Here is a 72,089-nt window from a genome sequence, read left to right as displayed (position 1 = left end):
CTTTGTTATAATAATATGAATATATGTTTACATGTAAAATTTATTGAATTTTTTTCAAAACTCAAAATCAATGAGAAAATGGATGGTTGGAACCAAAGTCTACCATGTAGACCTATGGAAACAACTAAGAGCATAGAAATCACTTTACAATGAAAAGAAAGAAAAGGGATTTTTGATCGATGAGCTTGATGATGTTTCAAAATTCAAAATCAATGAGAAAATGGATCGTTGGAACCAAAGTCTACCACTTAGACCTATGGACACAACTAATCCCATAGAAATCACTTTGTAAAAAAAAAGGATTTTTAATGATGTAGGGGAAGAATATGTAGATGGGAATATCCATATCTTAAACTATAGAGACAACATATTTAGCAATGAATACTCACATGAGTCTAATTTTTGCTTGTATTTATTTTAGACATTTTCACATTAAATGACATGTTTATTTTTAGTATCAATTGTATCCTAATTTTTCATTTTTATTGGATATTCTTAACCTAATGAACATAATTCCATAGGGAGATATCCACATTATTTGGTCATTGATTTTAGATTTAGGAACTCAAAAACCCAACATACATAAAGTTGTGAACCATTGCTAAGTCCAGCTGGATTTCAACACGCTTTGGAAGAAGTAAGTTTTGTTTCCATACAAAATATTTCACATCAACATTAGCATACATATTACTATATTTTACTAGGATGACAAGCAAGAAAATATATATTCTATTTTTTAGAGTTTTTTTTTTCTTATTTATTATTATATTTTACTAAGATGATAAAACCAAAGATAGATGCAAATATTGTTTTTGGAACCATTACAATCATTTGAAAACCTAGAACATGGTCATGGTCTTGGAAATAATGAGTGAGATGGATCAAGTATATATTTAAAAAATTATTTATGATTATTAATTAGCTTTTATATTAATTTTGTTTGAGCTTCATAATTATATATCTATTTACGGTCTTGTTTCTAGAATAAATAATATGCATCTTTTGAGATCCATCCAGATATAATAGCTAGTGAGCAAGTTATGCATCCAAAGCCGCATTATTCGCAATCATTATGATTTTCACCTAGTTTTCAAGGGAATTTAGAAGAGGTGAGTTGTATGCGTTATATCGTATCTCATAATACATTGATATATAATTTATTATACATTATAATTACATATCTTTTCAATGCATTGTGTCTTCTTCCATTTTCCATGACCCCCCTTTATTCATTATATCCATACCATTTTGCATTTTTATCGACCCATTTTTTATTATGTTGATATCAATTATCTATTGATTATATTTTAACTTTTTTTTTCAGAAGGAAAAAAGGGCGAATGATCTTGGGATGGTTAAAAGAATTAATATTACACAAAAATCTTTGAAAGCACGTGGGTTCAAGTCTCGAAAATAATACATAGAGCATATATGCTCCACTAGTATTTCTCTTACTAAAACAACTAGGCTCACTAATGGATCACATCAATAGGTATATTTTGAGGTCCATTGTGTTATCCTCCAACCCTCAAAACTCTCATTTTATCATATTAATTCAAATGTCTAGCCATAATATGCTTAGTAATAATACTAAAGGGTGTGTGTCGTATTGCATGGCCTAATGTGATTAATATGCAAGAAAAAGAAGAATTTTTTGAAATATTTACTATGCAGAGGCTTGGTGGAGACATCCAAAGATAATATAGGGGGCTTGTCCACTTCATTAACTCTCCAACTTGACTGAGATCAAAGATTCCTCACCAACAACTCAAATTCACTAGCAGTCGTGGAACTCAAGTGCATGAGAAAATCCAAGGGAACCAAATCCACCATTCTCGAGATTTTAGAGGGAATCACTCTGTTTTCAAGGGAGATTCCCTCAGCTACTTTTTGTATAAATAAACAAGCCTAAAGGCTCATTAGGATTGGAATTTTTATTGAAGATAGGAGTATCTACTGAGATCCTCGTGCTTAATACTGTTATTTTCATCTTTCATATGATGTATGTGACTCTTATTTTCTGTTAATGAGAATTTCACCGTTGTCATGCATTTGACTTGGTTTTGGAGGGCTAAAACCCTTGGGTTTGGGCCCAAACCAGAGACTTTAGCCCTCTCTTGTATTCTTTCCTTGTTCTTATTCAATTCATTGCAATTATTTTCTTGTTTAAGTAGGAATTCCATCAAAAAACTTGTGGTTGTAGGTTTTCCTTTCACCTCTCTTATGGGAAGAGTGGTTAGAAGATCTACAACAACAACCCAACAACATGTTTTATAATTTCTTGGAAATTGTTAAGTGTTGGATTGTAATCCTTTTGCATGCCTGGTTTCTGCAATTTAGAAGTTAGTACCGTTGATTTGGCAATAAGAGTTGTGTTGTAGGGTAGAGTAGATTTTAATAAAATTTAGCTCATCCTTTCTATGTTAATTTATTTTGTTGTAATATTAATCATTTAATGCATGTGCTTGATTATTCTGTAGGGATTGTTGACTTGTAGAGGTGGGCACACTCTTCCACATCCACCTAGACCATTCCATATCTCTCCTTGAAACTTCACATTGCTTCCAAACTCTCCAACAAAGATCACTCTTCCAAGGAAAATGAAGCACACTGTGGGCATAAAAGTTGGGGCAAGATAAGTCTCTGAGTGGTACTAAGCTCGGCTTTGGGGCTCCCACACCATTCATTCAAATTCATTCACCTTCATCTACCTTCCTTCACCTTCAATATATCATTCACGTCCTAAAAAATCTCTCGTACCCCCTCCTGTAGCAAAATAAGGCCTCTTGTAGCACTTCCTGTAGCAGCCTTCTAGAATTGCTTACTTCAACTATATTCACTCTATACTTTGACCCTTGCATTTTGAAGTTGGATAATGGCCCCCGAGATTTGATTTCATGACTAAGGAAGACTCTAAGACCACTCCAACTCCATCCTTTCCTCACTGCAAACATAAGACAACAAGTAGAATTACACTTCGCATTTTTCTATAGTTGTGTTGAAAATTGAATTCCTTGTTTTTGAGAAAGTTGCAAATAGATAAATGATTCATGCAAGTAGGCTATTGATTTGATTAAGTGTGCAAATAGAGTAGCATGGTTTACTTCCACAACTAGATTAATCTCTTCCTTTCATTCAATTTCAATTAGTATTTACATTTAATGAATGACATTTTCATTTTTGTAGTTAGAATCATATTCATCTCCTTGCAATCATGATATTCTTTCATAAGAAATTCTATTTGTAGTTAGTTGGAGGAGTGGTCACTCAATACCTTGATCTGATCTAATGGCTGAGGGTGACATGAGTAAAACCTAACCTTCTATGTATATAGCACTGTCACCGCTATGTTTGTATGAACCCCAAGTTGATAATTTAAATTGAGAAGTCTTGGGAATTGCAACATCCTTGGTGCAATACCAGGGCTCATCATTTTTTGGCATTGTTGTCAGGGAGGTGTTCAAGTAGGTGTTGTTTCTACTTAGGAGTTACTTGTTTTTTGCTTTGCATCAGTCTTATTGATTTGAAAGCTTCAAAAAAAGAGAAAAAGTAATTTAAACTGAAAAAATAGAGTTAGTTATTTCATGCCTTGTAGGAGTACGGATAGTCAAGGGAAATTCTTACCAAAAACCCCCACCCCTTCATAGTCAACCTTCATTCTTCTTTGGTGACTATAAAATTCCCTCTCTGACTATAGGGGAGTTAGAAGACCCTATAGGAAAGTAACTTGAAATTTTTGAGGAACCCATAGGGGAAGAAAAACCTATCTCTCCTACCCAAACCATGGATGAAAACAAACAAAAAGAGATTTTTCCTAACAAAGAAACCAATGGGTAGGCCAAAATGAAGACTATAAGCCATGATTCCCTTCCACATCTCCATGGCCTAACCTTTGAGGATCCTAACACCTTCATGTTTGAATTGACTATTTTCTGTAGGACGTGTGACTATGCCTTGGATGAACAGAAGCTGAACTTGTCTCCATCTACCCTAAAAGATGTAGCCTTACATTGGTTTATGAGTTTACCTAGAGGAAACATCACTACCTGGGCCCAAGTGCAACAAGAATTAAATGACAAGTACAAGGATTACTGCATGTAAAAGATTGGTCCACCCTAAACAACCCACCCCACACGAGCTTGAAATTCTGGGAGAATTGAAGAACTTGTGTGTCAAAATACCCTTCTACAGGCCATCAAAGATGTCCCCATTTACAACAAGATTATCAAGGAAGAGTGTTACAAAATACCTGGAAGAAGAAGAAGAGATGCCCCCACTATCAATGTTGTTGGACAACTATCTAACCTAATGCTTAGGAGGGTAATCTCCCCAAATTACTTGGATCCTAGTAACCTAGTAGTCAATGTGCACATTGATGGCATGATGGTCCCAAATAACTTGATTGAGCTTGGGTTTGCAATCCATGTGACGACCAAGGAAACCATGCTCTAGCTCAATCTCCAAGGGTCCTTGAGGAACACCACTACAGTACTGCAACTTGTAGATAGATCCACAATCGCTGTTGAGGGAGTTATTGATTACATAATGGTCTCCATTGACTCCTTGGAGTACCCCCCTGATTTCCTTGTCCTCCATCCCAAAGCCAAGTTTAATGGCTATCCTCTCATCCTAGGAAGACCTTGGTTGGCAACTGCTAATGCCTACATTAGTTGCAAGGTTGGGAACATGACCATCAAGAATGGGCATCTATCAAAAGAACTTGTGTTGTATCCTCCTAATCAACCTTATGTAGAGCTTGACTTGGACTTGGGGTCAGAGGATGAGGAAGAGGACGCATTTTATTGGACATCCCTATACTGAGTCTACACTAGATATTGTTATAGGGAGGGGCCAACTTGATGAAGATGATATTATCGACCATATCTTACAAAATCAACCCCCCCACTACCATGTCATTTGATGAACTGATGAAAGAATTCGATAGTAATCCTTCGATTGATTTATGCTCCACTGACTCTAGCCTAGAACGTGCCAAGGTTGTGGAAATTGGCCCATCCATAGCTCTAAAGGTCAACCCATCTATCTCAGCGGAGCAGGAAGAACAATTATGCAGTGTGTTGAGGCAACACCTGGATGCTTTTTCTTGGGACTATAAGGAGATGAAGGGTGTGCATCCCTCAGTCTGTAATCATCATATCTACATTAAATAGGGATGCAATCCTGTGCGCCAACACCAAAGAATGATAAACCCAAATCTTAAGGACATTGTGAAAGAGGAATTACAAAAATTACTGGATGCAGGGTTCGTATACCCCATTTTAGATAGTGAGTGGGTGTTCCCTCTTGTTTTAGTTCCAAATAAAAATTGGAAGTGGAGGATTTTTGTTAACTACCGAGAACTTAACAAGGCTACAAAGAAGGACTATTCCCTTTTCCCTTCATTAACCAAGTTCTAGATGGCCTTCCAGGGAAGAAATTATTCTCCTTCTTGGATGCATTTAGTGGGTACAACCAAATATAGATCAGCCCTAAAGAGCAAGATAAGACTACACTCACATGTCCTTGGGGTACCTTTGCCTATACGATCCTTCCATTCGATCTATTCAATGCCCCTACTACCTTCTAGAGTGTAGTTCTGAGTATTTTTGTTGACCTTGTTCATGACATTGTTGAAATATACATGGATGACTTCACTCATTACAGATGTGGCTTCCAGGAAACTATTCTAATATATGAAAAACCTTAAATAAATGCATTGAAATGAATTTTCATTGAGTCTTGAGAAATGTGATTTTTTTATGAATCCAGGGACTGTCCTTGGTCATTCCATACCCAAGGAAGGGATACAGGTTGACCAAAACAAAATTGTCATCATTAAAAGGGTCCTTATCCCTAAAAAATAAAGAGATATCTGAAGGTTCCTTAGATTAGCTGGGTATTATAGAAGGTTCATTAAATACTTTAGTAAACTGGCTTCACCTTTTTTGGACAACCGTCAAGAGGCTTTTGAAGCGCTAAAAGAAAAGTTCACCATTGCACCCATATTAGAGGCCCAAACTAGGCATTCACTTTCCATATACGCACATATGCATCAGATAAAGTTGTAGGGTCCGCCTTAGGAAAAGTGGAAGACAAATTGCCTTATGTTATCTATTTCATCAATAAGAAACTTTCTAAAGCTAAGTTAAATTATAAATTAACTCAAAAGGAATTCTTGGTTGTGGTACATTCTTTGAACAAGTTTAAGCATTACATCACTTGTTATCAAACTTTTGTTCACACTGATGATGCAACCATCAAGTATTTAATGAATAAACTTGATGTCGATGCTAGTATAATTAGATGGTTGTTGTTATTATAGCAATTTTATTTGACCCTTATTGTCAAACTAGGAAAAAAGAATGTGGCTGCAGATTTATTGTCAAGACTGACCTTGTCCGCAAAAAATGAAGAAATGGTAGATGATCAACTCTGAGATGAACACCTCTTTGCCATCTCGATGCTCTCTCCTTGGTTTTCTAATATAGCCAACTACTTGGTTGTTGTTAGGTTCCCTCCTAATATATCCTCCAAGGAGAAAATAAATATTGTTAAGAAAAGTGCCCCATTCACTTGGATTGGGGGAAATCTTTTCAAGTTGGGGTCAGATCAATTCTTAAGGAGATTTGTGAGGGAAGAGAAGTCATTGACATCCTCTCAGCATGACATGATGGACCTTGTGGAGGCCATTTTGCTGCTAAGAGAACAACCTTCTAGGTTCTACAAGCAGGTTAATATTGGCCCACTCTACATCCAGATGCAAGAAGATGCACCACCAAGTGTGATTAGTGCCAAAGGATGGGTAAGCCTACACCTAAGGAAGCAATTCCCTTACAACCTCAAGTGGATCTAGAGCCATTTGAGAAATGGTGCATGGAATTCATTGGGTCCATTGATCCCCCATTGAGACAAAAGATGTATATCATTGTGCGCAACGATAACCTGACCAAATGGGCTGAAACAAAGGTAGTTGAGGCAACAAATGAGTAAAAGGCGGTTGAGTTTCTAAGGGAGAACATCTTCTACAAGTTTTGTTTTCCTAGAGAGTTGGCCAATGATCAAGGAACACAATTCACATCAAATTTGATCGAGGATCTCATGAAGCAGCACCACATCAAGCACAGGACATCCACTGCCTATCACCCTCAGGCAAATGGGCAAGTGGAGATCACAAACAGGACATTAGAGAAAATCCTGACCAAGGTTATTCGAAACAACAAGAAGGATTAGGCAGACAGATTTGTAGAACCCACTTGGGCCTACAACACCACTTGGAAGGCCACCACTATATTTACTCCATTCGAACTAGTCTATGGGAAGAAGGCTTTGTTGTCCATTGGATTTGAATAAAATACCTTAAGGGTGGCAACTTAGATATACTTGGACTTTACCGCAACGCAAAAAGAGAGGTTGATCCAACTCAATGGCTTAGATGAATTCAAGTTGCAAGCTCTCCTACCCACTGAGGTAATTCAACTAAAGGGGAAGATTTGGCATGGCAAACACATTAGGGAAAAGAATTTTCAAAAAGGCGATTGGGCCCTGCTGTATGATTCCAAATTCAAGGATTTCAAGGGAAAATCAATGCCAAAATGGTTGGGTCCTTATATAGTAGAAATATGTCATGAGAATGGGTCTATTCAAATTAGAACAATTGATGAAGAAGGTATTCCCTTACTTGTCAATGGTTATAGGTTGGAATTATATAAAATACCTATGTCCAAATAAGAGTTTATTAGTTCAATTAGCAAGAAGTTTAATGTGATTGGGAGTCTCATAGTCCTCAATGCACTAAGCTTTTGAAAAAGAAAAAGAAAAAAGAAAAAAGAAAAAAATAAAGGGCCTGGATAAAAACCTCCATGAGGCATCTGAGGCCAACTCTTGGGTTGAAAACCTCTATGAGGCAACCCAAGAGCAAAATAAAAACAAAAGAGAAAAAAATATCAAACAAAAAATCCCTAAGAAAAAACCTCCTCTGAGGTGCCTAGGGTAGGCATGTAGGTTGAAAACCTATCCGGAGGTAGTTTCCATGTCTACAAAACAAAACAAAAAAAGAAGAAAAAGAAAAGAAAAAAGAGAATAAGACATAAGGACGAGTCCTTACATCAATTAAGCTAACATTTATTTTTGCAGAACTCTAAACAGTCAAAGGCATAGTGGTTATTGAACATAGTACACCACTCATTTCTCCATTTTTCTCAGCCATCAATTGCATTCTCATCCTCATTCATCCACCTCCCTACCTCTCTCCATAATCTAGCCAGTAATTGAACCATGTTTTGCCTCATTTTTGAAATGCTACAAGAGGGAGATCCACTTGGAAGAAGGGGCCCAAAGGTCATGTTTTCCTTGGTAAAAGTCCACCAAAATTCCTTCATCAGTCATCTACTCCATTTAGCCAAATTTATCCTCAAAATTCCACTTATGTCATACATAAGGATTAAAAAAAAAAAAAAAACATAGAAAAATGACTTTGCCTTCTCCATTTTCATCACCTTCAACACCCTCTGATGATTCTAATCATGTCCTTATAACCCTTATGATTTTTCCTAATCCATTAAGGAAATATGAGGTGTTGAGGGGGAACTAAGTCACTGCTACAGGAAGGAGATCAATCTTATAGCAGATTGCATTGTTCCAACAAGATCTTGAACCAATTTTTTTACAACTCCAAAGTAGAATATCTAACCACCCTAAGGAATCATGAGGTCATTCCTGCAACTTATAAGGTCACACCATCTGTGAATAGTAGATGTAAGGTCATCTATCCACTCCAAAAGCAAATAGATCAAACAGTGGAAGGAGGCCTGCATGGAAGAAAGATTTCATCAGTGGACTACATCATTATGTTGTGAAGACCTCTGCATAAGTAAACAAGGAAAGTTAGCACCTCTAGGGGTCAATTAATCAATCATCAACTCATCAACAGTTTGCATGCATCTACAATTCTTCGAAATCATAGGTAGGCTTAGGTATGACATCACTCACCTCTTCCCTATGCACATAATGGTAAAAAATGTGTTTAATGGCCGGGAATGGAGTTTTTATGGGTTGGAGGTTGCCAGTAAACTTGGCCACCTTCAATTAGTAAACTATAGTTCACTCAGCCACCCATGCAACATGGAAAAGTCAAATTAAGTTGGGTGATGATTATGAGTGGGGGCAGTGGTTAGACAAGGAAATGCGTGCAAGAGACAAGTCACGAAAGCACTCTGAGTCATTACCACAAAAGGTAATAAAAGTACGAGGCACGATTCCACTTGCACAATTACTCATTTCTAGAAAACAATTGGAGAGACCCACCAAGGTACTGAAGGATGAGCTAGATGCTACCAGAGTCTTCCTAGGGTGGCACCAAACTGCTATAGGTTGAGTTTGCAAGTGCCACAGGAGAACCTGAATTGCTACAAGAGCACATAAAAGAAACTACAAGGATGAATTAAGGGGAGAAAGGGAGCCAAAACCACCAGAAGCTTTCCTCAAACCCTCATGCACATGAGATTCATATTGGAAAGGGTAAGTGGCCTCCTCCCTTTCTAATTTCCATACAACTGCATGAAGAACTATGCTTAAATCGGGTACCCTGTAGCAACCATTGTGCAATAATTTCCTTTTAAAAATTATCATATAAGAAGGCAAGATACAGAGATATTTTTTTTTTTCATAGTAAAAAATATCATCCTTCTCCTCCTCTGTCAAAAAGAAAACTAGCCACTATTTTTGCACCCAAGACTGCTCCGAGGAAAATATTAATAATACACCCAAGATAACCTAGAGAAAGAGCGGTAGGAGCAATGGGAGGAGGTTTCAACAAAAGAGAACCCATATAACAAAAAGGAATCCATGAGCATCCCCTTGTTATGGAATTTATTTTGACACATCAATGGATGGGATTCTTTGAGAAATTAAAGGGGTATGATGATGAGGTAACCCATGAATTTGATATGGCCCTCATTTATCAGGGGGAAAATAGTGCTATTACTATTGTTAGACGACTTGCAATCCATTTGAGCACGGAGCGTATAAGAAAAGGAACCACCATATACTTGGAGCAAGGATGATAAGGCAATAGGTGTTACAGCTAAGAAAAACTTCTTCTTCCACAGAGAGAAGCCCGTGGAAGACAAAAATGGAGTAAGACAAGAGAGCATCCCTTACCCTTGGAATGAAATGGCCTATCACATCCTCAAGTACATATTTTGTGGGGGGGTTGAGCATTGTGCATTCCTATCAATTTAGGCCACTATATGAGCTAAGGTTTCAAATAGAGTTACCGGTTCCAAACAAACTCAGTGTCTCACATTTCCTCTTATAGTCCATCATTGAAATGAGACAAAAAGTGAGGGAAGGCAAGCACCAACACATTTCCTGTCATGGCCTCATCAAGATCATTGTCACAGATGCCTTAAACCACCTAACGAACTTTGTGTTATGGATTGACTTTGTGGACATGGACATACACGCCTTAATTGAAACACAAGCCCTTACATCCACACATCAAGAAAAAACACCAACATCTAGTACTCGGGGTAAGGAAGAAAAGGAAGAAAAGAAGGAGAAAGAAGAAACAAAAGAAAAATGGGAAAGAAACAAAGAGGAAAGGAAGAGAACCATGAGGTGCCTTCCAAACCTCAAGGGAACGAAAGACAAGGAACACAGATCAAGAGGTTGCTGCCACATTAGTCACACTTGGCACACCAATGATGCCCAAAAGACGAAAACCAAGGCAATTCTGCTTGTACTTTAAAACAAGGAAGAGCACCATGATAAGGCAAGGGAAGCCTCAACCTCCTTCAAAAGTCTCGAGCACCATTGATGAATAAAAAATCAAAAGGAAAGATGTGGGACCTAGTGAAGGGAAGATTGAAGAAGTTAAATCTCCCAAGACCAAGAGTAGACAAACTGTGCCACCCATAGGGAGGCCCGCCACTAGAGCAGTCACATCTAAGAGGCTGAAAGCACAAGCTACCTTATCATAAGAAAAAACATAGAACTACAAGAGAAAACATATGAGCTACAGGAGAAACAAAGACTGCTACAGGAGCAACAAGAGATGCTACAAGAAGCGGCAACGACATCAAAAGGAAAAGAAGAAGGTCTCTAAGAAATCTAGGAACCTGATCCACAACCTAACCTTGAATCTTATTACAAATTTGTTGAGGGAAGTAGGATTATACCTGAGAAATTTGCTATACCACTCTTCTTTGAGTTGGAAAAGGAAAGAGGCAAAACTCATAGGTGGATGCCAATTTCAAAATCTAAGAAGGTGGAATATGTTAGCCTCATGGAGGAGAAAGTGAATGAAATGAGCTAGAAATTGAATAACTTAATGCTAAGGGAGTTAGTGATGAAGGGGCATCTACAAACAGAGAACAAAAGACTAAGAGAGAATTGCAAGAAAAAGAGGTACAACTTGCCACTATGGCAAGTTTATCCATGGAAGTGATACAATGCAGGAAACCATCCAAATCTTATGCTATCTTCCTCAAGAAGTAGTGGTTGCAATTCCAGGTAAAGATATTAGCACAACATGGCTCGTTACCTTTCAAAGACTATAGAAAGTTCATTGAATTTTTCAAAAGAGCATGATCCAGGTGGATATTGGTGGCCACCTACCAAGTCCACTTGGACCCCCACCATTGTTTCTTTCAGCTTTTCAGTTTCCTTAATTGTAGCACAATTTACTATTTTTAACAGTTTTTTCAGGTTCGAAACTTCCGAAGCCGTTTTCAGGCCCTAAACGACGTTTTTTTTGGGAAAACTGGGAAAAACATGGGTCCTCTTCCCAAAGTTGTAGCTCTGAGATACATATTTCTAACGAGATATTATACGCATCAAACGGAGATCGTATGCCAAATTTACAACCCTCGAAATTTGATGTACCAATTTACCCAAACGGGGCCCACAGTTTGGCGTTTCATCTTCTAGGGTTAGGTTTCTGGATGTTGAGGGTTTTCCATTGTTTCTCAACAATAAATAGGCCTTCAAGCCTCATTGTAACACAGTTCAGAGGCATGTAGCCGCCACATCTCTTCTCAGAGATAAGCTACCATCACCCTAGCTGGTCTATTTCCATCGTTGTTTGTAAGCATATTTGAGTATTTTACATTAATGAAATGAAGTATTATTTCTGTTGCATCTTTGTGTTTATGGTTATCTCTGTAATTTTTCGTGTTCCTGTTTAAATCCAGATCAGTGGTATCAGAGAAGTTTGTTTTTTCTCTGTTTTTCTTTGCATGTCCCCAACACGGTCAGGATATAAGGAGTTAGGGCTTGAACTGGTCGAACCTTTACAAGGCCAGCCTCAAAAATCCCAACAGCCTCCCATGGCAGATGAAAAGAAAGACGAGGGGGTAGGAGATCCTATCAAAATCTTGCTCGAAAAAGCCCTAGAGCGACAAAAGAACGCGATGATGGACAACTTTGCCCAGATCCTTCAGCGGCTACCCACAAGCGACGCATTAGCTTCTAACAACTACTCTGAAAACGCCACATCATTTAAGGTACAAGTTAATTTTGAAATCCCCATATTCGAGGTTCAGATAGACGCAGATGTCGTCGATAAATGGTTAAATCTGCTAGAGGGATATTTTTCTGTTCATGATTTTTCCAGTCGGGAAAATATTATTTTCGCTCTTCTCAAAGCAGCCCCCCACGTCAAGGATTGGTGGGAAACCTACTGCAAGCATAAGGATGAAAGTACAGGGTCACTATTTTCAGTCTCACCCACTTGGGATTCATTCTGGGATGCCATCAAGGAGCAGTACAACCCTGTCGGAAGCTATAAGGATCAATACATAAAGTGGACCACACTGCGGTAGGGGAGGGACCAAGACGTGCCAAAGTTTACCAATATTTTCCATACCCTTCGCACAAGGTTGGGTATCAAGGATTCGGAGCAACATTTGGTGCTCAAATATGGCCCTTTTTTTAGGGTTCATTGGCGTCCGGCCAATCGCCCCCTGCGGCATTGGTGGCCCCTACCGCGACTGCCTGCACAAGTACATCTAGAAAGAAATAGAATTCCTGAACATCCGCTTGCTCGGCACAGCATACCGATACACTGTCAAGGTCAAGCAAAATTTTAAACAGATAAAGCGAGACTTTGGATCTGCGAATCCGAAGCAAGGGAAAGGTGTCCCCAAACCGTAGAACAAATGACAAAGCCAAAGCGGGGTGGCCCAAGACAACCCGCCAAAGCTACAAGCAAAGAACAACGTCGCGAAGCCTAAAAAGGATACGAGAAAGTGGTGTGAGTTCCATAAGAGCTCCACTCACAACACATGTGAGTGTCGGGCCAAGCAGTCACTGGTGTCCGAGCTAAAGGTTTCAGAATTCGATGCATGTTCAGACTCTGAGTCAGAACCCAACAAAGGGAATGACAAAGGGAAGAAGATTATTGATGCGGAGCCCAATGCCACCGTTGCCACTACGAAGATCCAAAGGAGGAGCATCTCTTCCACTCCCAAATGTGAGTAAAGGGCTCCCCGCTGCAGTTCATTGTCGACAGCAGGAGCCAAAAGAACCTCATTTCGGCAGAGGTCATGAAGCGGCTGGGCTTACCGATCTGTTGACGTGGCAAATTTTCACTGTGCTAAAAAGGGGAACCAACCCAATCGCAAACCCCGATTAGATCTGCTTTCGTTTGGAGTGGCTAGTTCCAACGAGTTTTAAAGGATCCAATGAACTATTATAGGTGTTGAAAGATTGCTCCTCGGAGGAAGACTTCAATTAAATCAACCAAAGAAACAGCTAACCTATATGCATCAAGTCCTATCTACACTGATTCCACCTACTTATGCTAGTCCTAACTATTCTAACCTATCCTGCAGGAGCATAGCAAAAAGAGATTAAACATCATATATAGATTCCAAGTCCAAATGAATCAATTATTGAGTTCACTGATGAACAATGCTGTATTAAAGCTCAATTGCAATATAATTACTCATACAACAATACACATTCCTTTTATACAAATAAAACTTGCAACTGATGTTTAACAAGGTTTCAAATCAACAACCGCTCATGAGATAACCATGATAACAAATTATATTTGAATAACCAAGACTAGTCACGAATTGTATGTTATCACTATGCAAAACATATATATATATATATATGTGCCAGCAACAACACCCCAATTCTAAACTTAAAACAAAAAGAAAATGAATCTACAAAAGGCTTCTTCTTGATTCAAACAGTCTTCTTTATTAGCAAAATAAATCAACCCCGTTCTGTCCCAAAAAAAAATCCTCCCATCTCCAGAGGTAATACTTATGTAGAAAAATACTAACCCTCCGTCTTCCCCCCGACTTTCCACCTTCCTCCCATTTTCAATATACAAATTAAAATATACAGACGTAGAATCGATCGGTGAAACCGCTGACACGTAGAGGCCACATCTGCTAGAGCGTTTTATTTTCTAGGGAAATGAATATATGCCACTTGAAAGGAGAAGTTCTGCGTGTCATTTTTTCATGATAAAACCCGAGACCACAAAAATTTCGAGATACACGGACAACACATGGAAACCCGACCGTGAACACCTAAAGCCGAATCTTAAATAGAACACACCTCCATATATGAACTCTTCAGATCCGCTCATGCATCTTTTAATCCTCGCTTGCAAAAATAATTAACATTAGCTATGATTATCAAAAATATGATAGAAATGCCCAAAAACAAATCTTTCCCTCATTAAAACTTTTATAAAGAGACAAACTATGTAACTAGGAGCTCTGTGTATAGTATCAAGCATTTTCGATCCATATATCACTCAATTTTTATTTAAGAATCACTTGATGGTATGACAAGAGACAAAAGAGAGAGGGAGATATGATAGAGGTGTATCGAAATCAAAAGGAGCGAGTGTGAAAGAATCAGCCCCTCATTCAGCCAAAGTCGCGATGCGATCAAGTCCCAATCGCATATCGCAGCAGGCAATCATATGAAACATCACCCCTGGTTCTGCCGATTGTGATTTGCGATTGGTTGGACCCGAAATCATGTGTTATGCTTAATAATCTTGGTGGGTCCACTGTATTTCATTGCGCCTTATGTATAAGCATTGAATTTCGCCGATTGCGATTTGCGATAGGCTTCGGACCCAAAATCATGTGTTGCGTTTAATAATCCTGGCGGTTCCGCCATAGTGGAACGTTGAATCTTGGGCCAACACACTAGTTGAAAGTACCGATTGCGATATCCGATGTGATCAGAGACTTGATTGCATCGCAATTATTCATGGGAAATAGACCTTAGCCCCTTACCAATGCAAAAAGTGATATGTGATGGAGGAGCGGACAGGCGATTGCGATAAGCGATAAAGGCATGCATCGAGAGATGTGTAAAGATCGAGGAAGCACGGAAAGGTAAGTTATGTATGCTGGCAGAGTATTTCCATTATAAAAGCGTTATAATAGAAATAAAGACGTAATAGAAAGTTTTGAGGGTTGAGTCCACATACAACCATAGTAAAGAGTGGGGGTTGGTTATATGTGCGAGCATAGAATATCATGGAGTTTTATGAGGGTTTAATAAGTCCCGATCAAAGGATATGAATGAAGGGCTAGATTAGGTTATAAATAAATCATTCCGTAGAAATTTATAAAAGGGGCCTTAACCATTCAGCTTTGAAGACATAATTCCATGTGACAACTCCAATAAGAAACGAAAGATCAAACGTCTAGGGGACCCATTCAAATTTTCCACCAGAGCAGGTTTTAATAGGGTGGTGGTTGTGGCTACAACAAAATGGCAAACCGCTGGGCGAACCAATTATCTTTGTTACCAAATAATCTTTGATCCGTAGAACATCAGGGTGTTGAGATAAACTTGAAATTCAAACTGTATATACGGACATGCATGGGTTCCACTTCAGCATTAATCGCTTTAGGCGATATAAAGACAAAAAGCTTCTACTTACTGATAGGGTTTTGACAAGCATTCTCCAATGGTCGTATTATGGGATTTATTAACCCTCCTTTACCTGTTTTCTACTTTCAAAATCCTTTCGGGGCCTGTCTGTACCTATTTAGGTGTGTATCTCAGCTCTTTATCGCGCATCAAGCTTGATGCATTTATGTAGATATGTTTATCTTCACTTTATGTAAGAATTTTTTGTGCTATACTTTTGTATGATCGAATGGGGCGCAGTCATGGATCATGCCATATTTTTAAACCACTTGAGTAAGGTTGGGCTTGCTATGTCAACCAGTACTCTAAGTCCAGCAACAGTCCCTACTTCATCTGGCTTCCCAAACAACCTGTCCTTCCAGATTGGCACAAGGACTCAACATTTCATTTTCTTTTAAATAAGTGCTCCCAGTTTCGGGCACAAGGACTAGAGCACAATTAAATTTTCCACAGGATATACGACAGCGAGCTTAGCCCATGAAAGGAGGTCTACTTGTAGATGACAGATATTGGAATTTTTAGCCTAGTGGACGGAACCAATGGAAAATGACTGCAAACCTCATAGACAAGTATAGGCTAAGTCTGGGTGGGATTTTAAAAATGCAACATTCTGCCATGCCAGTCCAGCTGTGGTTACACATTTTTCATTTTATAAATATGCCCTTACATGCTCCATGTATCCAGGTTATCAACAGAGCCTTCCTAGTTCCCAACAGGTGCCAATGAGCGGCTTCGACTCGAATTTTACCGCTGATTTTCCAGTTCTCACAGGCTCATCGAAGGCTCACTTGATTTGCAAGGTAATAATGAATTTAGGATCTGCAGACTCACCATCAGGTTAATGAGGGAAGCAAAACGTTGAAGGTAGCGAATGAGGGCAATTGAAAGAGAGTTATAAAAGGTGAAAACGAGACTGAAAGACCGAAATCAATTGGCTGAAAAGGACTGGAATTCAAAGAAAAAGGAAGATAAACTTTGCGCAAAAACAAGAACAGACAGGATGAAACTATAACTAAGCTAACAGGAAAAAATAAAAATGAATCCTAACCTACTCAGGAGGTAACCTCCCTGTGGTGGCTATTGGAAGTATCTCTTAAGATGTTGGCCATTAACAGGGAGTTTTTTGGTTTCTCCCTGTAAAGTTTTCAATCTGTAGGTTCCCTAACCAATCTTTTCCTCAACTTGGAACGGGCCCAGCAATAAGTGTTGGAAATTCGTGTGCTTACCTTTTGGCTCACTCAAATTGTCCCATTTCCGAATAAGCTCTCCGACTTGGTAATATTTATCTCCTGCCAAGATGGCAATCAAACCATCTCTTCACAATCATTTGGTGATTTCTAAATTTATTTCTGGCATTATCTCTCAATTCCTCCAACCTCATCAGTTGGTTGATCCTCTTTTGAAGTAACGCTGAAGGGGTCCCTCTCGAAGCTTGGGCGAGCTGTAAAGAGGGAAGGGTAACATTGGGAGGCAAGATAGCTCCCTGTCCATAAACGAGGAAGTACGGGGAGTTTCCTAATGCTACTTTTGGGGTGACCCTATCGGCCCAAAGAGTGTTTGTTAGAGTGTTGTGCCAATTCCTCTAGTTGTCGGCGACAGATTTACGGATTATGCGGATGAGATTTTTATTTGAGGACTCTGCAACTCCATTCCCCTGGGAGTAATATTTTGATGCATACCTTATGCGAATCAATTTATTGATAGAAAACTCAGTCAATTTTAGTGATGAAAAGTAAAAAGAATTATCAAATATGAGAGTGTCAGGGATGCCAAACCTGTTGATAATAAATTTCTCAATAAAATATATTACCTCGTCTTCGTTAACCTTCTGAAGCGTGATGGCTTCGGTCGATCTAGTGAAGTAGTCAGTTGTTGTGAGTATATACTTATGCCGCTGTGAAGAGTTCGAATTGATCTCACCTATGACATCTAGGCCCCATTGTTGGAACGGGCGGTAAATCATAATGGGCCTGAGGGGAACGACTGGCTTTCTTTCTCGCCCTGCGGCAGTTTGACACACCATGCACTTCCAAGCGTAGGCATGTGAGTCTCTAAACACTGTGGGCCAATAATACCCAGCTCTTAATATTTTGTGGGCAGTGGTCTCTCCACCGTAGTGACCACCTGCTGGGCCATTGTGCATTTCTTTCAAGACTTGATCAACGTCATCCTTTTCCAAACACCTCAGCGAAACTCCACCACAATTTTTTTCTATATAATGTGTCATTGACCAAATGATACTGATTAGATTTTAATCTGATCACTCTCCTTCATGATGCATCCATGAGCTTAGGACATGATCCCCGTGTTCGATAAAAACGTATGTCGTAATACCATGACTCGGGATCCAAAGGGACTTCAAGAGTTTCACACTCACTCATCATCATTTCGTTAATCCATCCGGGCTCCTCCCTGGATTCTACTTGCGCGTCCTGCGTGCTTTGCGCTTCTCGTTCTTTCGACGCCCCTTCTTTATCTGCCAAAGCTCCTGCTGCGAGCTTACACAATCCCTGCCCTCGAACTATCTTTGCCGGCTTAATCTCGAGGTCATATTCTTGAAGAGCGGTTATCCAATTCCCTCTCCATTCACCCATTTCTTTTTGCACAAAGAGGACTCTTACAATAGGGTGGGGAACGATTACTTTAGTCCTGGATTTTAATAAATAAGGTCGGAAATGTTTTACAGCTTTAAAAACTGCAAAACCTTGTTTCTCCACGTCTGAGTAGTTCAGTTCTGCTCCTTGAAGATTAGAGCTCATATAAAAAATAGGGACTTCGTTGCCGTCATCATTTTTTTTGGTGAGGATTGCGGCTTAAGAAACATCAGAGGCGAAAGTGTACAAAAGGAATTCCTTGTCAAAATTGGGGCTAATCAACGCAGGAGCTTTTGCGATGGCATCCTTAATTCACTGAAACGAATTCTTAGCTTCATCGCTCCACCTATACGCAACGTCTTTCTTCATCATTCGTTGAATGGGATGCACTATTTCTGCGAAACCCGAAACAAATTTCCTAATGAAATTAATTTTCCCGAAATAATATTGCATTGGCCTTTTATCTCCAGGGGGTTGTATTCTCATGATGGTCTCTATTCTTTCAGGATAAATAATAATCCCTTCTTTAGAGAGGATATGACCCAGCAGTTTGCCTTCTGTAATTGCGAAAATGCTCTTCTTGGGATTCAACAATATTATGTACTTTCGACATCTTTCGAAAATCTGTTTCAGGTGATAAATATGATCCCTTTTGCGATACGAATACACAATAATGTCAACCATGTAAACCACCACTGATATGTTAATCAATCCTCGGAAAGTTATGTCCATAGACCTTTAAAATGTGGAGCCCGGATTAATAAGTCAAAACGACATTTTACGATATGCGTAAGTGCCCCATTTAGTGTTGAAGGTTGTCTTAACCAAATCTCCATTCGATACCAACACTTGATTATATCCTGAAAACCCATCCAACAGGGACAACATTTCAGAACCAGAAACGCACTGAAGAATGTGTTCCATAGAAGGGACATGATAGTTATCTTTCTGCGATGCTTTGTTCAGGTTTCTGAAATTGATACATAACCTGATGTCTCCATTTTTCTTTCTTACTGACACGAGATTGGCTACCCAGCGGATGTGCCTCACAGGGAAAATGATTTTAGCGTCCAGCATTTTGTTTAATTCTTTCTTCACCAATGCTTCTAGGCTTGGATGCATCTTACGAGGCTTTTGTTTGTAGGGCTTAACATCCTTTTCCGAAAGAATTACATGCTGCATAATGCTGGTATTGAAGGTCTTTAAGTCATCATATGTCCATGCAAAGACGTCCTTATACTCTTTAAACAGCGTAACAAATGCAACCTTTTCTTGTGGAGAGCATCCCAAGCCCAAATTAACATTTTTTGGGTCTTCTTCGGTTCCAAGGTTGACCGACTCATACTTCATGGATGAGCTATGCGTTTTGCAGTTAGTCGGCTTCTTAAATTTATCATGCAGGTCATAAAAGTGCTCCATCTTGACAACTGACTTGGGAATTATATTGGGCTAATCATTTTCCTCATCTTCACTCCCGTTCATAAGTTTGTCATGCTCTTTTTCATCAATGACTGCATTTTTGAATGTTTTTTCGCAATGCAGGTACTTTGCTCATCACCTTCGAACCCCGCCAATTTGAGATGTTATCAAGCACGGATGGTATGAAAATCATTTCAACATAATATTTATTCTTGTTTAATCTAAGATCAGGCAAAAGTTTCACAGCCATAGCATCCATCAGATCGGCATCTTGGTTTCGCCCTCAAAGTATGTATGTGATATTAAAAGAATCAAAACTGTCAATTAAGCTCCATACCTCATGTTGGTATCTTACCAAGTGTGGTGAATTGCAATGTATCATTTTCCTTACCTGGTCCACAATTATCTGTGAGTCACAAAAAATTTAAGATTTTTTACCTTCATATCAATGGCTTTTTTCAGGCCCTGCAGCAAGCCTTCGTATTCTACCGTGTTGTTGGTGCACGTGAACTCCAACCGACTGGCCATTAGATGTTGGTTCCCTTGCAGGTCAATGAGAATGCTTCCAGCCCCTCCACCTTCAAGGCAGTTAGAGCCATCAAAGTAGAGTGTCCAAAATATAGAATCTAATGATACATAAAATGCCCTGCTTCCTACGAAACTATTTCTATCATCTACTATATTACAGGGTGGCTCATAAGTTGGACTACGGGGGAGGGCTTCCAACTGTGTGTTTGTTGTAGTTTCAACTGTCTCTACACGAAATTCTCCAAAACAAGTTTTGGTGGCACAAACTTCGAAACTATAATTCCCAAGAATAGAGTTGGTAAACATTACAGGTTCATTGGGGTCGTTTAGTTCCATCACCACATATTTCATGTATCTTTCTCGATCAACTCTCAACATATCACCTTTTCCCTTCCGAGGCAACAAGAGATGGGACCAATTAGTTGAGAAATGTCCATTCAGTTTTGCTGACCAGTCCCTACTAAGCAGCATTCCATATGCCTCGGGTATGTCGACTACCACTATGTCAATGACTTGTGTGTACCGTGGTTTGGTAGCCATCCGAGTCAACACATCTTTCAATTCTCAAATTACTTTTACATTCATTCTGTCTAGGTGCATAATTCGAGTTCCAGTTTTCTCGGGTATTGCATGAAGTCTTTTAGCAACAACGTAAGGCATAACAGTGGACAAGGCACCGGAATCTACCAAGCAATTGTATACGTTCATGTTGAAGATTTCAAATGTGATAAGGAAATGTGGAGTCATGGATTTTGATTTACTTCCTATCATGGCTGCACTGACATCTTGGGGGTTCGATTCATTTTTGATAGAGTGGCTTCCGTGGCCGATAGCGTTTGGGCTATACTGGAGGTACTAAAAGGTCTGGACGTCGACTTCTTGGTTTGGCTACTCAGAATAGTGGGGGATTTGCAATTCCGTTCATTCATCGCTTTCAAGAGCAGATCTCTTTGCTACGTTAACTTTAACAAATCGAAGCATGTGATATTTGCTCGAGATTCCTTAAGATCATCCACAATGTTGTAGTCAATGTTATAAATAGAGTAGGGCAAAGTAAACATACGGGTTTTGTCGTTCTTAGGTGGGAGTTTACCATTTTGAGTCACCTTCGTTGCATTCGGAGATGTATTATCTTTCTCTGGATAGTTTACGATTGGAGTACTCTTGGAATCACCACTAGGTCTACTCTTCTCAACGGGAACCTTGGGCGCAAATGCCTTCAAAGCGCGAACATCATTCTTTTTCTGGTCTATAGGCTTCATCACTCTCGCAAGTGGTCCTTTACTTTGTGTGGATTTCATTAGTGTGGATTTATGTTGTACTATCTCCTTCGTCATCATCATTCCCATTTGTATATAAATCCCATAGTACATTGACTTGAGATACTTCGTCCAAGGGCTATTCTACTTGGTACTCTTCCTCATCTTCTTGTTCTGGCTCCAGTTCTACTATAGGTTCTTCTTTGGTAAGAAGTGATCCGATAAGAGTCAACTCTTCCATATTTAAAATCCCTTCATTGGATGGAGCAGGCAACGTAAGTTCGCCATGACCACCTTCTGTCTTATTACAATAGAAAGGTTTGAAGGATTTTCTGTTGTTATAATCTCCTCCATTCCCATTTGTATTATCTCCATAATTCCTTTTCATATCAATGACTGTGTTCGTTAATTTTTTAATGATCCGATGCAAACCTTCCACATCTGTGGTATCCTTTTCTTTGATCTCAGCCACTTTGTTATCACTCCCATTATTCTTCTTGGATGATTGAGAGGTTTTCTTTTCTTCGGTTGTATGATGACACGCTGTGACACTGATCATTTCATTCTCGATTTTCACTGCTTCATCAATAACATCCCATAAAGTTTGTGCATTACTCCTTTTAACCCACATCATGGTAGGGACAAGGAGAGAAGTGATGTAGAATTCCATGAGCACCTCATTAGTATGCCTAGAATTAGCCAGGATTCTGTTGAACAAAGTGTTGAATTGGATGTTAAAATCCTTGACCTTCTCTTTGGTTTCCATTTTTAAACAGGAGAGTTTTAAAACTAAGGCCAAAAGTGTTTTGTCATCGCTAAACTTTTCTAAGAAGGCATGCTAAAAGTCACCCCATGAGGTGATCAATCCTATTCTCAAGCTAAAGTACCATGTGAAGGCCGCACCAATCAGAGTGAAAGGGAATAAACGACATACTACATCTTCAACGGCTACCCCCAACATGCGCACGGATAGGGAGAAAGAGTGAATATGGTTATCAGCAATGTCTCCCCGCTCAGGGTTGAATTTAGGAAATACTCTTTCTGCGTTCTTCGGTAAGGCATGTTGTTGACCAAGTACCGCTATGACATCTTGTGCAAGCCAGGGAGGGAGTGCTCCCGGAGGAGTTGGGGGTTGGTTCCCACCTGGAGGAGGTAGTAGAGGCGGATTCCCACCTGAAGGGGGAACGTTAGCCATAATAAGGATAGGGAGGTTCTGGTTGAAGGCTTCTTCGAGGCATTCTTTGTTAGGATTTTCCAAATCAAGCCAAGGATTATCTTTAGAGGGGGGATCCTTAGGAATTTCTTCCCAAGGAGTGTCGATACTTTGCAAAGACTCTAGCACAATATCTTCAAGAGAAGGGGCTGCAGATCTCTCTTCGCTTATGGGAAAGATCATTGGCTTTCTTTTAGTTGTCAGAGGTATAGAGTGAAAGATGGGGAGCTGAAAGAGGGAACAAGAGTAAGCTCGAGTAAGTACTCTGACTGGTTGTTCCTGAGTGACAGGATACTCCCACAGTCTCTCTTCTTTGGGTGACACAAACACGAGAATTAGAGGGATCTCCGCTTCTACGAAATGAGGCTCTTCCAAATGAGCAAAATGATCTTTTCAACCTTTACGATCCATACATTAATCTTTTCGAATCCATTCGCGACATTTATAGATGAAATCCTGAAAAGCTGTGGACGGCGGTTCAGGCCCTCCTTTTAGCGCCATTTTGTTGACACAACAAATTTTCGCTGTGCCAACAAAGGGAACCAACCCGATCGCAAACCCCGATTAGATCTGCTTCTGTTTAGAGTGGCTAGTTCCAACGGGTTTTAAAGAATCCCGTGAACTGTTACAGGTGTTGGAAGATTGCTCCCCGGAGGAAGAGTTTAATTAAATAAAAAAAAACAACTAACCTATATGCATCAAGTCCTATGAACACTGGTTCCACCTACTTATGCTAATCCTAACTATTTTATCCTATCCTGCAGGAGCACAGCAAAAAGAGATTAAACATCATATATAAATTCCAAGTCTAAATGAATCAATTACTGAGTTCACCAATGAACAAGGTTGTATTAAAGCTCAATTGTCATACAGAAATACACATTCCTTTTATACAAATAAAACTTGCCACTGATGTTTAACAAAGTTTCAAATCAGCAACTGCTCATGAGTTAACCATGATAACAAATTATATTCGAATAACCAAGACTAGTCACGAACTGTATGTTATCACTATGCGAAACATATATATATATATATATATATATATATATATATATATATGCCAACAACAACACCCTGATTCTAAACCTAAAACAAAAAGAAAATGAATCTAGAAAAGGCTTCTTCTTGATTCAAATATAGTCTTCTTTATTAGCAAAATAAATCAACCCTGTTCTATCCCAAAAAAAAAATCGTCCTCCCATCTCCGGAGATAATACTTATGCAAAAAAACACTGCCCCTCCGTCTTCCCCCCGACTTTCCACCTTCCTCCCCTTTTCAGTATACAGACGTAGAATTGATCGGTGAAACCGCTAACACATCGAGGCCACATCTGCTATAGCATTTTATTTCCTAGGGAAATGAATAGATGCCGCTTGAAAGGACAAGGTCTGCGTGTCATTTCTTCGTGATAAAACCTGGGACCACAAAACTTTCGGGATACACAGGCAACACATGGAAACTCGACCGTGAACGCCTAAAGCCGAATCTTAAATAGAACACACCCGCATATATGAACTCTTCGAATCCGCACATGCATCTTTTAATCCTCGCATGCAGAAATAATTAACACTAGCTATGATTATAAAAAATATGATAGAAATGCCCAAAGACAAATCTTGCCCTCGTCAAAACTTTTATAAAGAGACGGACTATGTAACTGGGAGCTCTGTGTATAGCATCAAACATTTTCGTTCCCTGTATCACTCAACTTTTATTTAAAAATCACTTGATGATATAACAAGAGACGAAAGCGAGAGGGAGATATGATAAAAGCGTATTGAAATCAAAAGGAGTGAGTGTGAAAGAATTGGCCCCTAGTTCAGCCAAAGTCGCGATGCGATCAAGTTGCAATCACATATCGCAGCGGGCAATCATATGCAACATCATCCCCGGTTTCACCGATTGCGATTGGTCAGACCCGAAATCATGTGTGTTATGTTTAATAATCCCAGCGGGTCCCCTGTATTGCATCACGCCTGATGTATAAGTGTTGAATTCCGCCGATTGCGATTTGCGATGGGCTTCAGACCCGAAATCATATGTGTTGCATTTAATAATCCTAGCAGGTCCGCCATAGTGGAACGTTGAAGCTTGGGCCGACACACTAGTTGAAAGTACCGATTGCGATATCCAATGTGATCGGAGACTTGATCACATCACAATTATTCATGGGAAATAGACCTTAGCCCCTTATCAATGCGAAAAGCGATATGCGATGGAGGAGCGGACAGGTGATTGCGATAAGCGATAAAGGCATGCATTGAGAGATGTGTAAAGACTAAGGAAGCACAAAAAGGTAAGTTATGTATGTTGGCAGAGTATTTCCATCATAAAAGCATTATAAAAGAAATAAAGACGCAATAGAAAGTTTTGAGGGCTGAGTCCACATAGAACCATAGTAAAGAGTGGGGGTTAGTTATATGTGTGGGCATAGAATATCATGGAGGTTTATGAGGGGTTAATAAGTCCCGATCAAAAGATATGAATGAAAAGCTACACTAGGTTATAAATAAATCATTTCGAATAGATTTATAAAAAGGGCCTTAACCATTCAACGTTGAAGACATAATTCCATGTGACAACTCCAGTAAGAAACGATAGATCCAACGTCTAGGGGACCCATTCAAATTTGCCACCAGAGCAAATTTTAATAGGGTGGTGGTTGTGGCCAGAACACGACCACAACACATCCACAACCGTACACCATCGGATGGCTTCACCAAGGAGGGGATCTTCGCGTGAGCCATCAGTGTCGCCTTCCATATAACATCAAGCCCTTCACAGATGAGGTATTGTGTGACGTTGATCCCCTTGAAGTTCGTGATGTATTATTAGGACAACCATAATTGTGGAAGCGACAGGCTGTGTATGAATCAAAGCCCCTTGCTGTTATTGTTACTTTGGAAAATGAGTTGTACAAGTAAGGTAGCACCACCTACCGCCATCTCTTTGATTACTGCAAAACAATGCAGTAAGCTCATTTCCAAAACCGGGGAATTTGTTTTCTTGATGATATGCCCTCAAGGGAAGAAGAAGACGATGACCACGACCTCCAGACAAGGCCCCTCTGCACGATAACTACAAATGGACAAGGTCGTGGTGGAGTACGAAGACATCTTCACCTCCCCCGCAGGAGTTTCTCTGCACTGTCAGGTCAAGCACTCCATAGATCTAACCCCAGGTGCGCCGCTGCCCAATGGACCAATCTATCGGTGCTCCCTTCTAGATAATGATGAAATCAAGAGGCAGATTAAGAATCTGCTGCAGAAATGTCACATCCGTCCGAGTTCATCACCCTGTGGGAGCCCAATCGTGTTGGTACCGAAGAAGGATGGGACTTGGAAACTCTATATTGACTATCGGGTGCTGAACAAGATCATTGTTCGTAATAGGTACTCGATCCCACGGATTGATGACCTCCTGGACCAACAGAAAGGGGAAAAATATTTCAACGAGATCGATTTGAAGTCAGAATATCACCAGATACCAATTGAACCCTCCGATGTGTGGAAGATTGCCTTCAAAGCCAAAGAGGGCCTTTTTGAATGGTTGGTTATGCCTTTCGGATTGACGAATGCTCCTACAACCTTCATGAGGCTAATGGATGACATCTTACGGCGATTCATCAACTCATTTGTAGTGGTATACTTGGATGACATCCTAATCTTCAACCAAAGTTGGGAAGAGCACCTCCACCACATCCAACAGGTTCTCCAAACACTACGCAACACAAGTTATATTCCAATTTGGAGAAATGCACTTTTGGAATGACCCAGGTTCAGTATCTGGGATACATTATTAATGAATAGGGGGTGCATGTGGATCCAGCGAAGATCCAAATCATTCAAGATTGGCCATCCCCAACCACTCTAACAGAGCTCTGCAGCTTTCTAGGTCTTGCCAACTTCTACCGCAGGTTCGTGTTGGGATATTTTCATATCACTTGGCCCTTGATTCAAGTCACCAAGGGAAGAGTGAAAGCAAAATTCTTTTGCTCTGAATCTCAACAAAAGGCATTCACAGAGTTAAAAGATCACCTCTGCATGGCACCAGTGCTTGCATTACCAGACTTGCAAAAACCATTTGAGGTGGAGACAGATGCCTCTAACTATGCTATTGGAACCGTCCTTACTCAACATGGGCATCTAGTGGCATATCACGGTGAAACACTTTCAGACACAGTCCGGAAGTATCCAACTTATGACAAAGAGATGTGTTCCATTGCGCAGGCCTTCCGACAATGGAAGCATTACATTTTGGGGAAGGAAACGGTCATCCACACAGACCACCGACCCTTGCAGTTCATACAGACCTAAGGGAAATTGCAGAATGATCGCCATCAGAAGTGGTCCACATACCTGCAACAGTTCCATTTGAATATCAAGTATAAGAAGGGCAGCACCAATAATGTTACAGATTGCCTCAATCGACCACCGATCTTGGCGTTAACCATCGTGCTCAACTCTTGTGGGCACGAGACTTTTGATTGGACACTTCTTTACAAAAGCGACTCGGAATTCTGCCACACATACTAGACACTCTTTGAGGGTCAACGTGTTCCAGATTTTCACCTCCAAGATGCTTTGTTATCCCACCTGGGTCACACTTGTGTTCCTTTAAGCGAATGTGTCAAGATGATTTGGGAAGCACACTACAGTCAGGCTGTTGGGCATTTCAAGTCGAGAAAACAGTGTCAGTACAGCAAAAGTATTTCTATTGGCCGAATCTTCAACAGGATGTCGGGAAGTACATTAGATCATGCACTACCTGCGCCATTGACAAACTGACCATCAAGAAGCAAGGCCTCTATACCGTGCTACCTACCCCTAATCAACCTTGGGAATCCATCTACATGGATTACATGTCAGGGCTTCCTTCCACTAAGCATGGAAACCACTATGTTTTTGTGGTCATCGACAAGTTCTCAAAGATGGCCATTATGGCGGCGTGCAAGAAGAATATCACAACATAAACCACTGCTAAACTCTTCTTTAAATGGATTTGGGTACACTTTGGGATCCCACAGCGTATCATCTCGGATCGGGATAGCAGGTGCCTCAAAACATTTTGGTCAAGTTTTGGTTGATGCTGGACACCAAACTCACTAAGTCCACAGCCTTCCATCCTCAAACTAATGGCCAGACAGATGTTGTCAACAAGATGATCGTACACATTTTACACATGTAAAACTCAAAACATCCACGCACATGGGAAGATAACCTCCCCTATGTTCAGCGCAGCTACAACCGAGCTCTCCACAACTCCACTAGCCACAACCCTTTTCAAGTGCGCTTGGGATTCCAGCAATTATGTCCCATTGATGTGGCCATGCCATTTGCAGCTACTCACACAGATTCGGCTCATGTCCAGACCAAAACAAATAAAGAAACCAACAACGTTGAGCACATCCAACATATTTGCCAATAGGTCCATGACATTCTACAGAAATCAAATGCCAAGTACAAACATCGACATGATCAACATTGGGTGCCACACAAGTTTCAGGTGGACGACAAACTCCAGTTGCATTTGCAAAAGGAACGCCTTACCGGAGCCTATCAGAAACTCAGTCAACTCCGATATGTTCCTTACACCATTACCAAGGCCGTGGGAGACAATGCATTTAAGCTTAGCATTCCCTCATTCCTTGCCCTGCACCTACTTTTCAATGTGGACCGCCTTCGGCCATACTTTCCACCATCACTAGACACATCCAACATTGCAGAATAGCTCATACCCACAGAGTTAAATCCAAATTGCATAAAACAAGCTGCTACTGATCGAATCATAGACACACAAATCAAGCACACTCACCAACATAATATCCAACTATATCGAGTTGTCAAAGCAAGCCAACTCCTTCACCAGGGCAAGTGGCTCACCAAGGACCAAGTTCAGCAGAAGTTTCCTCATCTCATGGAGAAACTCAATGCAATGGGGACCATTGCTTCCTAAAGGGGGGGAATGATCCAGGTGGATCTTGTTGGCCACCTTCCAAGTCCACTTGGACCCCAGCATTATTTTTTTCAGCTTTTCAATTTCCTTAACTTTAGCATAGTTTACTATTTTTAGCAATGATTTCGAGTCCGGAACTTCCAGAACCGTTTTGAGGGCCTAAACGATGTTTTTTGGGAAAACTGGGAGCAACATGAATCCATGTATCGTTGTTGCTCCTCCCAAAGTTGTATTTCTCGGATAGATCTTTCTAACGAGATATTGTACGCGTCAAACAGAGATCGTATGCCAAAGTTACGACCCCGGGAAGTTGATGTGCCAATCTATTCAAACGAGGCCCACAGTTTGGCATTTCATCTTCTAGGGTTAGGTTTTTGGATGTTGAAAGTTTTCCATTGTTTCTCAACAATAAATAGGCCTTCGAGCATGTAGCCACCACATCTCTTCTCATAAATAAGCTACCATCGCCCTAGCTGGTCTATTTCCATTGCTGTTTGTAAGCATATTTCAGTGTTTTACATTAATGAAATGAAGTATTATTTCCGTTTGCATCTTTGTGTTTATGGTTATCTCTGTAATTTGTTATGTTCATGTTTAAATTCGGATCAAGGCAAGTATTGACGATAGAGCCAAATCGACTGAGTTTTAAATGCAAAATATGATCCTCGCGGACATGAACTTCTAAGACCCCAACTCAAGATTGGGGGACATGCAATTAATGGCATTATCCTCTTAGCTAACCCATCTGAAAACAAGCGTTGAGTCACCTTTAAGATGTTGAGGACAGAAAGTTTGCAGGCTTGCCAAAGAAGATGGCATTCTCTGCCTCAGAGTTTGCAAATCAAAGAGTATCTCTCTCCAGAAAGACTAAAAAATGCCTAGGAGAGAACCCCACTCGACAAAAGAATCATGCAAATGTTGAAGATCAAGTGGATAGGACTCGAATTCAATTTTCCCTTACTGTTGGGCCTACACAAGAGAAGAGACTAGACAAAAGAACAAAAGGCATGGACAAACATAGAAGCAAATGCATGCTTCTATGCACAGAAAGGCACACCATTTGAGATGCCTTGGGACGTCATAGAGGCCTCCAGAGCCATGAATGAACTTCACATCAGTCACTGAGTTTCTCAGAGGGTGAGAAACACATTAATTGAAACTCTCATTTTCTCACATTAATTAAATTTTTTATCCATGATATGCTTAGTAAGAATACAAAAGAGTGCTTGTCGTATTGCATGGCCTAATGCGATTAATATGTAGGGAAAATAAGCATTTTTTGATATATTTACTATGCAAGGGCTTCTCCATTGCATTAACTCTCTAACTCAGCTTGAGATCAAAGATTCATCACGAGTAGTGCAAATTCACTAACAATCGAGGAACTCAAGTGCATGCAAAGATCCAAGGGAACTGGATCCACTAATCTCAAAATTTTGGGGGGAATGACTCCTATTTTCAAAAGCGCTGCCCTCAACTACCTTTTATATAAATAAACAAGCAAATGCATGCTTCTATGCACAGGGAGGCACACCATTTGAGATGCCTTGGGATGTCATAGAGGCCTCCAGAGCCATGAATGAACTTCACATCAGTCACTGAGTTTCTCAGAGGGTGAGAAACACATTAATTAAAACTCTCATTTTCTCACATTAATTAAATTTTTTATCCATAATATGCTTAGTAAGAATACGAAAAGGTGCTTGTCGTATTGCATGGCCTAATGTGATTAATATGTAGGGAAAATAAGCAATTTTTTATATATTTACTATGCAAGGGCTTGTCCACTACATTAACTCTCTAACTCAACTTGAGATCAAAGATTCATCACGAATAGCGCAAATTCACTAACAGTCAAGGAACTCAAGTGCATGCGAAGATCCAAGGGAACTAGATCAACTAATCTCGAAATTTTGGGGGGAATGACTCCTATTTTCAACGGATCTACCCTCAACTACCTTTTATATAAATAAACAAGCCTAAAGGCTCATTAGGATTGTAATTATTTTTGAAAATAAGAGTAGCTATTGAGAGCCTTGTGCTTGATACTGTTATTTTCCTCTTTGATATGTGATATATGTGTCTCTTGTTTTCTATCAATGAGAAGTGCATTGTTTCCCTATATCTGAGTTAGTTTTGGAGGGCTAAAACCCTTTGGTTTGGGGCCCAACCGAAAAGATTTAGTCCCTCTCTTGTATTCTTTTTTTTTTTTTTTCTTGTTCAAGTCATAGCAATTCTTTTCTTGTTTAAGTAAAAATTACATCACAAAACTTGTAGTTACAAGTTTTCCTATCACCTCTCTTGTGGGAAGAGTGGTTGGAAGATCTAGAACAACAACCCACGAACATGTGTTTATGATTTTTTGAAAATTGTTAAAAGTTGGATTGCAATCCTTCTACATGCTTGGTTTCTACAACTTACAAATTTGTAGCAATAATTTGGCACTTATAGGTGTGTGGTAGGGTACAGTAGATTTTAATAAAATTCAACTCATCGTTTCCATGTTAATTTATTTTGTTGTAATATTGATCATTTGATGCAGGCGTTTGATTAGTCTATAGGTATTGTTGACTTGCAAGGGTGGGCACATTCTTCCACACCAACCTAGACCATTCCATCTCTCTCCTGGACAGTTCACATTGTTTCCAAACTTTTCCACCAAGATCGCTCTTCTAGGGAAAATGAAGGACATTGTGAGCATAAACTTTGGTGCAATATAGGCATGTAAGTGGTACTAAGCTTGGAAAAGGGGATCCTACACCCTTCATTCACCTTCAAGTTACCATTCTTGTCATCAAATCTCTCAAGACCCACTTGTAGCAACACAAGGCCTTTTGTAACACTTACTGTAACAGTGATTTAACATTGCTTACTTTAACCAGATTCACTCTAAACAATGACCCTTGCATTTTGAAGTTGGATAATGTCCCCCAAGCCTTGATTTCATGATTAAGGAAGAATCTAAGACCACTCCAACTCCATCATTTCCTCACTACAAACATAAGACAACAAGTAGAATTAGACTCAACATTTTTTCAAAGTTGTGTTGAAGATTGAATTCCTCTTTTTTGAGCAAGTTGCAACCCATTCAAGTATGGTATTGATTCGATTAAGTGTGTAAATAGAGTAGCATGGTTTACTTTTTCAAATAAACTAACCTCTTCCATTCATACAATTTCAATTAGCATTTAGATTTAATGAATGATGTTTTCATTTATGTAGTTAGAATCATATTCATCTCCTTGCAATAATGATATGATTTCATAAGCAATTATCTTTGTAGTTAGTTGAAGGAGTGGTCTCTGAATCCCTTGATCTGATCTAATGCCTAAAAATGACATGAATAAAACCTAACTTGTTGTGCATATAGCACTGTCACCTCTAAATTTGTACGAACCCCAAGTTGATAATTTAAGTTGAAAATGTTTGAAAGTTGCAACATGCTTAGGTGTAATACCAAGGCTCATCACTTACCACTTTGAGAATTAAAACAACTCACCAATGTTAGGTAACTTTAACAAGTTTAGGGCTTTAATTAGTGTTTTGGGTAAAAAGAAGTTTCTCCTTTTGTAATGAATATTATATTTTAAATGATAGACTAAACTTTCTTTGAATATATAATGGTGTATTAGAGAAGTGTTTTTCACATTTGAAATTGTATGTGCATTTTGTCTTATATGAATGATACACTTTAAAAGAGTTGCATATCAACTATACGATATATTCTTTGAAATTGTCCTAAAGTTCATGACATAAATATCCATGATTATAATACGTAAATGACACAAATGGTCATGATTATTTCTTTCATTGCATGTTGGTTGGTAGCTTGACGTCTTTCATGCAGTACTCTCACAAGATAATGAGAAAAAGTCACAAATGGTCATGATTATTTCTTTCATTGCATGTTGGTTGGTAGCTTGATGTCTTTCATGCAGTGCTCTCACAAGATAATGAGAAAAAGTCCTTAATAGACACTTAAATTTCCTTTTATTGTTTAAAATTTTCAAGTTTTATGGTTTTTAATGTCCACTTTATAAAAAAGTTGCCATAAATTAAAATTTTCAATTTTAATTTATTCCTAATGCAATACTCTATCTTTGTTTTTATCCCTACATTACAGGGTATAACACATTCGTTTATGAGTTCGATTAATTACCTATGTTCGAATTAAAAATCAAATGACCATGCATAGTATTAACCTTATTATAGAAATACTAAAAATTGTACTCAACATTCAGTGAAAGTATCATACTGTTTTTTTTTTTTTTGTAAGCTACGGTGGTACTCTTCTTTTTCTATTGCTTTAAATCAAAAACAAAACAGTACATATTTGGTTGACTTCAACTCGCCCTCTTGGAGAAGCCGAGTTTTTTAGCCACCTAAAGTTCTTAATAGCCGACCAAAAATAAAAGTTCCAGATTCTGGTTATCCATGCTAAATAAACTAAACAGTCTTGCATATTTCTATTTCTACTTGTATGCATATAGCGATTTTCCTCATCTAATACTTTAAGCAAACTATAATTATCTATACTATGCAACTTCATCAAAATTAATACATATCTATAGCCGACCAAAAATAAAAGTTCCAGATTCTGGTTATCCATGCTAAATAAACTAAACAGTCTTGCATATTTCTATTTCTACTTGTATGCATATAGCGATTTTCCTCATCTAATACTTTAAGCAAACTATAATTATCTATACTATGCAACTTCATCAAAATTAATACATATCTATACTCAAACAGCTTCTGCCGCTGGTCGCTGGTTTGTCTCCCTGTTGGCACCCTGTTGTCCTTCCCTTATCATTTGCTGAATTTCCTCCAGCTTCTTTTCTTGCATCTCCAATGTAATCTGAAGAATCCTCAGCTCCCTCCTTAGGTTGGGGATTCCTTGCGCCAGTTCTGCCATCTCTGTTGCAGAGTGTTCCAAGGCTTTAGCCAATAATCTCTTCATCACCCAGTAGATATGCATGGATATTTCTAATATTAATCACATGAGCCATGTATTTTCACGCCATTCACCAATTTTAATATAGTCCATAATATATAATCATTCATAAATATTTTTCATACTTTTGTCCTTCCCTTATCATACTGTTTGTTTGTTTGTTTGTTTTGTTTGTTTTGTTTTTTTTTTTCTGAATCAGACTATTCTATTATATTACAAAAAGTCAAAAATTACATCATCAGTGTTACAACAGGGCCTTAGCCCTGTAATTCCTGTCGAGAGAATGACAATTTGCCCAAGTTTAAACATGACAAAAATTGGAAGCGATGACAAACTAGCATAACGACACATGACATTGCACAAGACCGACACCTAAAACATATCGATAGCCGACACATAGATTTTGAGATCTGGACCGAGTCCAAACACATACAAGATGACAATGAGTGAAAACAGAGAAAACTTTCCCTTCCCAGCGACTAAGAGCGAACAACAGGTCGAGTTATTCATCGTCAGTGGTATGCAGTTCGTCCTCCTCCTTGCCCCTGAAGTGCTTGCGGGTGTCCGGGGCGGAGAGCTGGATCCTCTGCACCGGTTCGCTGGGGCCTACAAGGGAGATTTCTAATATTAATCACATGAGCCATGTATTTTCACGCCATTCACCAATTTTAATATAGTCCATGATATATAATCATTCAGTAAATATGCATGGAGATTTCTAATATTAATCACATGAGCCATGTACTTTCACGCCATTCACCAATTTTAATATAATCCATAATATATAATCATTCATAAATATTTTTCATACTTTTGTCCTTCCCTTATCATATTGTTAATGTGCATGTAGATTTCTAATATTAATCACATGAGCCATGTATTTTCACGCCATTCACCAATTTTAATATAGTCCATAATATATAATCATTCATAAATATTTTTCATACTTTTGTTTAATGTACCTCTATTGGAGGCAAATTTTCTTAATCCAACAACACATTTATTCACAATAGATATGGTTTGTAGCGTTGTTTCAGTCTCGGTTGGTTTGTCTTTAACATCCATGTATAGATTCATGACTTGTTTCCAATGCTAATATAATTTATTGCTTCACTGGTTTGCCAAGTAATTTCATGATTTTAAATAATTTATTATGTTTTAATAATTGATTCGCGTGTTTTTATTAAAAGCTTAGTGGGACCCAACCCTATTAGCAAGTGTTTTGAGGGAATGATCCTTTCCTCTCATATTTTGTGAACAAAATTTATCATTTATATAAAAATATGATTTTATGGGCTATAAAGTATGAAATTTCATATTTTTTAAGTAACATTTTATAATTATTATTTATTAACATGATGGAGCTAAATTAGTTTTAATTTAGAGATAAAAAAATATATTTGTTTTTATTTATTAATAATTTAATTCATTTATATTGATTAGCTTACATTTAACATTGTAATGTTTTTAGTGATATACAATTAGCCATGTCAGTGATGAATATTTAGCTGTGAATTCATTTGCTATGACAATCACATCTACTATTCATATGATTAGAGTAATAATCAACCAGCTAATATTAACAAGAAATAATCCATCAACTAATATCAAATATTCCATGCCTATTTACACAAAAGAATAATTTTTTCAATGATGAAAATGGAGAGAGCAATCAACTTTTCTTATCAAAACCAATGATGCATATTGTTATAACTTACATAGTGAATATTGATATAACTCTGACATCTAAAGTCTTAACACAAACACTCGTAACCCAAAACTTTTCTAATTGTTTATAATAATTAGTTTAATTTCAAAGATTTTAGTGATTTTAGATCTAAATGTTTTATTTTTGCAATCATTAATAGGTTTTATACAAATTTGAATTTCCTATTTTTTATTAAAACAAATTTATGTTAATATAGTTTTAATAATAATAATATACTTTTATACATTAATTATATATATACATATATCAATGAATTTATAATTTAAAATATTTAATTTTTTCAATTTTTAATTAAAATTGGATTAAGATAAATTTATGATATGCTTTGTTCCTTGTCATGTTGCTCAAGTTATAATTAGGTTAAACAAATTGAGACTTATATAGGTTTATGGTGTATAAACTTGTGTAAGGTAAAAAATTTACATATATCAACGTATTTATAATTTAAAATGTTTAATTTTTTCAATTTTTAATTAATATTGGATTAAAATAAATTTATGATATGCTTTGTTCCTTGTCATGTTGCTCGAGTCATAATTAGGTTAAACAAATTGAGAGTTATATAGGCTTATGGTGTATAAGCTTGTGCAAGGTAAAACTAGTTGTGAATATAGATTAATATATAATTACGTCATTTTGGAAAGAAATCGAAATCTTTTGATGGATTGGGAAATGCTCGTAGGTTTTTATATTCAATTTTTATTAAACAAGTCAACCAACATAGCAACCATTTTGATGGATTGGGCAATTATAATAATTCAACTACAAAAGCAATTGACCAATAAAAGCATTTAAGGCAAAAAACATCAAATAACTTCAAGATTGTAGGGTTACAAGAATACTACTTTATCTACATCTATGGCATAGTCCACTACACGACACATTCTTTGGAAAAATGGGTCAATTTCACACTACAATAATTAATCTACCCTATTCACTCATACTCAATAAATTCAATGGTACAATGGGCTACATGATAGATTTTTTTCAAGTAGAATGTTCTAATTTTAACACAGGTGTTTTTTCTCTTTTCGTTTTGGACAACATTTTGCTAATAAATATACTTGGAATTTATTAATGGAAAGAAAATTCAAAATACTATCCAAATAATTCTTCATTCAAATAGAAAATAATGTTATTTAAAAACAATTTATTTCCCTCTAATAAAAAATTTATTTTTTTTATATTTTAAATTTACTCATTCAATTCCCTCACAATTATGCTTAGTTTATATATATATAAACTAAGCAGCAAAGAACACTAGCTATACAAATTTTTTAATGTAACATTTTATATGTTTATACTATATAATATTGCAATAACTACTTAGTATATATATATATATATATATATAAAAGTTGGCAATACCTTTAGAACATAGATTCTTTTCAATAAAATCTCAATTTGATACACAACCATAATAGTCTATAACACTTAACTATGGAAAACATATATATATATATATATATAAACTAAGCAGCAAAGAACACTAGCTATACGAATTTTTTAATGTAACATTTTATATGTTTATACTATATAATATTGCAATAACTACTTAGTTTAATTATCTAATGAATTTTTTTTTATTTTATTAAGCAAGATGATAAAGTAAACCCCTTGATATTATTTAAAGAGTGTTACATAAGTTGGCAATACCTTTAGAACATAGATTCTCTTCAATAAAATATCAATTTGATACACAACCATAATAGTATATAACACTTAACTATGGAAAACACGTGACCTTTTTAATGCAACATTTTATATGTTTATTGCAATAACTACTTAGTTTATATATATATATAAGTTGGCAATACCTTTAGAACATAGATTCTTTTCGATAAAATCTCAATTTGATACACAACCCTAATAGTCTATAACACTTAACTATGGAAAACACGACCTTTTTAATACAACACTTTATATGTTTATTGCAATAACTACTTAGTTTAATTATCTAATAATTTTTTCTTTGTTTTATTAAGCAAGATGATAAAGTAAACCCCTTGATATTATTTAAATAGTGTTATATATATATATATATATATATATATATATATATATATATTGGTAATACCTTTAGAACTTAGATTCTCTTCAATAAAATCTCAATTTGATACACAACCATACTCATTTAATTGATACACAGCCATATAGTCTCCTTGATATTATTTAAATAGTGTTATATATATATATATATATATTGGTAATACCTTTAGAACTTAGATTCTCTTCAATAAAATCACAGCCATATAGTCTCCTTGATATTATTTAAATAGTGTTATATATATATATATATATATATATATATATTGGTAATACCTTTAGAACTTAGATTCTCTTCAATAAAATCTCAATTTGATACACAACCATACTCATTTAATTGATACACAGCCATATAGTCTCCTTGATATTATTTAAATAGTGTTATATATATATATATATATATATTGGTAATACCTTTAGAACTTAGATTCTCTTCAATAAAATCACAGCCATATAGTCTCCTTGATATTATTTAAATAGTGTTATATATATATATATATATATATATATATTGGTAATACCTTTAGAACTTAGATTCTCTTCAATAAAATCTCAATTTGATACACAACCATACTCATTTAATTGATACACAGCCATATAGTCTATAACACTTAACTATGGAAAAGACATTGAATCTAAAGTATTCAAATACAATCTAACCTTCAAGAACTATTTAATCACCTAAAAAGCCAAAAAATAAGTTAGCAATACCTTTAGAACTTAGATTCTCTTCAATAAAATCTCAATTTGATACAAAACCATACTCATTTAATTGATACACAACCATAATAGTCTATAACACTTAACTATGGAAAAGACATTGAATCTAAAGTATTCAAATACAATCTAACCTTCAAGAATTATTTAATCACCTAAAAAGCCAAAAAATAAATATATTTAAAATAATTGTGAAAACTCTTTGTTTTATTTAACAAGATAAAGTAACCCCTTGATATTATTTAAAGAGTGTTATATATATATAAATTGGCAATACCTTTAGAACTTAGATTCTCTTCAATAAAATCTCAATTTGATACACAATCATACTCATTTAATTGATACACAACCATAATAGTTTATAACACTTTACCATGGAAAAGACATTAACTAAAGTATTCAAATACAATCTAACCTTCAAGAACTATTTAATCACCTAAAAAGCCAAAACATAAATATATTAAAAATAATTGTGAAAATTTCTAATTTGCTTGATTACATCAAACTGTGTTTAAAAATGTTCTCAATATTTTGAGTAGCAATTGATAAATAAATTCCAATAAATCTTATATCAATAATACTTTATTAAGACAACACAAATTTTACCTAAAAAACCCAACTAGAACAGCTCTTTTTATTTTATTAATAATAAAACACACATCACTTTATTATATTTTATTATTTGCTTGATTACATCAAACTGTGTTTAAAAATGTTCTCAATATTTTGAGTAGCAATTGATAAATAAATTCCAATAAATCTTATATCAATAATACTTTATTAAGACAACACAAATTTTACCTAAAAAACCCAACTAGAACAGCTCTTTTTATTTTATTAATAATAAAACACACATCACTTTATTATATTTTATTATTTGTGGTGTCACATGGAACAAATATAACGTTTAATTATTATCAACATAAAATATTTATATATATATATATATATATATATATATTTCGATTAAATAATTTATTTCAATGATATTGTTATTTTCTGTTATCAAGCTTCTGTGATCTATAATGAATTAAACAAAATCTTTTAGTAGAAATCACAAGAGAATTTTTTGGTCGACCAAGTGTAGTATATTGAATTAAAGCAAAACTAACCAAAACATTAAGTGAAAAAGGATTACCTTAATCAAAAATTTAAAAAAATCATTCACCTAGTAATAACTCATTTAATTTAGCAAAGCTAAAGAAATTAATAATGCCAAAAAAGTACAAATAAATATTTAAAGATTATGAAAACTACTAATGTAACTTAATTTTATTTTATATTTTAATTTTTAACATTGGATTTTACAATTAAAGAGCATATATATAATGCATTATATATATGATGTCACTTTTCCATTATGTCATTATATGTATACCACAAGTCCAAATTCATGCATTTTTATTCAAAATTTGTCCAATTATACATTTTTCTTTTTTACAAAATAAAACTTCATTCTCAACATTAATAATGGAAGGTTATACCCTTAAATGACATAATGGAAAAGTGACATCATGACCTACCTCGAAAATGGCTCTATAAGTGACATTCACCACTTAAACTTTCCCAAATGCATTTCCAAATTCATATAGCTAAAAAAGTTGTAATAATCAATTAGTTGTAAAATCAAAATGCATATAATCACTTTCATTAATTCTTGATAAGATTTGGATCAACTACTCATTCTCACTATGAAGACCTAGGGCAATAGAGAACACTGCTCTTCCTGAGTAGATGGTTGAGCACTTGTGATGGATATAAGCATCATGGTTCAAGGGTGGTAGATAAAGACATGCTAAAAGGGAAATAGGAAAAAGGTATTGGGTGTGAAAAATGACACCCCCATCGATTGTACGATGTTGAGAGTCACACTAAGGGGTAGTTGGAATGTTAAGGGTAGATGATTGAAACAATGAGAAGGGTGGATGACTATAAGGTCGAAGTGGGCATGGGGAACGTTTGGGGAGGTTGTTATATGTATGAAATAATTTATGAAGAAAAAAGTAAAATGACACCCCCATCGATTGTACGAAGTTGAGAGTCACACTAAGGGGTAATTGGAATGTTAAGGGTAGATGATTGAAACAATGAGAAGGGTGGATGACTATAGGGTCCGAGTGGGCATGGTGAACATTTGGGGAGGTGGTTATATGTATGAAATAATTTATGAAGAAAAAAGTTGGTGTGTGTAGACAATGATACATCCCCATTGGTTGTATAATAAGGGAAAAAAAATTCATGGAGGTTATTGGGATGCAAGTTATTACAATGCTAATGGCTAGAGCAACATTCCCAATGCTCAAGTTTTTTCAGCAACATGTTCATCAAATAATTGAAATCAACAAGTTAGAAAGTTATGAGAGGTGTGTCCCTATATTGTAACAATAAAAAAGTTCATATAACTCTGCAAATGCATTAAAAATGATAATATGTTGTTGGTGTGTGTAGACAATGATACATCCCCATTGGTTGTATAATAAGGGAAAAAAAATTCATGGAGGTTATTGCGATGCAAATTATTACAATGCTAATGGCTAGAGGAACATTCCCAATGCTCAAGTTTTTTCAGCAACATGTTCATCAAATAATTGAAATCAACAAGTTAGAAAGTTATGAGAGGTGTGTCCCTATATTGTAACAATAAAAAAGTTCATATAACTCTGCAAATGCATTCAAAATGATAATATGTTGTATTTCATATAAAATAATAAATAATATTAAATTTTCATACCAATTTTGTGTACAATAGAATGTTACACTAACCCAAACATGTGGGTCCACATTTCTTTATTTTTGAAAAGATAACTTCAACTATTCATCCATGCCTTTTTTTGCACAACCTAGTGCGACCCTTTCAAATTGCATATGATTGTAATATAATACAACCTTTGTCAACAACACATAAATTAACCAATCAATTTGTCTATATCATGCAATGTTCTTCTCACTTAAATATATTTCATTGATATATTAATGGTGAAATTCAATTGTATTATTTGTATTTTAATTGAAGTGTGTAAAATTTTTGCATATCTATAGAAACAAATGTTGCACTAACTCAAACATGTGGTCCACATTTTTTTTGTTTTTTTTTTGTGCAAGTGCAACCTTTTCAAATTGCATATGATTGTAGTATAATACAAACTTTGTCAACAACACATAAATTAACCAATCAATCTATCTATATCATGCAATGTTCTTCTCACTTAAATATATTTCATTGATATACTAATAGTGAAATTCAATTGCATTATTTGTATTTTGATTGGTGTAAAATTTTTGCATATCTATAGAAACAAATGTTGCACTAACTCAAACAAGTGGTCCACATTTTTTTGTTTTCGAGAAGATAATTTCAACTTCATCCATGTCTTTTGTTGCACAACCTCGTCCAACCTTTTCAAATGGCATATGATTGTATTATAATACAACATTTGTCAACAACACATTAATTAACCAATCAATCATATATAACATGCAATGTTTTCATTGATATACTAATGGTGAGATTCAATTGCATTGTTTGTATCTTGATTGCACTGTATAAAATTTCTACACATCTGTAAAAAAATATATATATTAGTTTTTTATTAATAACTATACATGACATGCAAAATAGAGTCATTATAACCACCTACAATAAGCTTACATTTTTTTTGTTGACTAACCAAATGGTTTTAAAATATTCCAAAAACTTTTGATGTTCAAAGAATTTTTCAAAGAACTTTTCATCTTTTTTACATATTCATCATCTTGACACAAGTGTGCATGATTTCTCTTAAAGCACAAAAAAATATGAATTTCGTTCTCTTTTTTGGACTTTATTTCTAACATTCTTCAACCATGCACAATGGACATGCCACATACATAATAATATTGTACACTTATTTGAAGACCTGGAATAACATAACTTTTAGAGTGTACATTAACAATATTTTTTGTTTCTTATAAAAAAAGACTAAGCACATCACCTTAACAATGCGATTTTGGCAAACAAGATAGACATCCATTCAGAAATATCAACTAGAGAATTGCATGATGACATCACCTAAGATACTAAATAAATTTCGAAAAGGGGAAATCAAAAATAACATCTTATTCACGAATAAAAAGGTTAAGTTTCTTCTCTATATGGAAAGTTTAAGGCAATTTTCTTTTGACAATATCACTCAATCGAAGGGGTGACAAGGGCTAAAGCATTGGGATTAATCTTTCTTTGAGTGCTTGGGTGATTATCATGTCATCACTTTAACAACTTATAAATGAACACATCCACCTAGTTCAGTAAATGAATGGCATTGACCCCCAACTCAACCAACATGTATTCGCATCTCAACCACCCAATTTATATTTAACTGCTCTATACAATCAATAGGAGGAATGGAATGTACGATGCCGCCAAAGCATGCAAAAGTGCCGCATCTGATGGCATTCATGGAAGAAGATCGAAGGTCGTTGACGAAAAGAGGTGGGGTTGCCAGAAAAGGTTGACAGCGATGATTTGGCCCTTACATAGATACATAGATTGGTCCACCACTACCCATAAGCCGGTCGGCCAGTCTCGGCCTCGTTTTCGTTCCAAGGCAAGGACACTATCCACACAATGGCTGATTTATATACAATTACTTTACATAGTTCGCAGAAATCATGGTTCTTCGTAGGTTTCACATGGGCATGTCGGTTCGACAAAAGGTTAGTCCACTAAAAATATGCCGACCATTCATTGTCTTTTTACAAAATATTCACAAGGCAATTACTCACACAATGGGTGCCTTGTATACACTAATATTACATAGTTTGCAGAAATAATGGTTATTCATACATGGCTGACTTATATACAATAATATTACATAGTTTGCAGAAACAATGGTTCTTCATAGGTTTCACACAATGGCTGACTTATATACACTAATATTACATAGTTTGCAAAAATAATGGTTCTTCATAGGTTTCACAAGACCATGTTGGTTCTCACAAGACCATGTTGGTTCTACAAAAGGTTCAATCGACCATTATTTTTCAAACTCCCCAACAGTTAAAATTATGATAACCATTCATTCATTGCCTACTGTCTAAATATCAACATGAAAACGAAAACGTAACCACGTGCAGAGCGGTATAGACACATACCGTTGTTTTCTTTTCAATTCTACCCATTCCATTCGTAGCTCTGTACTACTGTTTCCAATATTTTTGCCTCCGCTAACTGTACAGCGATAATAAATATTTATTAGACAAAAGGCCAAGAGAACAGCTAATTGTTTTACAAGAAAACACCAGAGGTGTCTTACCTGAATGGCAGAAGTCCCTGGTACAACCCGCCATGGCGCCATGGATACCAGAAATGGAACGGTGAAGAGTTTTTACTCTCTGAAAAGCTGCAGTGATTCAAATGATAAAATAGGAGTGAAATGAAAATACAGCGATAAAATAGAGTGAAACGAAAAGGTAGTGTTAAACATAAAGATATAGAGGGTGGGGTGTCACCCATTTTATCAGTCACACACTGAAAACTTGCGGCCGTGCCTTACACGCCACTGCCTTGTCGCACAGTCGATGTCCTTCAAACAGGCGACGTCATGGGTATGGCTTCAGGGAAAATGCTAGGGACCGCCAACTATTATTCCGCCCCAAAAGATTTTAATAATATATCAAACAGAATTCCTGATCATGAAGCTTCATTGCTCATCATTACCGAACTTTTGTTTAAGATATCATTGCCTACATATTAATTGAAAATTATTTAAAAAATCTCAAAACCAAAAAGTCGATTGCACTCTTTTCTAAATATTCAAATCTGAGATTTTATGTTCTGACATGCAAATGGTTAAGATTTTATGGTCTGACATGAATATTATTGTGAAACTGCAACGGCGTCCTCTAAATTTGAAAAAGTTATTGAATTTCCCAATGATCGTATACAACTTGCTGTGCAATTTTATTGTCAAGGGTAGGTATTTGACAGTTTTTTCTATTATGAATTTTGATTTAAATCTGTGGTTGAAATTATAATTTTGAATTGTAATTTATATATTAAATTATATTATAGATAATTAAAAATATAATTTTTATAAAATTACATTATAAATAATAAAAAATATAATTTTATTGTAAATTATATTTTCAAATTAATAAAATAAAAAACAAATAATTTAATTTGGTGGATATATAAATTTTTTATTATCCAGTGAATTCTAATCAATTCCATTATGAAAAAAGTGCTGTAAAAGGAGTTGTTTTTAATGTGATTTTTTGGATTTTCAAGTGTCAAGAAAAAATTAATGTGAAATCTTGATTTATGTTATTTAAATTAATTTTTTTATTGTATATGAATTCAAAAACACAAAGGTCACTTGGATTGTGGAGGGTTATCCATCAAACTGATGATTTCAATAAACCCCTGTAGGAATTTAGAGAAATTAAACTGAAAAACCTACCACAAAAACTTTCACAAAGTAGCACTAAAACAACTCCACTAGAAAATGCCAAAAAAAGTGTGAGAAAAAATAATATGCATTTTTTATTCTTTCCTAAAAAACATAAATGTGAGAACTTCAAAATTTATTAAAAAACTAGAAATATTTATTGTGAGCAATTTATTTCGTAAACTATTTCTAACCATGATGCAATTTTATTCAAACACAATAATCTCAGAATACTAAATCCCATCAAAATTAAAAACACAGCGAGACCCCCGGATCATGTGAGATTGCAATGTAATTAACCACATCTCGTTGTTGAAACGCGAAAGAACAAATATAGACACCAACAAGAAGCCATACATGAAGATCAATGACAATTGATTTTACCGGATATTGGAAATCTCCACTGGTGGAAACCTGACAATCGACTGTGTGAAAATCCGCTTTCCTTGTCTTTGCACACATATGAGAGGCCATACACGAAGGCAACCGATATTATAGATTATTTAATATGCACTAAGTACCTGTCACGGTACACTACATCCAAAAGGTATGAGTGTTATACATATCCATGACTTTTAATGCAGATATTGGACAGTCCCATCCACTTCACACAACCGTGGATTAGACATTCACTTAACGTATTCCATGACTCCAGTTTTGACAAATTCCACTCTTCAATGTAATTAATGCATATATTGGACAGTCCTACCACATCACACAACTGTGGATTAGACATTCACTTAATGCATTGAATGTCTCTATCGGTCTCTGAAAATTCCTGCTCTAATAGCGAATCTTTTCGGCAGCTTTGGCATTCAATTGGAAGAAAGGGTTTTGAGTGTTTCCCTCCCAGGGAAGAAATTTTTTTTAAGACGGTTTTACTTTTAAATTACCTATTACATGACCTCTAAAATTTCTGTACAGTTTTATTTAATTTTTGCAAATTGTATGCATAATTGTTGTAAAATTTTCATTCTAAGTTATAAGAGTCCACTTAAGTCTTATTACTATTTTTTTAAGGTTGGTTTATAGACCGTTGAAATGTGCACTTTTTTAAAGATGAGTAGATAGAAAATATGTATTTGAATGTTTGTAATTTTTTTTTTTAAATAACAAAAAAATAATATTATCAAATGAAAACCTATATATTTATAATTACTTTCACTTGTATATATAATGAATATATTTGAACCTTCTAAAATAATGAATACATAATCAAATTAAGAAATTGTTTACATGAATTATATATTAAATATATTCGAACTTCATAAGATAATGAATATATAATCAAATTAAGAAATTGTTTACATGAATTAAATAATGAGGGGAGGTTAATCCCCGGAAGAAGCTTTATATTAACCAAGAGTCCATATTTACAACATGAGTATTTACAATATTTGCATCCGTAGACGACAACGCATCAGGGGTGGGGAGGTTAATAATGTGCCGTCTTAACCACACTCGATATCGCCCAGGTACTTTATATTAAATATATTCAAACCTCTTAAAATAATGAATATATAATCAAATTAAGAAATTGCTTACATGAATTATACACTATTTATAAATCTAAAAATGCAAAATACAAAAATAAAATCCAAAACAAAGTAACTCTCAAAAAAACAAATTATCTAGCATTAAAACTGAACAAAGTTAAACTTAAAATTTAAAGAAAATAAAACACACATTGGAAAAACTCAGAATGATAGCCAAAAAAATGGTTATAATTTTTTTTGTTGTAAAACTTTGACAAGGGGTATTGAAGCCTATGATGCTTGCTTCCAAAGCATGAGATGACTAGCCTGACAAGAGATATGGTAACCTATGATGTTTGCACCCAAAATATGAGATGATTAGCTTAAACCTTCCAATGTGGTATGATTTGAAGGTAAAATATGAGATGATTAGTTTAAAGCTTCCAATGTGGTATGATTTGAAGGTTAAGTTTTCTGTGAATAATCAAACATCCAGGAATAAAAAAGTCTGACATTTCTAGTCTCTTACTATACGAAGTCGTCTCTATAATTAGAAAATCATGTTTTCTACAAATTTATTGTAAAAAATGAAATGCTCTTCAAACTCAACCTCACGAAGTCAAACATTCAGGGATAAAAAAGGCTCACATTTCTAATTCTCTTACTATATGAAGTCTTCTCTATAATTAGAAAATCATGTTTTCTACAAATTCATTGTAAAAAATGAAATGTTCTTCAAACTCAACCTTAGGAAGAAGTCTCAAGTGCTTGATTAAAGACAATAAAGAAAGACAAGGTATGAAGTGCCTCATTAAAGTAGGTAAAGATTAGCCTAAAACTTTCAATGTCGTATGATTTGAAGGTCAAGTTTTATGTGGATAGTCAAACATTTCAGAGAGAAAAAAGCCTAACATTTATAGTCCTCTTGTGACCCGGCCTTGGCCATACCAACCCTTAACATGATTGGATCTTTTCCCATGAAGTTTCAAACGTGTGACCTTCACATGATAGAGTGCCTTAACAATATACCCCATCATCATCTATTCTATGTCCTCTGAGCTATAAAACTTAAATTTAAAAAAACAAAACAAAACAAAAAAAACTCAATTTCAATTACTATCAAAACACTATATCCACCCTAACATATTCAAAACACAACTTATTATATTGTATTAATAGACACATTTATCACTTATTATAGTATATTAATAGACACATTTACCATGAAATTTATAAAAGTAATTTTATTTTTTCAATTGAATTGAAGTTAAGTTAAAATTAATTTCAATATTGATTAAAAATAAAATTAATTCTAATGTTGTTTGACAATAAAGTTACTCTCAATATTATGCAATACTAAATCAACCTTAAAACGCTCAATTAGATCATTTTTATCTAATAATTTTTAAACAAATAAATCATAAAAATATCTCATACCCACTCACAAAAATAAACTATAAATGACAATAAATATAAGCATCAAAATTACATTTAAATAACTAAAATACTTTTTAGATGGTAATAAGTATACATATCAAAATTACATTTAAATAATTAAACTACCTTCTTGATGGACATTAGTGAAATTCCAACCCTAAATTACAATAAATGGAAAAAAGCAACCTTTCCACCTAGTTATGAAAAACTAACCCAACGGGCTATCAAGAGAAACCAAGAACAACGATAAGAATGGGGATAAACGTAGCGCAGTTTGGCGATCCCTAATGGTCACGTAGGCGCTGATGTGGCCAGGTAGGGGCTGAGACCTATCCTAATTCTCTGTAAATGCCACCGTGGTTTTGATGTATCTTATTCTTTCCCTCAAAGAGGATGTCAATTGGTTTTGATAATAATGTTTAACAAACACAGGGTGACATGGCTATGATGCCCATTGCCGACAGTTAACAAAAACAAACTTTGATCACAATTATGACTTAGTTACTATTTAAAACTACATTAAAATAATTTAATCACTGTATAATTTTAAACTAAATTTAATGCAACTAATCTATAAATTTGAATTAAATTTAATGAAAATAATCTATAAATTTGAATTTGTATGATTTTTTTAACAAATATAATCTATAAACATTTTTACATAAAACACTTCATAATCATAATTGCGCACAAGCCAATATCTGGAAAATTCAAAATAAGCACATAGGTTACTATTTAAAATGCAATTTGACACCAAACATACTCCAAGTTTCTTTTCTTTTCTTTTTGCACTTGCTCAGCATAAAATATAACTTGGTGATTGCATTATGGATACCTTGGAAAATCATAGCAGGTACCTCCCTTCTAGTTGGTGACGTTGCACCCAAACTTTGACTTCCAAGTTCCAACTCACAATGTTTTTCCATGTAAGGCTGAAAATAAACAGAAGTAGCAAGGTAGCGAGGGAAAGAGACGTTATGAAGCATGTGAGTTAAGTAACAGTGAAATTGAAACCCTTACAAACTAGAGGAGTGGGTGACTAATAAGGGATGGAAAAAAAATTATAACATAATGCATGTTAGAAAGGTGTGAAGAAAGGGATCAGAGAGACATGGCAGAGTGAGGCATTTATGAGTGCGAGTGGTCCGTTGGGTTCGAGGTTCTGTGGCCTTACAACTTTCCAAGTTCTAGGTTCTGTAGCATGTTGTTTATGCAAATTTTCTTGTGCTCCCCATGAGAATTCACATCAGATCTAATAACTTGTTGTTTTAGCGAGCGAGAGGAGAACATAATTGCAATTGCCAACTTGGTAGCTTGGAGGTCACCAACCCAATTAATTAATAATGAATGGAATAATGCATGGAAAATTGTGAGGACATTTACAACTTAAGTTGAGATTCATTGCTTCATACGGTAATTTTTTCCTGAGATTTATTAGGAACTCTACTATTCTCCCAAAATATATATATATATATATAATTGTCATTTTTTAATATGCACATAAATAAGTTAGGGATGACCTGTAGATTTTGAAATAAATATTATTTTAATTGTAAAAAAAGCTAGAAACTTGTATACGGGCATCAAATTTAACCCTGATGGGAACATACCTGAGCTAAGAGCTCGACGGTTGGCTTTAGCAACCTGATAGAATCTCGAGACAAGTGCCAAATTTTAGGAGTCGTCTTTTCCATTTTACACGTTAACAAAAAAAATTGGAATATTAGGGGACAAAGGAATCTCTTCCGATCTACTCTAGATTGTATGGTGGTTTGGCATTTACACAAATATTTGAATCAAGATCTTTAATTTGGGGACAAATGAAACCCAATTTTCGAGACTTTATCTTCACTATTGTCCTACAAGGATCTCAGGTTGGGTAGTAGCACACATCCATATCTGTTAGGCGCGTTTCGGTGCAGATCGTGAACCTTCGAGAAAACACTATATTGGGAGGTTCTTTCGCATGACGTTTTTTTTTTGTTAGTTGTGTCTTCAGTGGAAAACGTTCGGAATGAAAGAGGTTTAGTTGCTTGTAGTAAGAAAGCGGTTTCATAGTGTTTCATGGTGGAGCTGCCGAGAAGCCGAGCTACCGAGATGCTAAGATGTCGGAACCGTGGCTCTGTTGCCTCGATATCTAGCTCATGTACTCTGTGTGGGCCGCAATAAGGGCCAATCCCATTGTTTCGTGTCGGCGCGGTTGTGGAGGACACGTTTCTCCACTCTTTCCGGCATAGACACATTATTTCATTCCTAATACCGTCTTTCTCTTTTTCCCAGTTTTTCCTATTTTATTGCACCCTGGTTGGGCCGTTGCGAAGACCAATCATTTTCGTGGAGGGGGTGCTTGATTTATGGACACGTTTTATCATCTTCCGGCTTGACACAATACCTACTATATCCTCCACCATTGTCCACAGGTTGACACCTAGCTTGTTTACGTGCTAGCATTTCGTTCAACCTCCTTCGTCTTCAATCAGTATAAGGTAGGGGAGTGTTTTCATTCGGAAGGTTTTCTCCATTTTCCTTTCCTCCCTGCGCGCTCCTACACAAGGAAGGGGTCGACATTGTTTCATGCTGTGTTTTTTGGCTTGGTATAACTCTTGCGTTTTTTGAGGTGGTCCTTTCTCTACTGTTCTCTACCCTCTGGATTTTCCCCTCCGAGATACTGTCCACCATCCTGATATCTCAAGCTGCTTTATGGTCCCGTTTACTATTCGTTTCTTTTTTTCTTAGGCTCTTTGGAGGTTCCGGATCGAGGTGACTTGGGCCAGACAACGTTACTTCTCGACGACATTTTGCATCATACAATTACCTAAATATTATTTCCAGGTTAGTGCATCAACTCTTATTTATTTGTATCTCCTATGGGTCTTGAGGAATCAGAAGCTTTCATACATCATTAGCATAGTTTCTAGTTCATCATTGCGTCATTTCAAATTCTACGAGAAGAGCAACCTGTTTTATATATCTGTGCATGGATCAAAAATTTCTTAATGGTTTAAAGGATCTCCTTAATAAAATTGCATGGTATCTGAATATATGTGTTATATCTAAGCCGTGTCTAGATTTCAGCTTCAGGATTGGTCACTGGTGGTGTAAATGCAGTTACCGTTTTTGCTGCTGCATTGTTTTGCCATGTTTTTCTTAAGATACCCCGATATCTACTATCTTTGCATGTTTTTGTTCCTCTAGTTTTTCGGGAGTCTTGGTCAGATTTTTCGGAGTCGTGGTCAGATTTTCTTGTCATAGATTAATTGTCTTGAATTCTGGGGGGTTTTGGTAACTGGGTGGTACATGAAAGTTAATATCTTCCATCTACGTATCGTCGTCACTATTATCTGGATTATTCCTCATATCTGGATGTTTGTCATCCTATTTAATTATTGTCAGTTGTTGGTCATTTCGAGGTGTTCCTATACGTGCGGATAGATCGGGAATAAACTTACCCATTCTCCCTGTCAGACCTTTTGATTCTGGGAATGAATGTTTTGTCAGAACTATAATCTCCTTTTTATTGGTCGGTTTTCCCTAGGTCTTTCATAGGTTCTGACCATTTTCAGGTCTTCTCTTTCGATCTTTCTTTTTGTCTAATCTTTATTTTGGGTAAGGCCGTATGTCATATTTATCTTTAATTCCTGTCAGGAGTTGGTATTCTCGAGGTGTTTTTTTTAGCTGATGATAGATTTGAAAATCTTCTTCCCATCCTATAGTCTTGTCGACCTTTTATGAGGGGTGTTCTCTGTACATCCTGGTGACATGGAGATTTTATCCATTGAATCTGACACGTCAGCTATGGTGCGGGCTGCCATGGAGGCAAAAGCTCACCATTATGGCACTATCAAGCCGTCTAGTTGGCAGTCCTCTTTGGCTGATCATTTAATTCCTCAACCTCATCGTTTGGGTCACGAGAATGGCAGACATGATCGTCCGCAGCATAAACATAATCACTATCCTGCTAAGATCGTCCCTCCCCCGTCAACTATTAACTTGGACAGTGTCTCACTTGCGGACATAATTGCTAGCCTACAATCCCATGCTTTGATCGGTAAATGGCATTTTCCTGATATGGAAGACGCCCAGATGAGGTCTTGGCTTAGTTCCAAATGGCACTCCTTGTTGGGATATATTCCGACAATTGTTAGGCTTATGAAGGACTGGTACAGTTTTCACTTCTTGAATGTAAAGGATCTAGACACTATATGGGCTCTTCCTTGGGTTCATGGGAAAAGCTTTTTGGCCCTTCACAAATGGTATATAGGTTTCAATCCATTGCAGAACACCCCACAAAACAATCTCATCTGGGTCAAACTACCTGGCCTCCCTATTGAACTATGGACAAAGGAATCGCTTTCTCATATAGGGAACGCCATTGGAAAATTTGTATTTGTGGATCCAAAGTGTCTAGGTGCCAAGGATAAGTGGGTGGCATGGATTCTGATCGAGAAAGAATACAGGGGTGGTTTTCCTTATCACATTGACCTTTTCTGGGGAGAGTTATTTATTCACCAAAGACTTGATGATCTGGAAATCACCCTATGAGTGACCTCAGTTAAGATTTATTAAACAAAAGGTATTATAGACTCATGTGCTAGTGTGTGTTCTATGTTATTGAAATAATGGATCGATCAGATTGCCAATACACAAACATTTTGAATGGAAAGACAACAGAGAAATACAGTAAGCAATACAAAGACACAAACAGTTTTAATAAGGAGTTCACCCTATTCTCCAGGGCTACGTCTCCGGTCCAGCTTCAGTGGTGGCCTTGTTTTATTGTGTCTTACAACAGAGAAATTACAATACAGGGACTCAATATGAGTTCTCCTGAAGCAGAGTTTGCTTGGCAGGGTGGTTCTTGGATTCCCCAAGCCACTTAGAGTACACAGACTCTTGTTCTTCCTACCAGCTCTGTGACCCTCGGTCTACAGTGGAAAGAGCCAACTGTGATGCTCAATTCAGACAGATTCCTCTATGGGACGGCTTGATTCCTCAAGCTCTCTGGTGCTCGATGCTGCCTATGGTCAGCTCGGCCCTCTGTCTCCTCTGCTTGGCTTTACTGCTCTCTATGCTTAGTCCTCCTCTTAGGGTTCACTATTCACTGTCTCTCTTGGTCGCTTCGACTCTTCGATCTGAATCTCTCTTCCGATCCCCGTTCACTGTCTCTGTTCATGGCTTTAGCCACTCGACCTCCACGCCTGTTCGGTTCCTCTCCCGCCTACGTCGATTCGCCTGCCGCCTGTGTGCTTGGAGTTCCCTGTTCGGCGTCAGCATGAACGCTCAAGAAGTAGCCACGTGTCCTCACTGGAACAACGCCAGCCTGTTCGTCGATTCGTTTCTTTCTCCACCGTGGCAGTCAATGGATTCCAAATCCCCTTAAATCACGGCTCAATCCCCTGTCGATTCCGCTCTGTCTATCGGGCGCAATCTCAGCCGTCTGATCTGGGCTCCTCCAGATCCAACGTCATTAGCACACCGAGCGCGGTTGACTTGCTCGACCGATAACGCGTGATCACGGCGATTTTTCTCTCACCTCCACTACCACGCGTCGATCGTTGAGTGTGATCGCTCCTTTTTCCCCAAAACCGCTTACCATTCAAGGGCACCCCAATCAATACCGTCGGTTTCCAGGGTGCGGGTTCCGCCTTTGTACTTTAGCGCCTTTACCTTTTTCTGCCAGTGGTCCTCTGGTTCCCCCACGCGACCGAGTGCTTAAGGCTCCCCCTTTTCGGCCTTGTTTGCCCAGCGATGCATCGAAAATCAGCTCCTTTTCTTGATCTGGGGCTTCCAGGGGCTATTTTGACCTCTTGCACAGTCTCCATGGGCCTCAGTCAGCGCGCTTTGACCGAGGTCCTCGTCGTTCCACGCCAGCTGCCATGGCCACTGGTTCAGGGTATTTTCGATTGTTGTTTTGGATTCTTCAAGGATTTGTTTCGTCCGATGTAATCATGGTTCTATGACAGTCGTTTATGGATCCGATTCAGATCACTTGATTACTAGGGTGTTCCCTTCCGATGCTTGCTCTGTCATAAAACTGGTCACTTGAAATGGCACTGTCCTTGTCTTCTTGGCAGAAAGGTAAAAAGGAAGGATTTCCATGTGAAATCATTTTCTCCCATATTGGATAAGGAGTTCTATGCAGCGGGTTGGGAGAGGAACAATTTAAAAGGTTCGTCTTAATTTGCTGATAAAGCTTCTCTAGATCTGTCAAAGTGTTTTTCGAAGTCAAGAGACCCGTCATGCGAGACATCTCATCGGCTCTCTGTATCTCCTAAAATAAAAAAGGTTGCTCCCTCATCCCTTACGCGTTCCCAGTTTTTGGATAATTTGGACCTCTCATTCCATATGGCATCGGATTCTCATCCTCCTACGGATTCACAGGATTTCTTTCTCTCACATCCCTATCCTCCGGAACCTTCTCCGGGGTTTTCCATTAAGTCTCCTCTTCCTGTGCCTCATCCGAATTTAAACACCAATTTGTCCCCCGTCATTACTTTCATAACATCCTCTTCTCCATCACCTAACAAAGTCGAATCTGCTCCTAAAGATAATGCCCCTTCATCGACTTATCTGCATGTCTCCTCTCAACAAAACAAGACTGATTTAAAAGGTAAAGCTCCAGTGATATCTGTTACTCCTCCAAACTCGCCTGTATCATCCCCTACTAATTCGATAGGCAGTGATCTTGATTTGCTTTTGAGAAGAGAATCTCTTCATCTTCATCCACTCACCATCCATAAGCCATGGAAATCATCCTCGCCTGTCATTAGTCCTACCTCGGCAGGGAATATCATGGTTAGAAGGAAACAAAATAGAGGTAGTAGGCATTTCCGTGGTAGGAGGGATAAGTCCAAAAATGATCTTCAGGAACCATCCCTTATTGATATTCCTATTATTGATCATGCAGGCCTCTTAGAGCAAGTAAGCCTGGGGAAGGGACCTCATGATTAAAATCCTCTTTATGAACATTAGGGGTCTTGGTGCGGACCCAAAATTTTTGACTCTTAAGAATTTATTTCTTTCATCCTCAAAAATTATCCTGATTCAAGAAACAATGCATGGCTGCCCGGAAACTATTGCCTATTTCAGGCGCATGTTCCCATCATGGCATATTTCAGCGACGGAGGCCTCCGGTCATTCGGGGGGTCTGGCTGTTCTATGGGATCTGGTTTGGATTTCGGCCAGGACCTTCAGATGTTTTGATGGTATCCTGATACTTGCTAAATTTCGGGGTATGGATGCCCCTGTTCATATCCTGAATGTTTATGCCCCATATAAGGATCACCTAACATTCTGGAATCGGTTCTTGTCCTCTGAGATCATGGAGATTGACTCTTTATTAATAGCAGGGGACTTAAATTGTACTTTGAGCTCTGACGAAGTGTGGGGCAGAGGCAGGAAAATTGATCCTGTGGGAGGTCACATCAGGGAGGCTCTCCTCCAGTATAATTTTGTAGATATTTGTCCTTCAATATTGGCTCCTACTTGGGATAATGGGAGAACAGGGAATGCATATCTTGCTAAAAGACTTGATCGCTTCTTAATTCACGACAGGCTAGTGGAACGTCTTGGGTTTCCTTCTACTAGTATTTTACCTTGTTTTATTTCGGATCATAGACCTATCTCCCTGCAATGGATGGCCCTGAATCACCAAAAGGGTTATCCCTTCAAGTTTAACAGGATATGGTTAGAGGATGCTGCGTTCAACAAAATTGTTCAGGAATCTTGGCTATCATTTTCTCCTCAAGGTCCGTCTTCACAGGTTGAATCCTTGCTGTGTCGCATGGCATATCTCAGGAAAAAGGTAAAGGAATGGCAATGCAATAAGAAACGTTCTAACAAATTAGCCCTGCTTGACATTAACAAGGAGCTTGACAGAATCGCGAGGAGGATGTCTGATCACAAAATTTCGTGGGATGTGCGAGCTCGGATATGGGAGCTGGAAAGAAGAAAACACAGTCTCCTAGCCATTGAAGAAGCGACCTGGAGACTGAAAAGCTGAGCCATTTGGCTAAAGGAGGGCGACAAGAACACTAAATTCTTCCACAAATTCGCAAATAAGAGACGGGAAACAAATACTATATGGGAAATTAAAAATGAGGAGGGAAACCTGGTGCATTCTCACGAAGAGATTACAAAAGAAGCGGTAATTTTTTTTTCAGAATTCTTACAGAAGGGACCAGGACATCAGGATGGATGATATCATCTGGGGTATTGAGCCTTTCCCATCCATTTTCGACAAGGAACAAAATGATCGTTTATTTGCTAGTGTCACGGAGGAGGAGCTATTGTCGGTCATGAAATCATTTAAAAAAGATAAATGCCCAGGTCCGGATGGTTGGACTATAGACATTTTTATTCATTTTTTCGATTTGATGAAAAATGATATCTTGGGTATGATAGAGGAATCCAGATATAAGGGCAACATAAATCATGTCATCTCCTCTACTTTCATTGCCTTAATCCCAAAAAAAAAGGACTCTCTTACATTTACAGACTTTAGACCCATATCACTCTGTAACACCATTTACAAAATAATTTCTAAAATCATATCAGGAAGGATCTAGGGCATCTTATCAAGCCATTTATCTCAAGAGCAACATGGTTTCTTAATAGGTAGGAATATTCTGGAAGCTGTTGCTATTACACAAGAATGCCTCCATTCTATGCACTCCAAAAATATTGAAGCAGCCATCCTCAAAATAGACCTAAAGAAGGCTTATGATTGTCTCGATTGGGGCTTTTTGCGGTGTCTCCTTATTAAAATTGGGCTCAATAATCAATGTACTAACTGGATTATGGCTTGTGTGGAAAATGTCAATTATGCCATTCTCATAAATGGTATTCCATCACCTTTCTTTTCTGCTGCTAGGGGCCTTCGTCAGGGATGTTCCCTTTCTCCCCTCCTATTCATTCTTGTTATGGATTCTCTTAGCCTTCATATAAAAAGGGTTGTTAGTGAGGGTAGATGTCGTCCTCTAACAATCAGCAGGGGAAACGTTTTTTCCCATAATCTATTTGTGGATGATATATTGATTTTTGCCATGCTCTGTAGACAGACCTGGATAAATCTGCACGAGATTTTGGAAAACTTTCAAAGGGCCACTGGTCTTCTTATTAATGGAGGTAAATCATCTTTTCATCATGGGGATGTTAATATGGAAGTAATTGAATACCTGACCCATCTTTACAATATACAAGCTAAATCTATTAAAGAGGGTATGAAATATTTGGGCTATCATCTGAAACCAATAGGATATTCTAAGTCAGATTGGACATGGATCCTTAACAGATTCTATAAAAGAATTGTTGGCTGGGAGTATAAATGTCTCACTATGGCAGGAAGGATGATTCTAACGCAATCTGTGCTAGCCCAACTCTTGGTATATTGGGCCCATTTATTTTATATTCCGGCCAGTGTCATTCATAATCTGAATAGATTAACGACATACTTCATATGGGGGGGTTGTAAGGAAAAAAGAAAATTTCACCTGTCAAAGCTTACAAACCTCACCCTCCCAAAGAAGATGGGGGGTTGGGGTATCATGGATCTTCGAAAATTTGGTCTTGCCTTGCTGTGTAAATCATTATGGAGAGCTGTATTGGGGAACAATATATGGAGTAATGCCATCAGATTGAAATACATGGGGAACATAGATATTTCTTTTTGGTACAGGTATAGATCTATAGGGCCTGCTCGGGGATCTGCTATATGGAGGAGTTTTCATAAGATTCAACAGTTCTTTTTCAAAAATCTTGTGTGGAATTTTCAGTCAGGGAATAACATTTTAATTGGTCTTGATCCTATTATGGGAGGAGAAGAAGTTTCCCATTTTCCTCCTCAGCTTTTACATATCCTCCACCAAAAAGGAATTTTCTATTGGGCACAGGCTATTGACGAGTGGCAGGGTGCTATTCCCAGCTGGAAAATAGCTAATGTACTGGGCCTTAATGGTACATTAGCATCTCAATGGAGTCAGATTATTTGCAGAATGAAGAACAGAGGTATATTCAGATCTGAAGATGAGGATGGCATCGTCTGGAGGGGTAGGGGTGGTAAGATAAATGTTCATGTAAAAGATATTTATCTCTCCATAATAGAGGATCAATATACACTTGCCGATAACATTTTCCCATATGCATTTTGGAAAACTGGGTGCCCCTACAAGATTATCTTATTCTCATGGCTTGTGTATCACAACAAAAATCTTACCTGGGACAATCTGCAAAAGAGGAACTGGCATGGCCCTGCTATCTACTCTATATGTCAATCTGAGGCAGAATGCAATCTGCACATCTTTTTAAATTGCTATCACTCCCAGGTACTTTGGAAGAATCTGGCCTCATATATTGGTTTCAATTTCATCGTACATTCATCCATTAAAGATGCATTTGCATGGTGGAGTAAACAGAAAGTGATATGGAGGCCTATCCCTCTTATTGTGTTTTGGTCTATTTGGAAATGGAGGAATAAGTTTATATTTCAAGACTGTAAGGAGAGTTTCAAAAATGTTTTTGATCATATCATCTCTATGTATCTCACTCTCCTATCCTCCATTCCTCAGCATGTAAATGTAAAGTCAAAGGAAATTTATCATTCTCAGTTGGTATATCCAAGGGCATACTTTGATGGGGCTGCGAAAGATGGAATATGTGCGTGTGGAGTTTCCATTAATATTCTTGAGGATCATCATTTTGCAATATATTGGAACGGGGGTGAAGGGACAAACAATAAAGCAGAAGCCATGGCTCTATATGGTCTTCTTCTTTTCTGTACATTCCTGAATATTGATTCCCTTCGGATCTATGGAGACTCAAAACTCATAATTGACCATGTTATCGGTAAATTCTCCATAAACAACCACAATCTGGCCGGATGGATGTATAGAATCTCCTCTATCTGGAAATCTACAAAGGATTTCTCCATCGCCCATGTCAACCGATCACAAAATATTATCGCAGATGAACTATCAAAGAAAGGGTTGCTCTCTCAGTATGGGGTATGGAATCTGATCATCACAGTGGGGACCGACTCGCATCAAATACAGGAATTCACATTGCCGGGTATATAGTGATCTTCCATTATGTCCTGGTATGTATCATGAACCTGACTATCAATCATTTGGTATATGCACATGTATCTATGTTTTTATGTATCGCCAATGTTGGGTATATGTCTCTCTATAGTACCTATATTTACTTGTATCTGTAATTAGTATCTGTATTCTGCAGTATTAGTTTGCATATACTGTTATATTGCAGGTCACAGTTACAGTTTCTGTATCACATATAATTCTGTATCAGGAACAATTTTATATAATACTATCAAGATTTTTTTTGTACTGAAAAAAAAGAAAGAAAGCGGTTTCGTATTAGTAATCATGAATGGCAGACACATGATCATTTATGTATTGCTACAGGCGAAATATGTTGATTTTGACTCCATTAATGATATGTCAGAGATTGGTAAAAATTAATCAAGGAGGGCCACATACGTTTTCCATTTTAATTGGCTCAAATTCTCTTGGAGATTGGTAAAAATTAGTCAGGTTGCGTCACATTTGCCATTTTAATTAGCCCTTTCTTTGGCCCATGAATATTTTAAGGAAGAAAACGTTGTATTTATAAAAGGAGAGGCACTTTATAGAAACAAAAAACATTGAAGCTAGAGAAGCGAATAGAAATAATTGGAAATTGATAAAGTTATTTTCCTTTTTTTATTTGCTCATATAATTCTTTTAAGAGTTCCCCTTTTTACCCCAAATAAATATTTTAAAAAGGATAAAGCCTAATTACAATGGCAGAAAGCCATATTATAAAAAGTTTTTTTAATGCCTTAAAAAATAAGGTAGAAATAATTCTGGTCCCTAGAGTTTTAGGGTTCAAATCTCTCAAAGTGTCACCCATACGCCCGTAGTGTAGAAGGATACAAGCAATATGAAAGTAAATCTCATTATTAACTCCAATCTCTAGAGTTTTGGTGTTTGGAAACAATTTACAAGTAGTCTCACTTGTGCTTTGAATTAAAAGGAAAGGGAAATTGGCAATGTTTTTCCTTCTTTTTCTTTTTCTTTTCCTTCCGTTAAATTTATGGAAAGTAATTATTATTTTGGGCAAAAGTTTTGAAATTTCTTGAGGTAAAAAAGAGAAGAATTTTTGAAATTTCTTTTCTCGGTTAAAAGGAGAATTGGGTGAAATTTATTGATTGGGTAAAACGAGGGCTTTGGTCAAATATTAATGTCATTTTTCTAAAAATTTATATGCTAGATGGTACATATTTCTTTTTTGCTTTCATCATTTTATTTAATTGGTTTGTAAAAATTTCTTAGCCATGCTCTTAAAATTGAATATAGTTAAATTAGTTTAACAAAATAAAAAATTACATAACTTAAAAGAAATAAAATGCATTTAAAATATGGTGATTAAATTATAATTGATTATTAATGAATTGAATCCATTTTTTATCTATCTGTTTTACTAAAAAATTGGTATGAGTTATTGGCTTTGAAAATTTGAGATTGCATAGATATAAGGCAACATTCATAATATTTCACCTTTGCAATGTGAATACTCAACTCAACTTATTTGTTAATGAAGCCTTGTAGCTTACTTTTCTTTTTTATCTTTTCTTTTGTAATTTTTTTTAGAAAGAAAAAGCATTATATAAATTATATTGAGAGAATATAAGTTCCAAATAATACAAAAAACAGCATTCAGAAGCTGTATGAGAGAATGATTGTTCCAGATAGTACAAATAGCAGCAATCAGTAGCTGTATGATCCTGATTTTTAGGATGCAAAACAGATAACAAAAATTCCCAAAAAGAGTGGCATACATAGAACGATACCATGTGTAAGCGACACATACTAGATCTATTCAGATAAGAGAAATTAAAACAAGGATATATCATGACATGATCAAAAAACATAGAGGCAGAGGATGATAAAAGGGAAAAAAAACATAGCAAGGGTCAGCATCCAGGAATGGAAAAATCCTGGATGAGCCAGGAATACTCGTCGAGAGAAACCTTCAGGGACCAGGACCTTGTCCCAAGGAGCAAGCCTTCCTTTGACAGAGAGTTCGCTTGCTGATTTTGATCGCGGTAGATGTGCTGAATTGAGTAGTTTTTCATGAGACCCCAGTAATAATTAATCCTGTCTAGCCAGCTAGCTAGGTGGGGGAATCTGATATGGCTAGAACCCATGACATGATTGATCACAGATTTTGAATCACCAAAGATAGAAATAGACTGGATATCAAAGAAAGTGAAAAAAGCAAGAAGACCTGCAAGGGCTTGCACCTCCGCTAAGCTGTTTGAGGCACTTCCACCATTCCATGAAATAAAAATTTGCATATTCTCGTCCATAACGATGTGAACCCCGCATCCACAAATTCTTTGTTGTTCTGCACCGTCAAAGAACGCCCTTGGAGTCTTTAAGCAGGAGCATATATCCACAGAATTGTGGCTTTTCTGCACTTTGGGAGGATATTTTGGAATAGAATCATAGACCGTGATGATATGCTGCAGAATAGACATGAGAGGGGATTTTGATTCCTTAAAAATCTTGTTGTTCCGCCATTTCCAGGCGCACCACAGAACGATAATAATCAAAGGTCTCCATGAAACTTTTTGCGTGCCCCACCACTCAAACGCTGCCTGAGAGGAACTAAAAGCAATGAGAGGAAAGCCAAAAAGATTTGCCAGGACTTGCTAGATTTGCAACATAGATTGACATTGGAAAAACATGTGAAAGTTGGATTCTTCGTGAGAGTCACACATCGCGCATTTGCTTGGTCCGTGCCAGTTCCTCTTTCTCAAATTCTCCCATGTAAAATTTTTGTTGTAGAATACAAGCCACGAGAAAAAGATTGATTTCAGAGGGTAGACTGACTTCCACAAGAGCAGAGGAAAAATCGAATTGCAGCCGAGGGCCTTAGGACTAATCAGGTTAAAGTAGATGTCTTTTACTTGAACAACCCATTTTGCATTAGGAACTGACCATACCAGATAGTTTGTAGTTCCATAACGATGGAAACCACAGCCTTTCAGATATAAGATGACGGAGTTCCAAAGGCCAGCCAGGGGAGCTGGCATGCCGAGATCGTAGGCTTCCTTCCATATGGGGATAGGTCCGTGCCAGGCGGAGATGAGTTTATCCCAAGTAAAAATACCAATTCTGTGGAGAAAACAGAGAAGCTGCTCGGGAATGGAGATGCCCTCCCGGCCTCCAACGAAGGGATAGATTCCAATAAAAATTCTGCTGCCCGTTTGAAATTTCCACTTCAAGTTCTTTAGGAAATAATGCTCAATTTTCCGAAAACTGAGCTAGATGGCCGAACCATATTTAGCTCCAATCCTACCTTTTCTGTACCAATATTCTATATCCCTTCCTTTCATATATTTGTTCTTAATAGTTTTGGTCCACGGCCCATCCCCAAAGATCCCCCTCCACAAAGACCTGCATAGGAGAGCTTTACCGAAGGTCCTCATATCCAGTAAACCCCAGCCTCCTAAGCTCCTTGGCGCGGCAATCTTTTCCATTCTCGATAGGTGGTATTTCTTCTGGTGAGCTTTGCCTCCCCATATAAAATGTGCAGAGGTCTTATTCATTTTGATGATTATATCTGTGGGAAGGGAAAAAATGTGGGCCCAGTAAACAACCATCTGCATTAGGACAGCTTGAGTCAGAATAATTCTGCCTACGAGAGAAAGGCATTTGAACTCCGAGGTAGAGATCTTCTTATAGAACCTGTCAATCAACCACTGCTAGTCCGCATTTGAGTAACTGTTTGGCTTTAATTGGAAACCCAAATACTTAACTCCATCCTTGATCGACCTTGATTCTACACCAAATAACTGTGAGATCCAATTAACCAGTTCGGTGTTAGAGTCATTGTGGAAAAGAATGGACTTGGCTCTGTTTATATATAAACTAGTTGCACTTTCAAATCTTTTCAGGATATCAAAGAGGCAGGACCACGATGCCCTACAGAGCATAGCGAACTGAAGCACATCATCTACAAAAAGATTGTGGGACATGAAGGTATTCCTGCAAATCTTGACAGGCTTGCACCTATTCTCTAAGACCGCTTTGTTGATGTGGAGGCTCAGCGAGTTCATTGCCATGATAAACAGAAGAGGGGAAAGGGGGCACCCTTGACGAAGTCCTCTTTTAGCTGGAAAAAATGGAGAGGGCATGCCATTAATGATAACTGCATAATTCACATTCTCCACGCAAGATATTATCTAGCTGATGGGGTTTGATTTCAGACCAATTTTTGCTAATAAGCATTTAATAAAACCCCAGTCCAGATAGTCGAAGGCTTTTTGAAGGTCTATTTTCATTATGGCAGCGTCTGATTTCTCTGAGAGCATAGAGAACAAGCACTCCTGAGTATTGGCAACAACGTCCAGTATGCTCCTTCCTTTTAAAAAAGCATGTTGATCCTTAGTGAGAAAAGTGGCCAGAGTCTCTTTAATCCTTTCCGAAATAATTTTGGTGATGATTTTGAAAGATATATTGCATAAGGAAATCGACCGGAAATCTTGGAAGGAAATCGCCTCCATTTTTTTCAGGATAAGAGCTATATGAGTGGAGGATGTGATCGGGTGAATACTGCCCGAAATTCTTGATGCTTCGACCATCCTCAGCAGGTCTTGCTTGATAATGTCAAAAAAGTGGATGTAAAATTCGATTGTCCAGCCATCGGGGCCAGGGCATTTGTCCTTTTTAAAGGCCTTCAGAACCCCCATAAGCTCGTCCTCTGTTATGGGCTGAAAGAGACTCTCATTTTTTTCATCATCGAACATCTGAGGCATCAGGTCAATACCCCACAAAATGTCCTGGATTCTGCTTCCTTCCCTTCTTTTATATTGCCCTTTAAAATGTCTTACAGCTTCCTTAGAGATATCTTGTTGAGAGACATAAAAGCCTCCCTGACCATCGCTTATCCTCCATATGGTATTTTTCTGTCGCCTGGAATTTGCATATTTATGAAAAAACTTCGTATTCCTGTCACCCTCCTTAAGCCAAGTTACTCTGCTTTTGAGTTTCCAGAAAGCTTCCTCCTGCTTCAAAAGGTTCTGTTTTTTTCTTTCTAGCTCTTTTATGCGACATCTCATGCTGAAGGGAAAAGAGTTGACGTCCATATCCCTTTGGATCCTGTCCAGCTCCCACTGCGTTTCCTGAAGGGAGGCTCTATCCCTTTGTCTTTTTTTGAACTGCCAATCTTTGACCACTTTCCTCATGGCGCTCATCTTGTCTCTGAATGTCATGAATGGGGGGGCCGAATCTTTTGCAGAGAAGTCCTTCCAAGTGTTTGTAACGACTTCATTGAATTCTGGGTCCTGTAGCCATGATCTATTGAATTTAAAGGGGAACCCTTTTCTGATATCATTTTCCTTCCAGCATAAGAAAATTGGTTTATGGTCCGATATAAGAGCAGTCCCAATGGATGAGAGTGGCATTCCCATTTTATCAATGATGCTGCCATGAACGATGAATCGATCAATCCTCTTTGCAATATAAACTTTTTCTGTTCTACCATTGTCCCACGTCGGCATCATTTTGGATGGAGCTATATCAATAAAATTTCTTTGCAGTAATTCATACCTTATTTGATCAGCCAGTGGGTCTCTATTCCTGCAATTTCCCCATCTTTCTTCAGAGCTGAGGGTAACATTAAGATCTCCTGCAATCATCAATGATCCAATATCAAAAATTTCAGAAGCGAAGAGTTTATCCCAAAAGGTTAACCTGTTCTTATAGGGAGCATAGGTATTCAGAATATTAATATGGCATTCTTTTCCCCTGATGGATGCTTAGATAAGAATACCAGCGAAGCACTTGAAATCCTTTGTCCTGATCCAATCAGGGTCCCATAGGACCGCCAACCCTCCCGATAGGCCATTTGCCTCTGAAGCTACTAGGAATCATGAGGGAAACATTTTCCTAAAATAGGCAATGGACACATGACTACTGTGCATCGTTTCATGAATTAAAATGATTTTTGGTTGAGCGGAATAGAAAAGATCCTTTAGCGCCAAAAATTTGAGGTCTGCTCCCAGACCCCGAATGTTCATGGATATCATAAAGGTCATTTGGAACAGTTACCAGCCATGCTTGCTCTAAGAGGCTGTGTCTCTGACATGTCGAGAATGGGGACATCGGTCAAGGATAGGTTCCTTATACGACCGTCTAAAACAATTGTTCTCCACCTAAAATGTCTGCTGCCCCCTCTTTGATTTTTTCTAGCAGTAATATTCCTTGCTGAGATCGAGCTGATAAAAGGCGAGCCAGGATTATCAGGTTTATGGATAGTCAGGGGTTCGAGCTCCAATGAGTTCCTATTTAAGAGGAAATCGAGGTCACTGTCAAAAGGATTGATTGGAGAGGAGGTCGGGGATTTTGGAGGGGAAACAACCTCTCTTGGCTCCTTTCCTTTGGTTGAAATGGGCGGCGATGAAGAGGAGGAAATAAGGATGGGGTGGGATCCCACAACAAAGTCTTTGATCAGAAAGGGAGGAGGTGAAGGGACTGATTTATCATCCGAAGGCTTCCGGATAGATGGGAAATGGAAAGGCGGAGTCTTGTTAATGGGGGAGCCTTTTAACTTTCTGGAGACTTCCGGTCGAAGCTCTTGATCAATATCCTGAGTCAAAGACTGCGGAGAATCGGAGACAATGTTTACCATATGTTTGGAACCTTGCCCATTCACAAGTTCTGTCGGGGAGAGGGAGGCTGAGGGAGATGGGATCTCCTTTTCCATGGGCAGGGGGGAGTCAACCCTATTTTTGCGATGCATCAATCTACTTTTTGTCGTCAGGCGCCGATAGTAGTCTTGAATGAGGTGACCTGTTTTATGACATGCGGAGCACCTGAAGGGGATGCCCCAAAAATCAAGCCTTTGATTGATCTTCTGGTCTCTCCATGCAATCTCGACATGTTCAGGGAATCCCCCCCGATAGGCTTTTTTAATAAGGATCCATGTGATTCTCTTGTCCTTCAAGCCGAGGCATCTTGGGTCGACATAAACAAAACTTCCAATTGAATTTCCTATTTCAGCTAGCGTCTCCTTGGACCACAACTCCAGGGGCAAGTTTGGGAGCTTTACCCAAATAAGGTTATTCGATGGGGTATTTTTTAAAGGGTCAAAACCTATGTACCACCTGTAGAGGGCAAGAAAGCTCCTATTGAAAACCCAGGGACATTTCAGAATGGATTCAACATCTCTGGCCTTCAGAAAGTGGAAGCAGTACCACTCTTTCATAAGGTTTGAGATGATGGGGGTGTATCCTATAACAGGTTTCCACTGTATGTCCAGCCACTTTCTCATCGCGGCATCATCCTGTTAGGTTCCTATACCAATAGGTTTCATTTTTCATGATTGACAGTGGAAGTGCCAAATATGTTCATCTTTTCATGCTGCAAAGGTTCCATATTTTGTAAAAGAATTAGAGGAAAATTAAAAAATGTAAAGAGGGTATCCCCTAAAAGAAAAATCAAAGGGCAAGAAAAATCAATTGGTCAGAAAAAATGATAAAAATGAACCCCAAAGAAAAACCAGGAAAGTGGCTAGCGAAAATGCCACTGCTAGCTTGATGGATGGCCCAACAGTTCAATCTGGACCATGCCATGTTTTAAATTGCCTGTTCTAGACTAGAGAATGAATATCTGTCCAAACAGTTCAAGCTTGGCAGATCACTAGCTAGGTAGAGAAAATAAGGAGCCCAACTGCTTAATCTGGGCCCTTGGAAGAAATAAGGGTTGATTTAGGTAGGAGGGCAGTCAAAAGAAAATAAGGTAATCAGGGTTTGCAAGCCTAAGTGCACCCATTCAAAAGGAAGAAAAAATGTTAGGTGTATTAGGCTGGGTAGGTAGTTTGAGGTTGCAGAAAGCAAGGTTTTGATCACCTGATGTATTGTCAATTACAACTTGTCTCATCAATGAAAGAAATGCCAAAGCAATTGTTTGATGGCAGAATTATGGAAGCATGTCTAACTCCCTTTCACCCCCCCTCAAAGTTTCTTACTAACACCCCTGAAGGACCTTGGGATCTGCCCAACCAGTCCTGTTATCACTTCATTTTTGTAAAAATACTAAGTCAAGCTTTGACTTTCTTCAATGAAAAGAAGCCATATTTCTTGTGTAAAAATCATTCTATACTCCTTTCATCTTCCTATCTCTAAGTTTTCATAGTATGGACTTAGCATTCATCCATTCAGTTTCAATCCATAAACTCGTATTAACCCCTGATTCTATTATATAGCTCCCTGAAAATACTTCCCCGTCCCTATTTCTACAAAAGTCTTAAAAACCCAAAAATAATAAGTATTCCCACCCCTTGGCACTATAGCCATATAATATAAGTCTTGGAAAATAATAGTCCATTTGGGACTACTATTAGCCCTTCTGAGTCCAAACCTGGGGTTAATTTAAACATTCGGTCAAATTAACCCCCCCCCCCCTCTCTCACACATAAACCTTATAGCAATATCCTCCGCGCATACACGTTATTTGGGATTAATTTGATATTTGGTCAAATTAATAACCACCTGCGCATAAACCATATAAAACCCATATAACCCAGAAACCCAAAGTTTTTGAACCCCCGCCATATAAACAAATGATATAATATTCAGTGGGCCCCGTACATTACCGTACCCGCAGCTCACAGTTCTGTCCACCGTCGGATCGGGCCCTCCCCATCCGATGGCTCTCACCGATTTCGGAGCCGCCCAGACGTCTGACAGTTAGCTTCTGATAGCCTAGCGGTTTCTCCGTCGTACAAAAGACGCATGTGTCCACGCAATTGCATCGGAGCCCCTCTAACAAATACCGCCCCCGTACAGAAGGCGGTCCAATAAAACCACAAACCGCCTTTTGTCTCTCCGCCTCTGACGACAGCGCTACGTCACCGCTACGTCACCTCCGCGTCAACCCGCCACTGCTACGTGTCACTGCCACTGCATCTGCCTCCGTCCCTACCCCGCCATCGTGTCCTGTGCCACGTCGTCAAACCAGTCAGCTGCCACGTCACCCTGCCGTACCCGGGACCCGCCGATGACGTCATGCTGACGTCATATCAAAAAAGCGCCAAAATGCCGCAAAAGCCCAAATTTGTGTTAAAAATCGTGAAAACGTCATTTTCGTTTGTTTTTTATGCAAACGAACGGCGCAAGCGACTGCATGCAACTCACGTCCAGTTCACATTCGACGTGCCCGTCAGCCACCAAGGCCTATTCAACCTGCAACCCGACTTGTTCGGCCTCCGCCCGCAGCCATTCACCACAACATTTTTCAAAGTAAATAGGTATTTACCCGAAAAACACCAGTAACCCTATTTTTCATGATTTCTATGCAAAATTAGCCAAATACACCTAAAAATCCACTTGAAACATATTGGCACCTGCAACCTTTTCCTCTCTGCCTCACTGTGTAACCCAATATATGGCCAAAACCCAGCATCTCCGCCCCCCTGATAAAATTGCCATTTCTATCTAGAATCCCAGCTCCAATTTGCCCGCGGAACCACTAAGGAAAGTTTGCTAAAACCCTCTATTTTTCTCCCTTTCCAGTGTACTAATTGCAGAGCCTTGCACAATCTTCATTTCATTAAGTTTTACTCCTCAAAAACAGCTATGCACAGAACTTGAAACTGTGAGTTCCTTGCCCAGAAAACCATTATCAGAACTCTGTTTTCTGCTGAAATACAGGCCTAATCCAACTGTAATCATTGTCAAAACATGGAGGCCCCAATTTCCCTTAACATTGCTCCACTAAATGCATCCCATAGACATCTAGAATGGATTCCACTGGCAGATAGAGATTATCAAATTGATGATATGGAAGGAGTGAAGCCTCATCTTCAAGCCTTTTGTGAGATAAGGAATAAGTTCAGAAACAAAACTGATCCATTAAGAATATGGGAGTCCAACATGCCCATGTACTACTTGCCCTCAGTAAATGTTTTTCCTGACCTCATCCATCAGTGCTGTTCCAATTATGATCCTTCTCAGAGGGCAGTGATGAGCCCTGCTGGTAAAGTCCTCTTCTACATTACTCCTCAATCTATCAATGATATGTTGCAATTCAAACCAACGCAGCCATTGGTTCCCCTTTCCATGAAGAATCTGCTAGATCAAGCCTCAAAATTTCCCTCTGCAGAGATTGACCGAATTGCTAAATTGTTTATGCCACCAGACTGTTACTCCAGATTCACAATCCCTTATCTCCATGTTGCATTTACTGAGGAGGGAAAAATGCTTATAGATATGATCTCCTACATCCTGGGATTCAGAACAAGTGAGATTGTGGACAACACTATCTTTGCCTTGATGTCTATCTTCACTCCAGGACAGCCCCCTACTGTCCAGTATGATTATGCCACCTTCATTGCTGATAAGATTCATGAGCAATTCATGAGCCTAGAAAGGGAAAGGGTATTTAAATACACCTCATACATCTATCATTTGCTGCTATATTATCAGCCTGAAATTTTCCCAGTTGTCCTCAAAAAATTGGATGCTAGGGGGGAGAGAAGGTCAGTCATATTTTGGTCATCAGTATTCCATCATATTAGTTACTCCCAATACACATACTGTGAGTTCATTGACATTTTTATCTATCCAGCTACCTGCTTATTATCAACAGATCCTCCTTCCAGACTCACTGATGAGATGCAAAAGATTCTACAGCTTTCCAAAAGCTATAGCATTGGTGACTGGTATTTTTACCAAAACCACACAGTAATCAGGGTTTATGGCTATGAATTGGCCCCCTACAGACTGCCCAAATATGTCCCCATGAGACTATTTGCCTTAGAATACTTTCGGCAATTTGGTAATGCAGATATGATTCACTTATTTGGAAAAAGCGAAAAGGCACAACTAAAAATCAGACATCAATTGGGTCCCTTTATTTTCAATAAGAGGGAAGAAGCATGGAAGGATGCTGACCAGATTCTAAGGGAGAAACTCAAGCTAAAAACAAGCTTTTATTGGGCACCATATGACCCCAATCACTTTATAAGCCTTAGAAGAGTCCAATACAGGCTTGCAACATATGAACACTGCACTATCCCTCAAATTGAGAAATTTGCTAATAAACAAGAGTGGGTAAAGGGCACTCTAGTTGAAGAGCTCACTGAAGAAGAAATAACAGAAAAAGCAATCGAGAATCTGGAAAAATCTGTTGACTTAGAATCTTTTGGACAGGTCTTTTTTACAGCTCCTCGGCACCTTGGAGAAGGCACCACTTCTGCCACGACCCACCAGCAACCTGCCCAAGTAAGCACATCACCTGTAGCAACAGATAAAGGAAAAGAGCTGCAGCATTCAGAAGAACAAGTGCACGATTTGGGACAGCAAGGAACAATGACAGATCAACCGGTTTCTATAGATGGACAGAGTCAAGGGCAAGACACTGCAACTCAAGCAAAAGTGACTGAAATTCCTGTGCTACAAACACCTCTAAATGAGGAAAGGGCAAAGAAGAGAGATAGGCAGGAAGAGACCCCTCCAGGGACATCTACAGATAAGTAAGGAGAGAAGAGACAAAGGTTAAATCCTTTTTCAGAGGAAGAGATGCCAGAGGGGCCCACAGAACAACAAATTCCCCCAAGCATGGAGACATCGGCCAGCTCCTTCCAACAGGAGCAAGAGAGACATCAGGGGGTGGAAGTAACATCCACAAGGCAACAGGGCAGACAGGTCTCTGATATTAAAAAAGCATTCACTGATATCAAGGCTAGGAATGAACCAGTGAGACTATAGCTATACAACCAGCTAATAAGGATGGCCCCTACCAATCAACAAACGCTAATGGTAGCCTATGACATCCAGGAAGGAAGAATGACCCTCAGTCACTTCAGGCCTACAACTCAGCAACCCCAATCAGCTGCTGATTACATTAGAACTAATCCGGAAGTGTTTGCCAAGGATATCCATCCGATGGACCAGATTGAATTGCACAAGCAAACTGGGGAGATAGTATATCCTACTCTAGCAGATAAGACATTGTTAGCCCACAGATTGCAAAACTCTTTGCATAACACTGCTGCCCAACTAGAGTTGGAGAAAGCTTCGTCACAGGCCAAGGACAATAGAATCAAGTCCTTGGAGGAGATTATCATAGAACTGGGACATGATCCCTCTGATCCCAAGTGTGTGCAAGCTTTGATAAAAAAGAAGGATGAAGGCATAGCTGCCCTAAGAAGACAAATCAGGATGTCACCCACATTGCATCCTCAAGCTACAGAAGTGGCACAACAAAAAGAGGAGCAGGATGTGGTAGCTTTGCTTACAACCTTACATAAAAGGTTGGTAGAGACAGAGAGTGCCTCGGAGGCATCATTACAGGGAAGACAGGGAGAGTTGGCCTCTTAGCCAATTCAAACAGCTCAGATTCTTACAGCTGCTCCTCCTACAACCACCACAATAGTCCCTCCCGCGGTTACAACATCACAAGCAGGTGCTTCAAGCTCAGCACCAATTTCAGCCACTACTTCAGCACCTACAGAGCAAGGCACCAGCTTGTAAATGGACAATATGAGGAAGGAAATAGAAGCTCTGGAATTGCAAATGGCAGAATTGAAAGAAACTAAGGAAAAGCTGGCTACAATTGAGGGAAAATATGACAAATCAAAGCAGGATGTAGTTGAGAAGACAAGAGAAGTCAAAGCCTTAGAAAAAAGAATAAAGGAGCTTGAGAAAGAGCTTATCTTCGATAAAACTCTGGCAGGTATCAAGAAAATTTTGTGGGCCAAAATTGGCCAATCCATTATAGACCAATGGCAATCCATTGAAACCATTCACGAGCAAATGGATTTGATAAACTTGGCTCAGTTTGAAAACCAAAAGGCTAGAGCATCTTTGGGAAATATGCCCGAGCAAGCAAATAGAATGATCCAATTTTTGAATACTCGCACCAAAGGGCAGCTGGCAGCATTAGGAACCAGGAAGAGGACTGAAACTATCTTGCTAATAAAAAGGGTGTTAACCCCCAGGAATTTTGTGCAGACATTGGACAGAAAATGCCAAGAGATGCAAACAGAGGTGGATGAATTCAAGACAAAGATCATGGAATTACATAGCAGAGGGCTACCAAGTTTATTAACCAGTGCTGGAAGACTACTGTCACATGACCATTATGCCAACAGGGTGAGCAATTATGCTGCTAATCAAATCACAGCTTCCTCAAGTGCATCAGAAGAGACAGGGCCTCCATCAGGACAGAGTGTCTTTGATAAATTAGAAAATCTTTTCTACATTGCACATGAGATAAACCACCTCTTCAAATTCCAGCCCACTTTTCATAGATACACAGAAGCTGATGAAACACTAATAAAGATACAAAGGCATTAGCTACCTACAGAGGATTTGTGGAAAGGGATGATAGAGACATTGCTCAGGTGATTTT

General features: G+C 37.8%; 1 long non-coding RNA gene across 1 annotated transcript; it reads right to left on the bottom strand.

Moving 5' to 3' along the window:
- Positions 1-34,124: 34,124 nt before the first annotated feature.
- Positions 34,125-43,768, bottom strand: LOC149253316 (uncharacterized). Its single transcript, XR_016266192.1, has 3 exons — positions 43,625-43,768; positions 43,464-43,539; positions 34,125-34,447 (listed from the first exon to the last, which is right to left on the bottom strand). It is a non-coding gene; the product is annotated as an uncharacterized LOC149253316 (long non-coding RNA).
- Positions 43,769-72,089: the final 28,321 nt, after the last annotated feature.

Source organism: Pinus tabuliformis, chromosome 7, assembly GCF_031772625.1.
Source record: "Pinus tabuliformis cultivar Carrire ecotype Pingquan chromosome 7, CPIR1, whole genome shotgun sequence".
NCBI classification, from domain to species: Eukaryota; Viridiplantae; Streptophyta; class Pinopsida; order Pinales; family Pinaceae; genus Pinus; species Pinus tabuliformis.
Note: the sequence above shows the minus strand (reverse complement) of the source record. Positions and strands in the feature narration are given on the sequence as shown.